This window comes from Gobius niger (assembly GCF_951799975.1).
Source record: "Gobius niger genome assembly, chromosome: 7".
NCBI classification, from domain to species: Eukaryota; Metazoa; Chordata; class Actinopteri; order Gobiiformes; family Gobiidae; genus Gobius; species Gobius niger.
The window spans coordinates 2376889-2448977 of NC_136858.1; the positions used below are offsets into that span (position 1 = coordinate 2376889).

The window sequence follows — 72089 nt, forward strand, 5'->3', positions numbered from 1 at the left end:
GTGGAATATGAACTCATTTATCACATACAAATAAAATCCAGTGTAAATCGGGCCTATATGGATGTTTTCTCACAGCAGATTGTTCAGTAGATGTGAAAAAACGGCAGTTGTAGCCATTGCTAGCTAACCGTTAGCATTAGCCCGATGCTAACATGTAGCATCATGTTAGCATTCTCAGTTTTTTTATGTAATTAAAAAACTGTTGAACTGTTGAACCACTTTGCTCCTCCCCATGTATTGTATCTTTATTTAGTAGACAACTATCTTCATACTTCCGTGTTTGTTAAAGTAGTTTTTGAATAATTAGAGAAAGTTTAGATTTTTTTCAAAATTGTTTTCCCCCTTAACTGTTTTCACACATGACCATATATGGGCAATTCCAGAGATGCCGTCTGTATCTATATACGACACTGATAGAATTACAAAAAGGTTAACAAGTTACTTAGTTCTTTAATCGTAGTTTTTTCCCCTCCGTTTTCCCTGGTGGTGATTTCAAGAGATGCCGTCAGTCCAAATTGCAATTTCGATTTTCAAACCACTGCTGAAATGCGATTAATCGACTTAATCGCTAAGAAGTTGATCACGACCAAAGCCATTCGTGCTGCTCATGAAATGGATTTTATTGACATTAAAGCAACAGGTGCACAGTAAATCCTGAATACGTTACATTATAGATCAGTCGACGGCGCGGCCTCTTTCAGCACGATTTCACGAGGCCTCGCGACTCCTTCCGTTTCAAATTGAACCTCCTCCTTTTCCCATAATGGCCCTTCGAAAATACACCTGAAAATTTGACACACAGCTCCCTAAAAATTCATTTTAATCATTTAGTTCTCCATAATCGCGGCAACAAGAAAACAACAAAAAAGAAAAAAAAGCCCATCTTACTAAGAGGTAGGAACACAGGCGTCTGAGAGAGTTCGCTAGCAAAAAAAACACACCGATGATTCTACACTTTCATACGATAATGTCGTAACGTTTCGACGGAGAAGCCGCGAACGCTAAAGGAGGGGAGGGTTTTTTGCAGAGCGCTCCGGAGTGTCGGTCGAGAAGAGCACTTTTAGTTCAAGATAAGAGACATTTAATTTGCAGACTGTTTTGAAACGGTGGACCAATGGGGTGCGAAGAAGCAGAGTCGCCATTTTGTTTTTCAAAGTAGAGGAGTAGTAGCTCTAGAACTTAGTATTTCCCGGTACAAGTTCCTAAAACACTATGGGGACATTGTTTAGAATCGTGGTGAAGATTTGGTAAAAGAAGCAACACAACCGTCATAGTCATAGTTTATAGTGTAGTTTTAGTCGGCAAAAATATGACTTTGACCAAGTTTAAAGTGACAGTCTGTAAGTTTGCAAAGTGAGGGGGGATATAGTGAAAGTAAACGATCAAATTCCTCCCCTCTTGGACCAGAAAGCAACTCCTAGTTTGCAAAATGAGGAGAGCGGGACAGAATGTTCAAAAGGAAACGATCAAGCTCCCGCCCCCTCTCTCTCCTGATTAGTCCTGACAGGGAAGACTCGTCTCATTGGTCAAAGTGGTATCCCGCGGTTTCTGATTAGGGTCTGAAATCAGCAAAGGGAAGTAATATAAGTAAAATCAAATAACTTTTCTTATGTTGCCTCAGATTTCAAACTCAGGCGCTCAATTACACACAATCTATTAAATTTGTAAGACATTTAAACATACAGACTATCACTTTAATCAAGCGCATTTTCTCTAGTTCGTTTAGGTTTGACGCTGTTGGCCCAGGGACAGCTTTAGAGGAAGTGACTTGTTTCAGCTCAAATAAATGCTTTTTTTTTTTCTTCAAATTTGTACCTTTTTTTTTTGCCCCATTTTTTTTGACAAATATTTTCTAATTTTTAACAATTTTTCCAAATTTTTCCCCCTCAAATCTTTCCCAATTTTCCCCAAATTATTGCCTATTTTCCACACATTTCTTGACATTGGAGATGAACCTCATATTGTACATTTGCACATCTTCCACACATCATTGCTGGTTCTAGATGACCAGCGCTTTAGTATCTGTATCGGTATCGAAAACCAAGTATCGTGTAAGTACTGGTATCGAAATATATGTAACAGTACCCCGCCCTAACCATGACCTAAGCAGAGTCGATCCCTCGAGTCCTTTAGCCTGGCGAGATTTGCATTATTTTACTTTACAGGCAAAACCTATTTTTAGATCGTCCTTGTGGATTTGAAATCGCTCGGCCTCGTTAATCAGATTTTCAACACCTCAAAATGTGCTTAAAAAGTCACCACAATCGCTCAAATTTGGCATATTCGATGTAGGATGTGTTGCTCAGATCGGTTACTGACTCAAATTGTGCACCGACACCCCTTCGGTCCACCGTCTCCACAGTCAGCCATCTTGACTCGGGGGATTTCATATTAACCGCAGTCACGTGCAGAGATAACATAGCGAGTAAATGTAGCTTCAGAGCCGTTAAAGAAAGAGGGGGGATATATAAATGAATACAAAAACACAATATAGTTGAAAAGAAACGCATGCTTGTACAAAAACAGAGAAATGATCACACACTTAATCCTAGCCACTTGTTTAAATTCATGAGATCTACCGTAGTCTATCGAGCACTATTGGTTTGTATGCAGCGCGTAGTGGTTAAGCACAAAGAAAGAGTTTAATACGGAAAAGGTCGGGCGATAAAAGGCGTCTTAGTAGTGAGAGTAGCGTAAATAGAAGGTGAAATCGCCGCCGGATCCGTGTCGAGATCCTCCATGATGTTTTTTTTTTTTCTTTTCTTCAGTCGCCGTCGTCTTCGGACTCCTCCTCCTCCGCCGTCTCCAGCCACGTCAGCCACTGGTTCACCTGAGAAACGAGAAGAAGCGCGGTGAACTTTTCTGAAATCTGCTCTCTCCTATAAGAAAATGACATCTTACAAGCGACAGAGAAGGTTAGCACTTCGACAGTACTGCGCGGAGGTCCAAGTGCTCCTAAGGTGTTATTACGCCACACAATACAGTACCCTTTTCATCTGCTTAGAAAATCGAGGCAGGGATATCACAGTTAATTAAATCACGAATATAACTAATATGCACGCTAGTTTAAGTGGCCTGCCAGAAGACATGATGTGTTAGCCTTAATGATTAAAATAAAGACTCAACACTGCTCTATTTCTGACGTATCTCTAAATGTTGTCCCGTCCACCCACTGGTTCTTAAACATTACGTTAAAATTGAGCAAATGCAAATAGTAAGCTCTGATTTACATTTACATTAGTGTGAGAGCCTTGGTATTGAGGAGCAGATGACGCTCTGAATAGGTCGTTCTCCTTTTACGCACACATTTCTTTTGCAAAAGTCGTGTTCCATGACTCTGTTCAGATCATGTTTAGTTTAGATCCATTTATCCTGCAGTTTCACATTTGTCCTAATATAAATAATGCAGCATATATGTGGGCTTTGTAAATGTCTTTAAAAAAATGCTTATAATGGGAGATGGACGATATCATTGTCCATCATGATGGTTCAGTGTCAACATCGTCAACGGCCAATTATGGGGACATCGCCCAACCCTAATGGAAAAACAATGGCCTGCTCCTTTAACTCTGGAATGACCTAGAATAATCCGACATAGACTGTACCTGGAACAGAGCCTTCCCTTTCCCGGGAAACTCTTGGGTGATGTCTTCTTTCCAGGCGAGGAAGGCTTCTTCTTCGATGATCTCCATGTCGTAGAAGTTCACAAAGTAACGCAGCAGCATACCTAAAGAAAAAGAAAGACTTTTCAGGCGAGCTTTAGAGGCAGCTCAGCAACACCTCCACAGTAAACGAGCCGTTTCGTATCTGTCCTAGTCATTCCGAGTCCTTTACTGACCTTTGGGGAAGCCGGCGGCGTTGCAGTGCACCTGCAGCGCGTACAGGGCGCTGACCTGCAGCTCCGTGTGGTCGTGGAGGAACTTCTGCATCACGGGTTTGAAGGACAACAGCAGCTGCTTCTCCTGCTCCAGCTGCTCTTTGGACGGAGGGCACAGCTCGTCCCCCTCGCACTCGCTCAGCTCCTGGGAGATGTACTGCAGGAAACTGGGCGCAGAGGAAACACACGGGGGTCAGCGAGGGGTCACGGACACGTCACTGTCGCAGTAATACAAAAACTATCCTGCATTGATCCTGTAGTGTTAGTAGAAGTATCGGTAATGTTCAAACCTGGTCATGAGTATGTTGACGAAGCCCTTGTCCGTGTGCAGCTTCGGGGAGATGTTGTCCTTGATCCACTTGTAGATGGACTGGGGCGAGGGGTCGGCTTTGATCTGTTGAAGCAGCTCCTTCTCCAGTTTCAGCAGCGGGAACAGGAAGCTCAGGCCTTTCCCCTCCAGGATCTCCAACATGCGGTCCTTGTTCTGGTCGATCTCTGCACAAAAGCACAAAGTTCGTCTATATTGATCTACGCCACCGATGGACTGAACAGAGAAGTCCAGTAATCTTTGTTTTTCAATTTCAAACTATTAAACTCCTTCGGACGTAACATCTCGTTTGCAAAGACCACTCAGCTTTTCACTCAATAATTTCATACATAAATAATCTACAAGCCACTTTAAATACTGACCGACACTGCTGTCTCATGAGTCGGTTAGTATCGGTAGATAATGAAAAGTATCGGGATCGGGAGTAAAAAAGCTGGACTGATGCATCTCCACATGAACTGTGAAAAACAATTTTACTTTCTAGTAGTAGATCTTCATTTGGCACCACAGACCTACATTACATTAGGAATGGGACGATAAACAAAAATGTTGCTAAAAAATGTGGCAATTGATCGATCACTGCATTATTCAATAATCAGGATCATCGTGTTAGAAGATAATCGCGGCGAACACCTCCGGTCCCTTCTGCTATAACCCCCCCCCAGCTTAACTTCTGTGAATTATGGTGTTACACCACAAGGGGGCTCCACTAACCACTGGAAGCTTTTGTCAGAATGAAGTTGCTGCTGTCAGGGCAAATGGACGGGTGAAAGAGGAGGACCTGAATAACTCACACTTTACCCCTGAAGTAAAAAAGTAAGTCTGAGGTGAGGGATTTTTTGTGAATCAATAGCAAAAGAACATTTTAGATCAGGGGTGCCCAAAGTGGGGGGGCGCATGTGGGCCAAGGAACCATTACGGTGGCCCGCCACAGGGTGACCTACTTTTGTGTTGTGTATGGTTAACACTGTCTCCCATTCATCCTCAATGGTAACTATGGATGCAGTACGCTTTTTGGCCACCAGCGTGAAATTGGGGGGCGCTGTTTCGCTCTTTTAGCAAAGTTAAGGAAACACTGTTGTCTTGGTGTTTATCAAACACAGCGTTGTAGTATCAACTTTACTATTTTTCCAACATTTAGTGTATAGGTCGTTGACATCAACAAAGGTACATGTTAAAAATTGACTTATAAATGAATTTATGACACGTCATGATCTAATATGGCATTTACCAAATGAATGAGGTAAAGTCCTGTAGGTACTGCAGATAAAGACTACTGCATGGCTTTACCATTTCTTCTGAAAAAATACGAACGTGCTGCCGACGCTACCGAAGCCTTGATGTTTTAATGTTATGTGGTTCTTCTGCGTTCATAAAGAGCGGTCTTACAAAACCAGCAACAATGAATTGCTCTCGATTGTGGAAAAGAACAGCTGTTTTTTGTTCTATATTAGTGAAAACAGAGCATGTGCGGTTGTCGTTTGTTTAAATATAGCGCCTGTTCCTCATTTGTCTCACCATGAACTCCGGCTGAGACGAGCTTCTAATGAACTCAAGTGAACTATCGGGATGTGGGGGATGTGAACCGCATGTGCGCTGGTTTACCTGGGAGCATCTTCTGCATGTTGACCTTGCTCTGCGTGAACAGGTCGGTGAGCCACTCCTTGTCCTTGAGCTTGGCCGTTTGCTGGAGGCAGAGCAGGAACAGGGGGAAGTGCGTGCCGTTCTCCAGGGGGTGCGCCAGCTCGGCCACGCTCACCAGCTCCGCGATGACGGCCCGCGCCGCGAACTGCGCCAGGTACGACTTCACCAGCGGCACGTCCTGCTCGATCTTCGGGCACTGGTCCAGCACGCTCAGGAAGGCCTGGAGACGGAGACAGGACAGAGCTTTACTGCACAGGAATGGACTAGAGAGACCATTTTATCCAGATCGGCATTACCCAAATCTACAAGCTTCTTCAGTGCGGAGCAATAGTGTAATGACTCATACAAAACTGATAACTTTTTTGTCCTGTCCTGTTTGACAGTTTTTTGTTGTATTATTGTTGCTTTTCTGGCACGTTTTTGTCGCTCTTTCATTGCTTGTTTTCATCCTCGTTTTCGTCTGTGTTTTGACGAGTTTATAGATTTCGATAAAGCCAACCTGGATATTTTTTCCAGTGTAGTTTGACCTCGTTTGTTTTGGCACTGATTTTGCATTTTTTCTTTTATCTCATCATGATTTACTTTAATTAAATAATTAGAGCTGGGCACCGTTAAAGGAACAGGCCACCGTTTTTACATACGGAGATATGCTTAGACGAGTTCATGCGTACCTGTCTGGTCTTCACGCGTGTCCTCAGTCACGTAAACACAGCACAGACGGCGTTAGCATTTAGCCTCTCCTTCTCTCCTCTATAGCACGAGGTGAAGCTACCAAGCTCTTCTACGTTTTCCCTATTTAAATATGGTTACGTGAAGTGTTGCATGATGAAGTATAATTACACAAAACTAAACAATGGGGATTTTCTAAGCGGATTAAAGGGAACTATATTGTAAGGCGTAATAATACCAGGAGTAGTTTGGTGTCCGCACAGTAAAGTAAAGATATTACTGCGCGGATGTTGAACTACTCCTGGTACAATATAGTTCCCCTTTTTATCCGCTTAGAAAATCCACATTGTTTAATTTTGTGTAACTATACTTGGATTGTGTAACCATATTTAAATAGGGAAAACGTGGAAGAGCTCGGTAGCTTCTATCTTCACCTGGTTAGGAGCTATAGTGGAGAGGCTGTTCACGTGACTGAAGACACGCGTGAAGACCAGACAGGTACACATGAACTTGTCTAAGCTCAGGTAAGAACATCTCAGTATGGAAAAACGGTGGCCTGTTCCATTAAACGATATCCGGGATGATATCGGAAATTGTTTTGAAGTACCATCAGTATCAAAAAATTTAAGCAGCTACCCCCCAAAAAATCTCCTGCATTAAAAGGAAGTGATTCAGCTCATATAAAAGTGTTTTTTTTCCCCTCAAAAATGTTCCCTTCATTTATGCAAATGTTTCTATTACTAATATTTTCCCCTAATTTTTCCAATTTTCTGCAATTTTTTCACAAATTTCCACAGATTAGTTTTCTGGCTCTAGACGAATATTTTAGTATATGTATCGGAAAAATTATTGTTTAGGTATCGGTAACCAAGTATCGTAAGGACTGGTTTAGAAAGAATGTAACAGTTCCCAGCCCTACAAATGAATTATGGACACAACAAAACTACAGAAGCTGAAGGTTTTTTCTTGTATTTCTGCTAAACTTCTGGTGAAAGACAAAGTCAGAGCTGAATCATACAGATGTTTTCTCCCTGCTCTGACGTGTGTTTCACTTTGCTTTGCTCTTTACCTGCATAAAGTTCTCTCCGCTGACCAGCCCCTCCGTGCGCAGGCTGTGGATGAGGGTGCTGGCGTGCTCCTTGTCGGCGTCGGGCCGGTCCAGGGAGCAGACCAGGATCTTACTCAGCAGCTCGGGCAGGAAGTGTCTGGGAGCCTTCATCTCTCTGAGCGCCCCCACGGCCTCAGACAGGTCCTTGCTGTTCAGGTACTCCGTCACGATCGCGTCCTGGACACAGAGAGGGGGATAAATGACGTGCTCTCCAAAGGTCTGGTGTCATATTTGTGCCACTCACGGTCATCTTGAGCAGCTCCTCTTTGGCTGGAGGAGGTTTCTTGTTGGTTTTCTGAGGCTTCTCCTGAATCGGTGGAGGGTTGGTCTTCAGTCCCAGCTGTGGAGGCTACGGAGGCACAGAAACAATGTTAATTTCATTTTTCCTGACAAACTACAGCGAGTCATAATGTCACAAGATAATATCGTTAAGTGTGAGTCAAGTCTTTCCTGGCAAAAACGTCATTCTCTCTGAACACTGACCTCTTGTGGACAAACTATTATTGCGACTTCTCATAAACACGACTGAAGCACCAACACAATCGCGTGACAGAGAAGTTTCAAACGGACGTGTGGTGGTTTTATTATTTACAGACTGATATTGAGGTTTGATCAAATCAGTCAGACCAATAAATAAGAGTAATTTTCTTCTTTTGCGCTCGTAACGTGACTGATAGAGGCTTTGACGCAGTGTTATCGAGGGTCTCCCAGGGTGGTCCGAGGTGACGGGTCAGACAAAGAGTGGTTCAAACCACCAGGTGGACCCACCACCTGCAGGAGGAGCCATAAGGGCAGGTGGAAAGTGAACAAGTGATAGAGGGATGGATGGAGTGAGTGAGTGAGGAAGGGAGGGGTGGAGGGAGTGAGGAAGGGAGGGGTGGAGGGAGTGAGGAAGGGAGGGGTGGAGGGAGTGAGGAAGGGGGGCAATGGAGGGAGTGAGGAAGGGAGGGGCGGAGTGAGTGAGTGAGTGAGTAAGGGAGGGAGTGAGTGAGGGATGGAGGGAGTGAGGAAGGGAGGGAGGGAGTGAGGAAGGGAGGGATGAGTGAGTGAGGAAGAGAGGGATGGAGTGAGTGAGGAAGGGAGGGATGGAGGAAGTGACTGAGGAAGGGAGGGATGGAGGAAGTGAGGAAGGGAGGGATGAGTGAGTGAGTGAGTGAGTGAGGAAGGGAGGGATGGAGGAAGTGAGGAAGTGACTGAGTGAGGAAGGGAGGGATGGAGGAAGTGAGGAAGGGAGGGATGAGTGAGTGAGTGAGGAAGGGAGGGATGGAGGAAGTGAGGAAGGGAGGGATGGAGGAAGTGAGGAAGGGAGGGATGGAGGGAGTGAGGAAGGGAGGGATGGAGGAAGGGAGGGATGGAGGAAGTGAGGAAGGGAGGGATGAGTGAGTGAGTGAGTGAGGAAGGGAGGGATGGAGGAAGTGAGGAAGGGAGGGATGGAGGGAGTGAGGAAGGGAGGGATGGAGGAAGTGAGGAAGGGAGGGATGAGTGAGTGAGTGAGTGAGGAGGGGAGGGATGGAGGAAGTGAGGAAGGGAGGGATGAGTGAGTGAGTGAGTGAGGAAGGGAGGGATGGAGGAAGTGAGGAAGGGAGGGATGAGTGAGTGAGTGAGTGAGGAAGGGAGGGATGGAGGAAGTGAGGAAGGGAGGGATGGAGGAAGTGAGGAAGGGAGGGATGAGTGAGTGAGTGAGTGAGGAGGGGAGGGATGGAGGAAGTGAGGAAGGGAGGGATGGAGTGAGTGAGGAAGGGAGGGATGGAGGGAGAGAGTGAGGAAGTGAGTGAGTGAGGAAGGGAGGGATGGAGGAAGTGAGGAAGGGATGGATGGAGTGAGTGAGGAAGGGAGGGATGGAGGAAGTGAGGAAGGGAGGGATGGAGTGAGTGAGGATGGGAGGGATGGAGGAAGTGAGGAGGGGGGATGGAGGGAGTGAGGAAGGGAGGGATGGAGGAAGTGAGTGAGTGAGGAAGGGAGGGATGGAGGAAGTGAGGAAGGGAGGGATGGAGGGAGTGAGGAAGGGAGGGATGGAGGAAGTGAGGAGGGGGGGATGGAGGGAGTGAGGAAGGGAGGGATGGAGGAAGTGAGTGAGTGAGGAAGGGAGGGATGGAGGAAGTGAGGAAGGGAGGGATGAGTGAGTGAGGAAGGGAGGGATGAGTGAGTGAGGAAGGGAGGGATGGAGTGAGTGAGGAAGGGAGGGATGGAAGAAGTGAGGAAGGGAGGGATGGAGGAAGTGAGGAAGGGATGGAGTGAGTGAGTGAGGAAGGGAGGGATGGAGGGAGTGAGGAAGGTAGGGATGGAGTGAGTGAGTGAGGAAGGGAGGGATGGAGGAAGGGAGAGAGTGAGGAAGTGAGTGAGTGAGAAAGGGAGGGATGGAGGAAGTGAGGAAGGGAGGGATGGAGGAAGTGAGTGAGGAAGGGAGGGATGGAGGGAGTGAGAAAGGGAGGGATGGAGGAAGTGAGGAAGGGAGTGAGTGAGGAAGGGAGGGATGGAGGGAGTGAGGAAGGGAGGGATGGAGGGAGTGAGGAAGCGAGGGATGGAGTGAGTGAGGAAGGGAGGGATGGAGTGAGTGAGGAAGTGAGTGAGTGAGGAAGGGAGGGATGGAGTGAGTGAGGAAGGGAGGGATGGAGGAAGTGAGGAAGGGAGGGAGGAAGGGAGGGAGTTTTTCAAGGAGAAAGCTGTTCACACTGACCACATGAAATATTGACTTTTCACTTGCTGCGTCTCGCCTTAATCGTAGTGAAAGTGCTTAATTTGTCATTGTACAAGCATATAATGAAATAGTGTTCAGGTGTTAGTCCTGAGCCACTGCGACTGAGCCGAGCTGCCATTGTGGGCTGACCTAATCGGAAGGTAGGGGGAACCGGAAACCTGGCTGCCCCCCTAGTCCTCAGGAAACACTGTTTGAAGAACCTGTCGTGTGCTGCAGAGCGTGTGACCCGTACCTGTCCCAGCGGCGGGGTCTGGGTGCGGGGCGGCTGGGAGCTCGGGGGCATCATGTTGGGGATCTGCGGCTGGAGCTTCGGCACCTGGTTCTTGTTGAGCAGGAACGACTGCGCGGGTCTCAGGCTGATCTGTGGGGGGAGTGTGACAAATCGGAGGAGGCGCTTTAGGAAACACGCAGGGTCCGAACACGCCGGGACGTGTCCCAGGAGCGATGCCCTCATATCTCATAATCGCAATCAGCGGACCGGCCGCCAGTTTGAGCCAGAACAGAGAGAGAGAGACGAGAGCGGAGGAACAGTCTGAGCTTTAGAACAGAGAGAGAGTTCAAGTGTAGAGACAGACTGACGGCAGGTGGAACCCTCAGAATAACGCGTCTTTTTATAATCACCGGGCATCGGAAACTGTGTGTTTGACGACAGGGATGTAACAATACGGCCAATAACTGAACACCGAGAGTCTTAGATTTCATTTCACAGGATCAAATGCTCCTTTATCTGAAATTCATTATTTGTAAGTCAGATCTAATGGTGTTTTAATGTCAAAACACCAATATTATATCTTTTAATGGCACAAATGCGCAAAAGGCTATATGTATTTTTCATTTAACATTTCCAAACATCCCTTCAAACAGAGAGATGAGGGTAAATTTTTAAAAATCATAAAGAAATTGGACACTTTGGGGCTACTTCTGAACAAAAAAACTTCAGCTAAATAAATGCAAAACCAAATAAAGTCATTACTGTTAATACAGGGTTTGTACAGGCATAAGTGAGTTACATTTAACCTCTTCTCCCCCACCTCAACCGAGCACAATTGCTCCAGTTCTACCCAAATCTAAAAGCTTCTCAACTGGAGCTTACAGCCCCATAGGCCAGAGTAATGCCTCATTTGAAAGCTAAGACCTACAAAATCATCCTCCTTCTTCCTGGTTTTTTGTTATCACATTAGTGTTTTTTTAAAATGCGTTTTTAATCACGTTTTCATTTCTTTTTGGCACATTTTTGTTGCTTTTTTGTAGCATTTCAGTGTAATGCCTAGCTACGCGCTCACCTTCTCAATCGTTTGCACTCTGTTTTATTTTGTTGCTCTTGTTTTTAATGTTTTTAATGTGTCCATTGTACAGTGTCCTTGGGTGTTCTGAAAGGCGCTTTTAAATAATAAAATGTATTATTAATGTAACTGATCAAGCCACAAAAACGTGATGGAAACACAACCAAAAACGACAATGATACAGGGAAGAAGCTTGGGAGTCTTAGCTTTCAAATGAAACTCCAGTCAGGAAGCTTTTAGATTTGGGTGAAGCCGAACGGGGGGAAATGCGCTCGGTTAAGGCGGGGGTTAAGAGGTTAATGCTTTATAATGCCATTTTAAACTCCAAATACTATAATCTAATGCCACAAACAGAACAAATCGGCCAATAGTTCATTTCGTTAACATTTTATGGAGACAAGTGAAAGAACTGGCCAAAATGGGAAACTTTTGAGCAAAAAAGAAAGAAAGAAAACTGTTTCTGATCATAATTTTGGCGTTTTCAACTTAAATGAGCGATGTCATAATAATTTTCCAAGACATTAAGATTCAATCCCAGTTTGAATTCAGTTTAATCTCCCAGTTCGGCAAAAAGCTTCTTGGAAATAAAGTGTTGACAAAGTGAGAAAAATGTGATGAAAACTCGACCAAAAATAGCCACAAAAGAGCAACTAAAAAGAGACAAAAAAAACGATGGAAAAATTGACAAAAATGTAGGAGGAAAAAAAACTCCAAAGTGACGACAACAAGGCAACAACGCAAGGAAAAAGCTTTCAAATGCAGCTGTGACCTCCAGTAGAGAAGCTTTTAGATTTGGGTAAAATGTGCTTGGTTAAGGCTGGAGGTAATAGTTTGCTTTATATTTTAACTGACAGTAACAAAGGCCTATCCTATGATCTATAAATGGAGGCCGTTCGATGTCAGAGCCGTTACATCCCTGCGTTTCTAAAGGAGTAGAGTTTGGTGGAACCTCGTCTGCGTTGAGCGAGCCCTTCTTGCTGAAGCGTGGGGGCATGTCCTTGGGCTGGGCCTGCTGCTGGGACACATGGTTCTGGTTCTGGTTGAGGAAATGCTGGTTCTGAACCTAAACACCGCCACGACAACAGCAGAGAGTGGATCAGAAAACGAACCCCCTTTGAAAGAGAAATTAAACCCTTTCCGCTCCACTACATTTCTATAAAAAAAAAAAAACTGTAAATTTGTTCGGACCCCCCATCTGATCTGAGCACATTCTCAGGCTTTACCCAAATCTAAAAGCTTCAAAATAGCGACAAAAACGAGAAGAAAAGGAGGATGAAAACACAACAAGAAAGCGTGATGAAGTGCGAAGTGATGAAAGAGTGACAAAAAAAGTAACGAAAAAGTCACAAAATAGCAACAAAAATGTGACAAAAAAGGGACAAAAATATGACAAAAAAGCAACAAAAATATGACAAAAAAGCAACAAAAATACAACAAAATGTGACAAGAATGTTACAAAAATCTGGGAAAAATCTGAAGAAAACATGGCAAAAACATGACAGAAATATGGCAAAAATGTGACAAAAATATGGCAAAAATGTGACAGAAATATGACAAAAAAGCAACAAAAATATGACAAAAAAGCAACAAAAATACGACAAAAATCTGAAGAAAACATGGCAAAAATATGACAAAAATATGGCAAAAATGTGACAGAAATATGACAAAAAAGCAACAAAAATATGACAAAAAAGCAACAAAAATACGACAAAAATCTGAAGAAAACATGGCAAAAACATGACAGAAATATGGCAAAAATGTGGCAAAAATGTGACAAAAATATGGCAAAAATGTGACAGAAATATGACAAAAAAGCAACAAAAATATGACAAAAAAGCAACAAAAATATGAGAAAAATATGACAAAAATATGACAAAAATACGACAAAAATCTGGGAAAAATCTGAAGAAAACATGGCGAAAATGTGGCAAAAATGTGACAAAAATATGACAAAAAAGCAACAAAAATACGACAAAAATCTGGAAAAATCTGAAGAAAACATTGCAAAACATGACAAAAATATGGCAAAAATGTGGGGAAAATGTGGCAAAAATATGGGAAAAATACGACAAAAATCGGAAGAAAATCTGACAAAAATATGGCATAAATATGACAAAAATCCTAAAAAGAAATTGGCAAAAATGCAACAAAAATGTGATGACATTTTTTAAAAATGCAATAAAAACGACTAAAATGTGTAAACGAAAAAAATGTTTAGATGACTTTCTTAGCTATGAGGCGTTACTCTGGCCTGTACCCTGGAAACTCCAGTCGAGAAGCTTTTAGATTTGGGTAAAGCTGGACAAAAAAAGCTAGTTAAGGGGTTTGAGTGCACAGTCTATGAACAAGAGGTGGAAATGTAGAAATGCCACCAAGGACGGATTTGGTGTAAGAAAATCACACTAAAACTGGATTAACCGCTTAAAGAAGCACATTTTTTCCACTTCAGCTTTACTCAAATCTAAAATCTTCTTGACTGGAGCTTACAACCTGTGTGACACCTCATTTGAAAGCCAAGACCTTCAAAACTCATTTAAGATTTTTTATCACGTTGTAGCAGAGTCGTTACTTTTTACGTGTATTTCTGGTGCTTTTTTTATAGCTTTTTCATCACTTTTGATGCTTTTTTTCAAGAAGCTTTTATATTTGGGTAAAGTCAAACTGGAGAAAATGTGCTTGGTTAAGACGAGTAGATAGTTTGTGATGACTAAAATTAAAAATATCTGAATTATTTGAAATGTCTGGACTCTCTGGATGGAGTGTGTGTTTGTTTGGGGGCCGGGTATATTAAGTCACTGTTCGCACCTGGTTGGACTTGACGTAGGACTTGGGCCCCATGTCGTACTGGCCCTGTGGGGGCGGGGCCATGCTGTGTCCGTTAAACAGAGGGTTGGTTCTGTGGCGTCCCATTGTGGGGGAGTACCGGTCCTGGATCACCCCTGGGCCGGTGCCGATCCCGCTGCCTGAAAACAGCCCAGAGTATATTTTTAAGACTGAGGAGGAGTGAATGAATCTTAGTGCTGTAACACATCTAGCTCGAGTCTCTAAATGAACACATTATCAACATCATCATCATCCTCCGTCTGTACCTGGCATCTGCCCAAACATGTCTGCCAGCCCGCCCAGAGTCTCGCGGTCCAGCTTCAGTCTGTTGGGCGTGAAGGGGCTCTCCAGGAAGAAGTCCATCCTCAGGCCCTGGGACATGGGCGCAGGGATGAACACGCCCAGGTCCTGGACAGCAAACATGGGGTGTTAGGAGAGAGTCTGCACAACAAAATAACTGCCCGGCAAGAGCAGAGGAGCTAAATCCTACGCACTTTCAGATCTGGAGTTTGAACAGCTCTAGAGGCGATTTATCCACTTGAAGGCCTTATATCTGATTTTGTTCATCGCTTTGTTTTCACTGTTTATACATTTTGAATTATTAGTTGTGTCCAAATTCATTCCTAACTTTCCTAAAACTTTCTGACGTCCTGATACTTCGAGTGTGTACAGCGATGTCGCCTCTGCCGCTCTCACAGATCTAGAGCTCTGAAGCCGAGCAGCGACCGGTGTTTAAAAATGTGCAAATGACTCAGCTGCTGATCCACTTTTCCACATGAGCAGACGCTTGGTAAATAAATGACCCCCTTTCAGTTCCTTGCATTTCAAAATGTCAATTCTGGCACATGGTCTGTGCGATAACTGTGTGATAAATAATCACATTTAATTATAAATGTATTCACTTTTTAGTCCTGCATTGTATATAGGGCTGGGGACTAAGTGCTTTAATGCGTATGTTTTTATGATACTGGACTCGTAACCAGTGTGGAGGGTCCGACCCCCCGATTAACCCATCAGACCCCAGGGGCCTGATCTTGAGGGTTGAGGGTGAAGGCAAATGTAGTAGCCTAGATCAAAGGTGCAGACACAAGCGCACTCTGCACTCTGGCCGGCGGTGTATGTGAGCTTTGCCAGCAGCACTTGAAAGGCCCATCTCGGGCAGGGATTGGGTGCAATGTGCACACTCAGTATGAAAATACTGTCAACATAGATGGCACGTAGGTCTGCTACACTACCACAATTAAGTAGTCATTTGTTGACGGCCCCTAAATCTGATAGTCTACGAGCGTTTGCCGCTTCCCTGTGTGTCTGTCGGCTTCACAGCCGCTGCAAGCCTGGTTTTACCAAACCCTGTACTCATTTAGGTTCGTACAAGGGTCTGGACCTTCGCAACTGAGCTCCGTTATAGGAGGGGTGAACTTCTTTGAAACGATTGGACCTGATTTTTGCTAGCGTTTTGGTCATTTCGCCCGAGTGAGTGAAGCAAGCTCTTCATAACTCTTGAGAGAATTCCTTGCACATTCCAAGGCTTCAATTGTAATTTCTTGGGAGCCGAGCCAGGATGGATTGAAGAGCTTCCATTACTTTCGTATCCGCCGCCATTGCCAAACTACAACCAGCAAATGCGGCACAAATGCTGGACGTCACCTACAACACCCGCCTCCCCCGCTCGCTGAATGGTAGGTTGAAATTGAACCGATGTAACGCGGCCACTGAGATCAGACCCAGACGTACATATAGGGAAATTATAATTGACCGGAGTTTACGGATGGCTAAGGCCAGGCTAAGCCCATAGACTGTATATATAAATGGACAGCTTCTGCTCACTCCTCCCCGTTTACCATAATGACCACGCTAGTGGGGGAATTCATGGAGGATTTACAGACTCCCCCTTCCCAGCTCTGACGAAGCATGTTCCTAAAAAGGGCATAAGGGCGGGATTTTCACTGTAGACTCGGCCCTTGCGTGACGTTTAGCTCGCGCTGCTCCAATGCTAACAGTCCGACTCTCAAAAATTCTTCTTAGGAAAACCAGTCTGGTCCCCTTAACTGTAACTAACCCAGCATTATCACAGGAGGAATATCTAACTCTAGATAGTTCCAAAAACTCCAATGCTTTTCAATGGGAGCCTAGCGGCGATAAGGAGGTACTACAGCAATGGCAGCCTCTAGTGTTGTGGGTATAAAGCAGAGCAGCCAGCGGCCATTGGCTAAGCCGCTGCAGCTCCCGCTCTGAATATCTGTCTAACTTCCCTGCTTATTACCGCAACTACAGCCTGTAAGCTGACGTGGTGTGTTCAGGTGAATTTATTTTGTTAGCGTTCTGTTTTTATCGTAGGCTGTGTGCAGGTCCACGGCACTAATGATCGTGTGTTCGTTCTTCTGCTGTTTGTTTTTGTGGTGTATTATTTGTTCTTGCGGATGGCTTGAAACACGTGAGCGGGACGGTGCGTTACTTTGACAGCGTCTTGGCGTATCTGCGTGATGGTCTTGGGCCCGTTGTCCAGGAAGGCTTTGCGCGGGACCCAGTTGTTCTCCCTCAGCTCCACCGTGTCCTGCAGCAGAAAACGGATACGCGCCGGCAGGTCCTTGTTGTTCATTAAGGATCGCATCCGGCCAAAGTACTGGTCCATAAGAGACTGCGGAGGAGAGGGAGGAAGAGGAGGGTAATTATGAGGAATGTGCTTATTATCAGATACAGAGGCCGAATGCTTCTGCACAGCCCTGAATGAGGATAAATATGACTTCGCAGAGGGAGGAAATGGACCGAGCAGTAGAGCGGAAATTGCATTTTATCTTTAGAGACAAGCAGCTAGAATTTAGACCAAGTTTAGACAAAAAAGGGTTGTAATGTGCACTGGAGGAATATATAAAATCTGCAAGAAAGAGGACACTTCACTGTTGCAACTTGTGTGCTTTGAAAAATCGTAAAATCGGTGCCCCCTACAGTTCTCTTTGCAAACGGCAGGTGGGTGCGGTACCTTTGCTTTCTCATGGTCGAGTCGGGGCCCCACGGTTCTCATTATCTGACAGAGGCACTCCAGGTCCTCGCCCATGTCTTTGAACTGCACTCTCTTCTTCTTTTCCAGAAGCTGAAAAAACAGGAAAGAGGCGGCATAAAAAACACGGAAGACGTCACTTAAAGGTTTTCTCTAATGATGAAGTGAAGTTTGTACAGGTGACAGGTCAAATTGACGGCTTTTTAACCTCTTAACCAAAGCGTTGACAACGTGACCAAAAAGCAACAAAAACGTGGCAAAAATGTGATGAAAAAGTGACAAAAATGTGATAGAAAAATGACAAAAATGTGACAAAAATGTGATGAAAAAGAGACAAAAATGTGATGGAAAAGTGACAAAAATGTGATGGAAAAGTGACAAAAATGTGATGGAAAAATGACAAAAATGTGATGGAAAAATGACAAAAATGTGACGGAAAAATGACAAAAATGTGACGGAAAAGTGACAAAAATGTGATGGAAAAATGACAAAAATGTGACGGAAAAATGACAAAAATGTGATGGAAAAGTGACAAAAATGTGATGGAAAAATGACAAAAAAGTGACGGAAAAAAGACAAAAAAGTGACAAAAATGTGACGAAAAAGTGACAAAAATGTGACGAAAAAGTGACAAAAATGTGACAGAAAAGTGACAAAAATGTGACGAAAAAGTGACAAAAATGTGATGGAAAAATGACAAAAATGTGATGGAAAAATGACAAAAAAGACAAAAAAGTGACAAAAATGTGATGGAAAAGTGACAAAAATGTGATGGAAAAGGGACAAAAATGGGACAGAAAAAGTGACAAAAATGTGATGGAAAAATGACAAATGTGATGGAAAAATGACAAAAATGATGAAAAAGTGACAAAAATGTGATGGAAAAATGCCAAAAATGATGAAAAAGTGACAAAAATGTGATGGAAAAATTACAAAAATGTGATGGAAAAGTGACAAAAACGGGACAGAGAAAGTGACATAAATGTGATGGAAATATGACAAAAATGTGATGGAAAAATGACAAAAATGTGATGGAATAATGACAAAAATGTGATGGAAAAGTGAAAAAAATGTGACGGAAAAATGACAAAAATGTGTTGGAAAAATGACAAAAATGTGATGGAAAAGTGACAAAAATGTGACAGAAAAATGACAAAAATGTGATGAAAAAATGACAAAAAGGTCAAAACAGCAACGACAACAATGCAAGAAAAAAAAACTGGAGAAAAGAACCCAGCCTGACCCCACAAACTTCAGAGACCTTGACTTTACGAGATGTATGTGCACGTACTGTTTTGATGCACTTATGAAGGATAGACTCGTGGATGAGGTCGAGTTTGCCAAGTTCCCCGATGAATTTAATGTTTCCGAGCATCTTGATCTTGGCGATGGCGCGCTGCTCCTCCTCCTCCGACGTGAGAGGGTTGTCATGTTTATCATAGACTGCACAGAAACACACGGCGGTCACAAAGTTACCCCAAAGACACGCCTGGATCAGAATATGGACGGTAATAGACGCGGGAGAGACCCACTTTCAACATTTCTGGCACGGTTTTCAAATTCATCTTGAAGCTTGGAAATCAGCAGTCTTCTGAAGGTCTGGAAATAAGCACAAACATATAATTAGAACAGAACATATCTCAGTATGGAAAAAAACGGTGGCCTGTTCCTTTAAGGGTGATTATTTTGAATTAAAACCTATGTGTGTTGAGTTGTGTGTTAAAAAAAAAAAGCACTGAAATTCAAGCATGAGCGTCATTTAAAAATCCTTTCCTTTCAAAAATAGGATTCAGGATTCAGTTTCACATTCCTTTTTAAATCCAAAAACATTTCAAGTATTTTAAGTCTTCCCGTAGCCCTGGTTGGGAAAAGCTGCTCTAGACCAGTGGCTCTAAAAGACTTCAAAACATGATCAAAACAACACCATAAGACTTCCTAAGCAGAGGTGGATTAAGTAGGTAAAATATGTACTTAAGTAAATATGATTTCAAAGTATCATTACTCTTCTTAAGTACAAGTTAAAAGTAATGACCCAAACAATTACACAAGTAAAAGTAAGAAAGTACTTGGAGAAAATGTTACTTGAGTGATGGGACTGTTCGAGCGAAAAGGTCAGATTTACTTTCAATGATGCCAAAAGATGGGTGAAAAATCATAAAATCATCAAGAAACTTCCAAGAAAATGGTATAAAAATACAGCACAACAGAATAATTCTGAAGAGCAAGGCGCATGAGACGAACTAAATGCATTTTATCAATCAAAATGAAGCATTTGCTGCATAAATATTTACTCACAGTGGAAAAAGTAACTATTCATTTAACCAGTATCGGGCCGATACCACATGCTTGTACTCATACTCATAAATGAGGTCCCGATACCAGAAGCCGATACCACTTGACGTGTGGCCTGCGCTCCTACAGGAGCAGCTCCACTGAGGTGAGAAAATAACAACAAACTGGAGAATAGTTTAGTGTAAATCCAATATTCCACATAGAGCTGACTTTATTACAGACGACACTCCCTAAATCAGAGTCTGTGCTGGATTTAACCAGAGCTAAATGTTGTTAGTGCTGCAGCGTCTGCCGTGTTTACAAGATACAGGCTAATGTTGCTAATGTTGCTAACTAGCCGCTAACTCGCGGCTAACAGTTCTGCCAATTCTTACGCCGTTTTATGCCCAGGGGTTTATTCATCTGAAAAACTAACCCAGTGACTAAAAAGTCCTCAGAAAATCCAAACTAAAGAGATACATCATATTGAGCGGAAAATGAGCTGCAGCAAAACAATGAAAATGCTGAAGCTACTGGATAAGTTACTATAAAACACACAAGAAAATCTACACGGAGCTGAGGTAAAGGCGAAAAGAGACCATTTATCTGCAGGAATAAGTAACATCTCAATACTATTGTTAAAGAAAAATACATAAATGAATTAAGCACAAGCATTGAGGAGCTTTTGGACACGAGCTGTTCTGTCTATGATGGACAGGGCAATAAAAAATCTAAACTATATTGAATGAAAATAAATAAAATGGCATCTGTTTAATTCTGATATAACTTATCTGAAAAGTGTCGCCTACTTTACTCAAGGAAATGTAAATGAGTATAAATTAACTAATTACTAAACAATCTGCTGTGAAAAAGTCAGTCTATAAACCGTATTCACTTCAAAAAGTATGTTGAAGAAAATGCAAGTACTTAAATCAAAGCACTGCATAAGTGTTTCTTTAGAAGGACTTGCATTAAAAGAATACAGAGCCTGAAGCCTGGGTTTTTATTCCAAGCATAACTCTAACAAAAGGGCACATTTCTGCAGATAAAAACAGCCACACGCTCGTCACATGACTCAAGTAAATCTTATTCAGGTCGAATCGTGAGGCTGAAGTTTGTTCCATTCCTCTTTCGACTTCAAACCCTGCCAAGAACCGTGACTCACTGTGCTCTGCTTTTGGGATGTTTGTATCTCGGGTGAAGGGCCGTCAAAGTTTGGAGCGTCCTCGGCCAAACGCAGACATAGCTGAGCATAGAGTGAGCTGTACTTGGGCTCTTCTAGGGCTTTGTCTACAATCTGCAACGGCACGAGGAGTCAGTCAGACACGGCCAAACACTTACAAGGAAACAACGTCAGAGACCCAACTCACCAGCAAGATGATTCCTTTAAGGACGAGTTTGGAGTCTACGCCCACGTTCAGCAGCTCAAGGCATAGCTTGTCAAACTTCTCCGGCGTGAGTTTGTTGAGTATGCTGCGGAAAGGAAAGCAGCAGGTCAGTAACGTGCCATCATAAACCTACCGTCCTAACTCAGGTTTACATAGTTTTCAGCAAGTCATATTTAATTCTGCCATTTCAAAGCCTAAACTAAACCTTTTCAGTACCACAAATGAAAAAAATCTGCGCATTTGTCATTTCTAAAGGTTTGTATCCGTTCCAGTAAACAGTGGGATGAAGGAAAAGCTGGATATTTATTTTAAACCTTCCGCTTTATCCGGGGCCGGGTCGTGGGGGCAGCAGTCTCAGCAGAGATGCCCAAACTTCCAAATCCACACACACCTGATCCAGCTGTTCTGGGGGGGACCCCGAGGCGACACCAGGCCAGCTCGGAGACATAGTCCCTCCAGCATGTCCTGGGTCTTCCACGAGGGCTTGTCCCACTAGGACATGCCTGGAACACCTCCCACGGAAGGCGACCAGGAGGCTCCGGAACAGATGCCCGAGCCACCTCAGCTGCTCCTTTCAACGTGAAGGAGCAGCGACTCTACTCCGAGCTCCTCCCGGGTAACTGAGCTCCTCACCCGATCTGGAAGGGTGCGCCCAGCCACCCTGCGAAGGAAACTCATTTCGGCCCCTTGTAACCGCGATCTTGTCATTTCGGACCCCGAGATGCTTGAACGACCTGTAGAGGGGAAACCACCTTCTTCCGGTGGAGCCCCCGCCTTAACCAAGTGCAAATCTAAAAGTTTATAGCCTATAGGTCAGAGTTACTCATTTGAAAGCTAAGGCCTACAAATGTGCCCAGTCACTAGAACCAGGGACACAAGTCGGCAGCCCAAGTTTCCCCCCCAAAAATGGGTGATTTCGCTTTTTTTGCAGAATCGTTCAGTTGAAGCCATGAAGAAGCCTCTCCATGTTTAAGCTGCAGTATTGGCATATTTAAAAGCGTAAACTTTTAGGTTCAAACCGGCTTGTTTAGGGAGATTTGGGAGCGTGCAGTAAAAAGGGGCGTGGCTTTGTCTGTGTGTATTTACATACTGGGTAAACACCGGGTCGTGTTGGATGGACAAAGATTGAATCGAGCTGAACCGTGGACGTTAGGAAGTGGATTTATTAATCACGGATTATGAGGCGCCGCTTCCTCATGAAGAGCCTCGAGAGCAAAGCAGCGACAGCGGGACAGAGACGCTGCTTTGCATCCCAGACAGGACGACTTTGGCCAAAAGCTTCAGCGTTAAAAAGAAGCTTCAGTAAGTTTTGCATATTTTTATTACGGTGGATTTTGCATTTGAGTTGATGTCTCGCTCCGTCAACAAAACAGCCTCCCGAGGACTGAAACCCCACACACGACAGGGGGAGCTTTACAGCGGGATGGCTTTATGTAAATGAGATGTAAATGAGCCCTATTGTCCCTCCCAGAGAGGAGAGAACAGCCCCAAAGTTTAGAGGCCGATTCCTCTCTTTGACATATTTCCAGTTCCTAAATTCTACTTTTCCCACATCTTCTCCAAATATGATCAGATTTCAGATTTGTCCCACCGTTCTCGTGATGGGTCACAAATATCATATAAACAAATCATTTTCCTTGTGCTGTTGCCGCGTTGTCGCTTTTCTTCATTTTTTTTTTTTTTGTGCTTCTTTTGTTACGTTTTGGTCACACATTTTTCTCACTTTTTCATCCATTTTATTCCCACGTTTTTGTTGCTCTATTGCTACATCTTCATCCCCATTTTTGTTGCTATTTTGACACTTTTTTCAAGAAGTCTTTAGATTTGGGTACAACCAACCTGGAGAAAATGTGCTTGGTTCAGGTGGGGGTTAAGAGGTTGAAAGCAATTGAGGCACAACTGGAAACCTTTGTGAAAAACAAATGTTCAGCAAAACCTGCAGCTGAATGGGTTTGCCACTATTCCCAAACACAGTCATATTTAATGCCTGTTGTAATCACATCAAATGCTTTTATTATGCCTTGAATTAAAATAAACCTACAGTGCGGTGATGTTTCCATGTCAACAAAGACCTTGTGTTTCCAACTCTCTTGTCTGTTGTCAAAGCGAACAATTTTCCTTCCACGGCTGAAAGCTTTTAATTCTATTTATTGGACGAAAAGTCGTGGGGGATGGCTTTAACCGGGTGTGAACCAGGTAAGCCCTATTTGTGTGGGATTAGAATGACCTCAGGGCATCAGCTAAAATTACCAACATCGCTAGAGTTTCTGCCTGTGCGAATCTGCCACGTCGGTCATTTGTAAGATAGAAATCCCCCTGACTTTCACCTGGAGGGTAATTCTGCAAACCACGAGGTCCTCATGTAATTCTAATTGTCCACTTGTTCTACTTTAAACCTCATCAAACATGCTGCGGATTCTTGCATCAGCTTCATATTTCGTTCTTCTCCAAGGACTACAAAGGTCACAGGCTTAAGTAGAAACTTTTTTCTTTTTCCTTTGGCGAGAACAATGTGATCTTTCTGTTCTTGTAAAGCAAACATCAGCTGACACACACAGAGGAACACGAGGGAGCTTCAAATTGACCACAAGCCAACACTTTATTTACTCTCAGAGGAAGTGCTCCACCTCGGGACAAACCGTCTAGTCAGAACATGAATCAGAATATAACAGATTTACCTTTAAGGGCATAAGGACTGCTCAACTTCACATCCTTTACAGTGATCATCTTGTGCAGGTTCAAAAGTAAAAACAGGTAGTATCTGTGCACGTCTTACCCCCTCACTTTCCTGAAGATTGCATCGTGTCTCTCTTTTTCGGTGCTGGAGTTGACATCTCGTCTAGTGCTTCGTGAAGGAACCCATCTCTGAACGCTTTGCCCTGGGGTTTTCCCCAGGAACTCGCTGCAAACACAGACAGCGAGTGGCACCGTGAGGAACTGGGATTGTAAATATATACATGTACACACAGAGGGAGGAAAAAGTATGTGAACCCTTTGGAATTTCTCCTGTGAATGTTTACATGCTATGACCAATAAAAATATGACATTTAATAGACACTGTTTAGTCATTCTTGTGATTATAATAAAGATCAGACCACATTTTAGGGCCAATTTATGCAGAAATGTATCGTAAGAAATTCCAAAGGGTTCATATACTTTTTCCTCCCACACTATATAGTATATTGTACTTTGTCCTTCTGCTCTTTAATGCTCTTGAGCTTAATGTAATCGTGCTTTGTCCTGATAAGTGAATGAAATGAAGGGTCTGGACTGAGACATGAAAGAGCATAGGGCCTTTGTAACAGGCTGGAATAGCTTTTATCTCAACCCATTTTCTTTTTCTCACATTTACACAGCCAAAAGAAAGTCACTACTCAGCTTCAATTACGGCACCATTCACTGTGGTGTTGTTCAATTAGCTTCTGCAAAGTCAAATGACCCAGTGTTGCTTTAATTTTTCACCAGGATCTTGTATTGACGATAGGAGAGTGCGACTGCTGCCCAAAACCTTCTCCAGCACATCCCAAAGCTTCTCAACGAGGTAAAGATCTGGACTGTGTGAAGGCCATCTCGTGCTCCCTGAACCACTCTTTCACAATGTGAGCCCAATGAATCCTGGAATAACCCGGTCCTTCAGGATGTTCAGCTGGTCTCATTCTTTGGGCTCATAGTGTTACTGAATCTAGACCTGAGCAACTGCAGCAAACCCAGATCAGAACAGTTTGTTACCAGTGTTTATACAGGCAGAAGCAAGTCAAATTTAATGCTCATTGATGCCCAAATTCTGTATTTTAATGGCACCAATGCAAAGAATTGGCGCATATTTCAATTCCTAAGATTTGCAAACATTTCATCAAACAGAGGAAAGAAAATTGGACTAAATTTCAGCCAATACAGCAACACGATGAACTTAAATAGTTAAAATTGTAAAGCAATGTCATAAATCTACAATAAATTCAGATTAAATGCCACTTTGAATCCAAATTAATACTTTTCAATGACATTTAAGGCATTGATGTGGGCACAAATCATTTAAAGACTTATAATGCTTTTTAATGCCTCCGGAAACCCTGGTTACATCCATGTGGCGACTTAGTTTTGGGTTCAAGCAGTGTCGAATCAGATTCAGCGTTTCCCAGAGACTATGGGTGCGCTGACAATGCTGATTTTAACACTTCACTTTGAGGAAATGTCACTGACTGCTGCTTTTAAAAGGTACACTGTGTAACATTTTGGACTATACTGTTGCCGGCAAAACAAAACATGCTCCTAATTACCAGCTCAACACAGAAAATGCAATTACTGCAGTGTGTAATAAAAGAATGGCTTTGGATGAGGACCCAACCTGTTTAAATCTCAAATTCTACTGCCTTTAATCACATCTCCATGGAGACGAGCTGGTGACGTACCCACTCCTGGTAAAGTTCACAGTCATATCTTAGGAGGGGTGAGCTTTATAAATGTTTGTTTGTATATTTATGAAGTATTTTTCGATGATGAAAATATCAGTAATATAAAATAAATGCTTGTATTTCAATTTTATGTATTGGGTAAAATTTTACAAGGTGTGGCTTTAAATCTTTACATTGTTATTTGTGATCAGCATGACAAACTTTTGTATGATTATAACCATTAAATAAACAAACGGTTGCTACTTCACTAATGTGTTCTGCTCTTTATGCGTTCTTGTAAGATGAAAGCACTGTTGCATGCATAATTCTAGACTACGGGGGAGAAAACTAGACCTTGGGGGACCACCAGCTTCTTTTACTTGTGGAGAAACTGGAATCTATTGCAGTAATCTGAATGAAACGGCTACAAAGTGAGGTTTCAGTTTTTCAATCAGATAATGGAGAACCAGGAGAGTGTTGTGCGCTCATGGAGAAACTGTGCTGCTTCCTCTGGACTCTGACAGTCGAACAAAACAAAATTTAAATGTGCTCTGTGCTTTGAGGAGGACAAACCTGTTGCCGACAGTCTTGGGATAGTGCTGAGGTGCACCCCTACCACCTCCTCCCCCCGAAGAAGCACTGGATGAGGGCAAAAACAAGAACATCAGCAGTGGTAGAAGCTTTATTACTCACTCTGTTGCACGGTGTAGAAAACACAGGCATCTCTTAACTAAATCTCATGTTGTTTACAAGTCTGATACTTTAGATTGTCGTCCACTGTTGCCCCTCCCTGTGTTTTCAATAACGGTTCCAGAAAAGGACAAGAAGAATGCGGCAAATTTCACCACATCCTGGAGCGCACGTCCCAAAGGATCCCAGAGGAAAAGGGAACAGCTAACGAGAGGCGAGGGGCAAAGACGTGGAGCCAGATCCTATCAGAGTCTGACCGGCAGCGGCTTAAAATTAAAACCACATGAGGCTAAAAGAGTTACACATTTCAATCAGACTCCTCTGCACCTCGAACAGGACACTAACTCGATAAAAGTAGAGCTCACCTGAAACGAGAAGCACCCCCTTCTGCAATCACACTCTCCACTTTGGCGGCTTGACAATGAAGAATCCCTAAAAGAATCAGAGTAATAGGGAGGGATGGGGAAAACGGTTCTGCAAAGAAACAAAGAGACACAAAAAATTACATCAGCGCAACATTTTATCAGACACTTTAGCCCTACTAAATCAAATTATGACTCGACATGACTCTCTAATGAAATGAAAAAGCTGTGATGTGACGCCTACAGTCAAAGAACGGCCTACTGTTTACCGTTTACTTTACTGCGCGATGTTATAATCAAGATGGAAATGTGAGGCTTGAAAGAAAAACACAAAAACTCCTGGATATTATGCAACATTGCGTCTGTGTAAACACTGTCTAACCTAATGACCTACATATGACTTCAGCTCTTACAACATCGCATTAGTGGATGAGATGGGATTTGCATATTCTTAAAATGGCATAAGTAATATTTATGCGTGGTTGCTTGCTCCATTAATGTGATTTTTTTTTTTTACATGTATGCCCAATAAATGTATCTTATTGGATGATTAATCATCTATTATAGAAAACGCTATCTCAATGGCCGCCGCCGCGGCGCCGCCATGTTTATTTCCCACACCGACTTTGAAGCTAAGCAGGGACGGGCCTGGTTAGGACTGGGATGGGAGATCGTTCCTCCGAAGCTAAGCAGGGAAGGGCCTGGTTAGGACTGGGATGGGAGACCGTTTGGGAACATCAGGAAGCCTGGCGACAGTAGTGAGTTTGTGCGTGGTGCCGGCCCCCACGTTGCGGTCCCGCCGCCCGAGGGCATTGACCACGGGTCCATATGGACCGCGGTGCTGCTGTCCGAGGACAACCCGCCGTCACAACAACGCGAATGCACGAGATCTGACTGCCGTGTGTGTGTGCGCGTGCGCGCGTTTGTGTGTGCGTCGGTGCGTGTATGTGTGCGCGCGTGCATCACAACAGGGCGGTGTGCGCGTGCGTGTGTGCGTGCGTGTGTGTGCGCGCGCACCCAGGGCGATGTGTGTCATTTGCTTTCACGTATTGTGAGCCCAGAGGTACATTTGATTCTAAAGCTGCTTTGAAAGCATTGCCAATTGTATTGTAAGGTCATAAATACTGTCTAACACCGATCATTTGGCTATTTCAGTTCAAAACCCACTTTTTTTTTTTTTTACATTGTACACTACCGTGATGGACCAAACCACGGGTCCTGCGCCGTGAACCAAACCGTTAGAGCTGAACCCCTAATATTGATCCATGCTTATTCCACTGTCTCTTGATTTCTATTCCCTTTTAGCGAACATATTGTGGTTGTAGTTTATAAGAAAGGAGTACGGGTGCATCAAACACTCAAATTGCAGTTTGTTTGAATTTATTTTTTGCATTAATTATTTTCAACATTTGTAGTGGCCATAGTTCTTGGAATGGGTTGGGAACCACTGGTCTACAGCTTAACTGTGTGACGGGTTGGACATTTCTTTGTAATAACTCATAATCTCAGAATATCAAATGTGGAAACTAGCGAGGCCCGGCCAAAGGCCGGGTCTCAGCTAGTAAAAAAAGATGTCATATTGTAAACTAATCTCTATTCAAAAGCCTACAGAGTTTAGGAATGTGGCGTCATACGGCTAAGCATGATGGGATTAGCCGCAATTGTAAACTAATGGAGATTTTAAAAGTTAAAATACTGGAATTATTGTTCACATTAAAACACTTGGACACCACCGAGTGTTAGATGTATTTAGCAGCAGTAACGGAGTTGTTCCACGGCTATTTTCTCCACTTTTGATACTGTTTTCAGCTAATGTTAGTCAATGGAAATGTATGCTAACAGCTGCAAAGATGGCGGATCTCCATGGTAACTGTGGAATTTCCCGAACTCTAAGCTTGACCGTTATGTAGCAATGACGACTGACGGGCCACTCGCTGAATAACATGTCCTCTTTGTTATAATCTTAATCAAACACTAAGCCCAATGTAAACACCGACAACACATTCTCTGCATATTTGCGTTTTATCCCGGATGTCAAAGGCGTTTAAACCGTAAATTTGTCCGTTATGTTCGTTATAAAACAAGGGCAAGGTGCGTAGCTTCAGTTCACAATGCCATCACCACTGCTCACGGATCCATTTTGTTTACAAGGCTTGATTTACAACTGTACTCATAATAGTTTAGTACGAAATCGGAATGCAGGGGCCTGGTCAGTATTTCTTGTGAGAAACGATGGGAGAAAAACAACACGACGATGCGGTGAAGGAGGGCTGTGGCGTGACGACCGGTCCGCGCGCCATTTTTGCTCATTTTCAGCTCGTTTACTTTTCCGATAAAACACACATTCTCGTCTAAATAATGAGTGCATCTGGCACCGTAACTAAGATTAATGGCCCTGTGACATATTAAAACGCCGATACTGTTTGTCCGGGCGCAGTTGCCGTACGAGAGGCGGCAGACCGGCTCACGCATGCGCAGAGCCCTTCTCTAGACGGATCTGGCAGAAACCTGTTCAACACAGCGACGCAGATCTGGCAGAGGCGTTCTCTCCATCACTGCCTCGCCTGCTTTTGCAACCGAGATATTAAAACGACACTAAGCCCAATTTCAAGTCTTTCTCACTGGGTGTTAATGTTACAAATTAAGAGTTTAGTTTTATAGGAAGTGGAATGAACAGTAGCAACAACGGTGCTATTTTTGGACGATTACAATGCATGCAGCTAGCTCAAGCCGGTGTCGTGATGACTCCTGTCCGCTTTGTGCGCCTGTACAGTGGCCTGAAGACTCTGGCTTTGTAAGATACGGTCCAAAAGGCTTTAGTTTTTCATTCGCTGAGTAACAGGAGGGATTTAATTTTCTGCATTTAATGTGTAAAACGCAAAGAAAGGCAATCTAGAAAATAATATTTAACCAACTGCTAATAATGTTTATAGCTTGTGTGACAACGAAAAGTGGCAAACATTTCTGTCAAAGCACATAAAATAATCTGTCTTCAATAAATATATATATATTAATTTGTCCCACAATGAAGGATTATTATATAAGCTCACAGCTGAGAAAATAAACAAAACTGCATGATTTTTATTATTTCCATATATGGATGAAATGTGCATCTCATTAAAAAAAAAAAAAGTTATTACAGCCATACACGAGAGGATGATGCATATGCAAATCTCCAAATTCAAAGAATATTAGTTATTTAATTTAAAGCTAAAGAGAATCAAGGTCATGTCAAGGAATGTGTTCATTAGGTTAAGTATTCAGTGCACTAATAAAGGGAAAACAAATGATGGTTGTTTTGTTTTATCTTCAACATAGCATCTGTGATCACATCATGCATTGGTAAATATTACATTAGCCTCATTCGTATTCGGACAGATAACATCTCCCAGTCAAATAGTAATGATTTTAAAAATCAAACTGAAAGTACACGCAGTAACCCTAACATAATAAAATATGAAAATATTCAAAAGATGCTCAAAGTGTAGTATGCGTTTTGGGTAGTTTTTTGACAGCGTTCTGATTGTTTTGAAGTGTAACTTCATTGTCTTGCACTTATTATCTCAGAGAAATAATAATTAGGTCAAATATTGAGCACTTATCCCAGTTATTTTATTCAAACACAGGTTTTACAAATCTAATCTAATTTTAATTCGTGTCCGTGGCGTTATCCGTGTTCATATAACAAAACCTATTTTCAAACAACATCTGTCAAAATTGCAGCTACAAAACAACTTTTCACATGAAATCCTCAATGCAGTATTTTTGCTAATAATTCAGCGACCCTTAAGCTATCCCTGAAAGCGCTGCATGCTAAGACAAAGCCAAGCCTCAAATATGAGCAGAAACCAGACAAAACTGGGCCATAAATGTTGCTCTTTTTTTCTTTTTTTTTTAAGCTAATATGCTAAAGTTAGCTTCGGCGTTAGCATCGAGGCTAAACGACAGCCATTTTGGATAAAACCGGTCACAAGGAAAGTCCGCTTACCTTCACCAAAGCTACTTCAGTTTTAGGTTGTTTTTGGACCACCACGGAAGAAATGAAAAAGTAGAAAAGCGGTTTATGGCTTGGGTTGAGGGTTTCGGGGGATCAATAGTCAGGAAATAAAGCGAGTTATTGTACAAATTCGGATGGGTTGTTTGCGTTAGCTGGCTGAAGCTGCTGCTGCTGCTGCTGCCTCAGAAGTGTCGCTGCTTTGTGTTACGCACAGTGTTGCTATGAGGATTTTAACCAATCATAAACAAGGCAAGGGGCTCTCTAAAATCCAGGCATTTCGTGAACATGTCTCCTAAATAAATCAAATTAATGCATCGGTCATTTATTTCATTCGGAGAGGATTTTTGTTGATGAAAAACCCATTTATAAACATCGCCGCTCTTCACGACTACGCAGGAGGAATTACGTCAACGGCTGGTCTCCATGGAGATGTAGTTGCTTTGACAACTTTTCCACAAGGCATTAAAACATAAAAATGAATTTGAATGTTTTATTATTATTATTATTTGTATTATTGTTGTTGTTAATAATAATAATAATAATAATAATAATAATAATAATAATAATAATAATAACAATAATAATAATAATAATAATATGATTATTATTATTTAAAAGGCTTTAGAGATCATTAACCTCTTAACCCCCACGTGAACCTAGCACATTTTCTCCAGTTTGGCATCACCCAAATCTAAATGCAAAAAAAATACTAAAAAAATGACAAAAACAAGATGACACAACAAAAAAAGCGATAAAAAAAGAGGAAAACAATATAAACAATTCCAAAATGTGATAAAAACATACTGGAAAAGCAACAATAACAAAGCGACAAAAATACGACTAAAGAGTGATGAAAAAGCAGCAAAAGAGCCACGAAAGAGTGACAAAAATGTGATGAAAAAGTGACAAACATGACAAAACAACCTACGAAAACACAACAAAAACTTCATCAGTTTTGTAAGTCTTCGACATGTTTTTGTCAAGTTTCTATTTTGTTATTGTTGCTTTTCCGCCATGTTTTTGTTGCTCTTTCATTGTCACGTTTTCATCCTTGTTTTCATCTCTAAATTAATACATTTTAATTTCAAAAACCTTTTAGATTTGGATAAAGCCAAACTAGAGAAAGTGTTCTCGGTTCAGGTGGGGATTAGGCCCTGTCCACACGTACTTAGACATTTTTATTAACAAAATTGGATATATGTCTCTACACATATTTTTGCTCAAAAGCTGTTTGTTGAATCCAATTTACTTTTGAATAGCTATTGCAAATCTTAATAAATGTTTGTTGCTTTAGTGGTATCAAAAATATCGTAATTTGGCATAAAATGGCCTTAAAGGAAAAGGCCACTGTTTTTGTTGTTACCTGAGCTTAGATGAGTTGATGCGTACCTGTCTGGTCTTTACTCGTGCGCTCAGTCACGCTAAAAGATCAAAGATGTTGTTTTGTGTAACTACACATGGATCGTGTAGCTCCTCACATATTTAAATGGGGGAAATGTGTAAGTTTGGCCCCATAGAGGAGAGGCTAAATGCTAACAACATCTTTGGTCTTTTTGCGTGACTGAGCGCACTCACAAAGACCAGACAGGTACGCATCAACTCGTCTAAGCTCAGGTAAGAACATATCTCAGTATGGAAAAACGGTGGCCTGTTCCTTTAAGATTTATATGGTTACTGGTACATTTTCTGATTGGAATGTATCGTAAAAAACAATTGATCCGGGGCGCTATGCTAACTACCCAAGCAGCCAATAGGTCACTGAAAGGTCAAATACACACTAATATCAACTTACATAAAAAGTCGCATAGGCTACAGACTGTGAAATAAAAATTGTATTGTGCAGCTAAATAATTTCATTTAAGCAGGTCTTATTCATTTACTTGACTTTTTAGCCCCATTTCGACAGCACTAGACCAGTTCGGTTCACTTGAGACCGGTTCATGTAAGGCCCACAAGTTTGTGTTTCAAGTGTCTTTAGGACAAAGTGGGCTGGGTCGTTATGGGAGTGACCGAGAACATTCATATTCATGTGACAGGCAACAACACAGCCTGATATCACTGAGCTTTAGTCCTGCATCAAAACACCTTTGTATAAGCAAAGTTTGACCATTAGGAGGGGCAGAGGCTCAAGTGTTTGAACAGTTTTCAAGCGCCAGAGGAACAGTAATGGGGAAAAAATAATAATCACAAAAATGCCCAAAACGAGTAAACCTATTCTTTTTAGTTCGACAGTGAATTTTAAAATAAAAGAGGGAGATATGAGGCCTCGCTCCTCTCATTTGGGCAATAAGAAACAATGTTTGGGAAAACTTGAAAAGTTGAGCAGTAGATTACTGTCATAAATATGATGGAAAATATATAATTTAATTGTATGATTTCACATCAAAATCAGGCATAGGCTGTGAATAGAGATGGAAAAAATGCCTATATTGTCATGATAGAACTTTGTGAATATATGCAAGCTGACTATTGGCCTGACCAATCAGAGTGGTGACACCCCCCTCCCCTTTCCCCCCAAACCGGTCTAGTTTGCAAAGCGCTCCAGACCCCATGGCTGAAGTGGTCTGGGGCTGGAGCGGTTTGGACCCCCCTTTTGGAGCGGAGCAGTTCAGAAACACCTTCAAACCACTCCGGTCCATCCGGTCTGGTCCTGTCGAAATGGGGCTTTTGAGTAACCTTTACTTTACTTTTTTGTTTTTAAACAAGGTTTAATGTGCTTCACGTTTGGTCATAATAAATGAAAAAGTCTGCCTTGATGTGTCTTTAGTTCCAAAGCCGACAACTGGACTGAGTAGTTTGAGTTGAGGATGTTTCACTTTCTCAGTGTGAAAGTGTTTTACTTTTTACACACTGCACTTCAGTCAGTCTCTTAATCACCATTTATTTTATTGGATGAAAAATAATATTATCTTTTGACAAATACACTTGAACCATGAACCACAACGACGACAAAGCTAATGTTCAAAGTCAAAATCAGAAAAACACGTGACACTAATGACTTGGATGAAACGCCTAGAATGTAGAGCGTTCCTTTATCAGCGAGACGACCGTCCAATCACACTGAGCGTTCACCAACGAGAGCCCGCCCCCCGCAGCTGATTGACAGATCATTTAACATCTGCAGTGCAGGAAGGAAAAAATCTCATCAGCTCAATCTAAAGCCAATAACACATTTGAATGAGCACAGAAAGGTTGTGTGGGACAGTCACGGGTTTGATTCTGGCCTCGGGTGTTACACTGATGTCGGAAACTGTGAAAATGTTTGAGTTTTTATTCAATAGCTCAATGTAGGTCAGGAAAGGCTGCAGAATGTAGGTTAAATCTGAAAAGCGGATCAATAATAACAAATGGACTGAGCAAGTCTTATTAAGGCGAGACACTGTGGGTGAATAGGAAAACTTTTTCAATTTAGAGATATCAATTGGAAACTTTTGCTGGCATAAATATGAGGAAAAAAATATTATTAGTACAAAATGTCCTATATTTTCAGCGACAAATCTGAATAAAGGATGGAGCCAGGTTTAAATGTATGGTTTTGTTTTATTGACAAATTAGTGACAAAGACTTTTTCAGAGAGGATCTTTGATGTCTTGTTTAGTTTTAAAATAACCTTTAAAACTCAATGAATAAGGCTAGGAATTAGATATATATAAAAAATCCCTGTTGTTACAAGGCTGGGAAATTGAAAGTCTATCGGAGCGACTTATGTGGAGATATTGTCGCCACAGTGTGAGGCCATTGAACTGACAATTACCCATGAAAATCTATGGAGAAAATGTATTAATTCTTTCCAGGTGAAAGCTTGTATGTTAAGAAGAAACCGTATTGGCCCAAAATCTGCAAAATGAGAAATAAAAATGCCTGTCGTGTCTCCCATTATAGTGCATACGAGTCGACGTGTTAATGCTTTTGAAATATGACCTATTTAGATGGATAAAATCTGTTGTAAGTCATTATTATCATTTTATTCCAGTGAAGCAGAATTTGAATGAAGAAATGTTGGGAACGTTATTTCATGTGAATTATTAAGCTACTGACATACAGTAGATAGAGTTAAAGGTCCAGAGCAGTATGTTCAAAGCAGCCAGACTTCCTTCAAACAAAAGTCTTCCTCCCATTTCCAAGAGGTCCTGCCTGCAGGCCTCCACCCCAGGCTCCGCTCTCAAGCCTCTTCCACTGACAGGACGGGAAATGCACTGGACTATCGACTCCCTGATTGGTCAGATTCGTACTAACGCCTTTTGTAAACTCCACTATCCTTAAGGTCAGGATAAGGGTCAGGTATACAGCTAGTTCGGATTCGTTTTTTTTTAACTCATATTTTTTTTTTTTTACAGAATTCATATAATATAATTGGATGCACAATATCCCTCTGTCCCTTCGCCTTTTCTGTCAGCGTAGTATTTACTCTCCAAGACAAGTAGTAAGTGCTACGACACCTGCAGTTGCGCTTATGGCCTCCAGGGGCAAGTTACTTAGCACTGCTTTAAAAATGTTACTAGCTGAGACCCGGCCTTCGGCCGGGCCTCGCTAGTCTCCACATTTGATATTCTGAGATTGTGAGTGAGTACAAAGAAATGTCCAACCCGTCACACAGTTCAGCTGTAGACCAGTGGTTCCCAACCCAGTCCAAAAACTATGGCCACTACAAATGTGTAAAATAATGAAGGCTAAAAATAATCTCAAACAAACAGCAATTGGAGTGTGTGATGCAGCCGTACTCCTTTCTTATAAACTACGACGACAATATGTTAGCTAAACTCAGGGAATAGAATTGAAGAGACAGTGGAATAATTATGGATAAATATTAGGGGTTCAGCTCTAACGGTTTGGGTCACGGTGCAGGACCCGTGGTTTGGTGCATGGTAGTGTGCAATCAAACAAATAATAAGTTGGTTTTGAAATGAAATAGCCTAATGATCGTTGTTAGACAGTATTGATAACCTTACAATAAAATTGGCAATGCGTTCAAAGCTGCTTTAGAATAAAATGTACCTCTGGGCTCACAATACGTGAAAGCAAAATAGAAAACAAATGGTCCAGCAGCAAAGTAAAAAAAAAGAAAAAAACTACGCAGTGCAGGCCATGCGCTCGTTAAGTGTTACACACACACACACACACACACACACACACGCACGCACGCACGCACGCACGCACGCAGGCACGCACGCGCACACAGCCCTGTTTGGATGCACGCGCGCACACATACACGCGCGGACGCACACACGCGTACACACACAAACGCGCGCGCACACACACAGCGCCCTGTTTGGATGCGCGCACACGCACGGCAGTGAGATCTCGTGCACTCGCGTTTTTGTGACGGCGGGTTGTCCTCGGACAGCAGCACCGCAGCACCACGGCTTCCTGGTGTTCCCAAACGGTCTCCCATCCCAGTCCTAACCAGGCCCGTCCCTGCTTAGCTTCAAAGTCGGTATGGGAAATAAACATGGCGGCGCCCAGGCGGCGGCCATTGAGATAGCGTTTTCTATAATAGATAACTAAAGAAAGCTGGGTACATTTTTTTGCAAACCCTTGAATATAATTGTGTTCACTATGCCATTCATCCATCCATCCATTTTCTTCCGCTTTATCCGGGGCCGGGTCGCGGGGGCAGCAGTCTCAGCAGAGATGTCCAGACTTCCCGATTCACACACACCTCCTCTAGATGTTCTGACCCCGAGGCGACACCAGGCCAGCTCGGAGACATAGTCCCACCAGCGTGTCCAGGGTCTCCCATGAGGCCTTGTCCCACTAGGACATGCCTGGAACACCTCCTGAGGGAGGCGACCAGGAGGCTCCGAAACAGATGCCCGAGCCACCTCAGCTGGCTCCTTTCGACGTGAAGGAGCAGCGGCTCTACTCCGAGCTCCTCCCGGGTAACTGAGCTCCTCACCCGATCTGGAAGGGTGCGCCCAGACACCCTGTGAAGGAAACTCATGTCCGTCGCTTGAGAAGAAGACCCCGAGATACTTGAACTCCGTCACTTGAGGTAAGGACTCCCCACCGACCTGTAGAGGGGATGCTATATTTAGTCTAATGTGTCATATGCACTTGAAGTAATATTTGATAGTATTATACAGTACTTTTGCTCAAGTAATGGAATGGGATATGTGCAAAAGCGTCTCAGAAGTCGTCCGTCTCTGAGTATCGCCGCCTGCAAGTGTTAACTCTCCCTCAGAGCATCGTAAAACTAATCGCCGATGTTATTAATATTACTTACACTCACTCCTGTTTATTTCCCCCTGGCCTTAAACATCCCCCTGCTGTAAATCAATGCAGTCTTGTCTCACGAGCCTGAGAGAGGGAGAGACCCACGGGCCGCGGATCGTAATGGGCCTGTCAGAATAATAATCGCTGACGGGGCAAACACGGCATTAGCGCTGCTGCTGCTGACAAAAGCACTTGTTTCTAATGCGTTTCTGCAGGTACAGTACCAGCCGTAAACAACAGTGTGGGGCTTTAACATGTGCCGACCGTCGGGCTGCATTTACAAGATGCTTTTAAGGCCATGTGCAGTAGCGTTTATACGCGCCGTACCGGACGCTTTTATCATCACCTGCTCCCGTGAATGTAAATATGCATCTGTTTCTGTTTAGATGCCACATTTTCTCATTATCTGCATTACTATGTGCATTCAGAGAGTGGCTGTGTTATTCAAATGTACACGTTTATGATTAGATGCTACAACAGGAAAATCATTCATCAGTTTCTTATGATTTAACCAGGCTGGGTTGAGGCAGGTGTCCAGACGTCCATATCGACAAACTTCCTCCAGCTCCTTCAGAAAGAAATGTGACCAAAACTAAATCAAAATGAGCTGATGGGTTAGAATGGGTTACTGTAAATCCACTGCTAAAGGAACAGGTCAGTCAGAATCAGAATAGATTTTTTGCAGTGAACATGTAGATGAATTTTCTTTGGAGCAACATGAAGCAAAAAACTTGGTAGAGATAAATAGTAAACTATTTACAGATACATTAAAGGGACTATACAGAGTTTATAAATGTTAAAATGATGTATTTTCCTCCCCTACATGTGCCAACAATGTCCTAATGTGCAGAATGAGTCCAGACCACCACAACTGCCTCTAGAATCCTGCACTCAAAAACGTGTTACTTCAGGTCCGAAGTGCCGTCATGCATGAGCTTAATATAGAAGCTGCAGTTACACGTATGACCTGAGGGGGCAGTAGTGAGTATAAAATGGCGAACTTGCATCTAGCCACTTTAAAGGCACTACAGTGGGAGGAAAGTATGTGAACGCTTTGGAACTTCTCACATTTCTGCCATTTCTGGTTTGAAATCTAGGAGTGATCATGGACTCAGACCTGAACTTAAACCGCCACATCAAAGCAAAAACATCAGCAGCTTTTTACCATCTGAAAAACATGGCTAAGATCAGAGGAATAGTGTCAAAACCAGAGAGACTTATCCATGTGTTTGTCTCCAGTAGGTTAGACGACTGTAACGGCTGCAGAACATTCAGAACCAGGAAACACGACCATATTAGTCCAGTGCTCCGGTCTCTGCACTTACTTCCTGTCACTCAGAGAATAGGATTTAAAACAGCTCTACTTGTTACGAGTCTTTTCATGGTTTAGCACCAAAGTCCATCTCTGACATGTTAGAGCCGTATGAACCATCTCAGGGAGGGGTCTCCTGGTGGTTCCCAGAGTCAGGACTAAACACGGCGAGGCTGCGTTTCAGTTTCATGCAGCAAAAATCTGGAACAGACTTCATGAGGATGTGAGACAGGCCTCAACTCTGACAATGTTCAAATCCAGGCTGAAAACAGTTCTTTTTTTCTTGCCTTTTACTGTAATTGATTAATTTTATGTTGATGTTTTTATTGATTTTATATGTTTTCTTGTAATTTTATTCAACTGTGAAGCACTTTGAATTGCCTTGTGTATGAATTGTGCTCTACAAATAAACTTGCCTTGAATATTTGTCCAGTAGAGCTGTGGAGCGTCCAAGAGCTTGAATAGTTTGGGAGGAACACACAACGTCATGCGTGGAGGACAAATGGAGCAGCACCAACATCTTTACACTAATATGCTCACTAGAAATGGAGAAATTTGACATATTGTGAACTCAAACATCTGTGGGAAAACACTGGGCATCTACTGTATGAACCTTCCGGCGAGTTTTCTGTGAAAGTGACCCTGAAAAGTGATCCTGCAAGTCCTGACTGTGCGATGACAGGTTGATGCCCGTTGGAGTAAGTGAAGCGAACAGCCGATCGTTGTGACAAAGGTGATGGTGTGAGTGCGTGTGAACACCGACTGAACTAACTTCGAAGCGAATACAGATGAAACTAGGTCAGTCTTGGGTCGTCCCACAAAGCACTGCAATGGCTTCCTCTTTTCATTGTTCGCCAAAAAAAATCAGGTATAGGGCCTTTAACTACCAGCAGCAGATGTGAGTGTGGACACATAATGTTCATGAGTCGGGTACAGAGTGATGGGCGCACATTTGTTCATGAGTCTGATGGCGGAGGGGGCGGGATCTATGGGTCTGGATGGACCGTAGCCTCCTGCCTGAGGGGAGAGGGCTGAATAGTCCGTGTCCAGGGTGAGAAGGGTCAGCTGTGATCCGACCAGGTCCTGGAGGTGAACAGGTCCTCCACCTTCTCAGCAACACTTGTCCCGGTCTGTGGCGCCGGGGAACCACACGGTGATGGAAGAAGTCAGGGATGGTCCTATAAAAAATAAATATCAAGCATGGGGGTTAGCTCACCTGAATTGGGAATATTAATCTTGTTTTGAGTGGTTTTGACGGGCGGGCAGGTTGTCTCGTGATCGGAAGGTTGCATTTGAAGCTCCTTAAAGGAATAGGCCACCGTTTTTACATACTAAGATATGTTCTTACCTCACTTTAGACGTGTTAATATATCCCCGTCTGGTCTTTGTCCGTGCGCTCTGTCACGCAAAGGGAGCACATACGCAGCCTCTCCCACATGTCACATAGCTCCGAAAAAGCTCACGATAGAAGCTACCAAGCTCTTCCACGTGTTCCCTATTTAAATAAAGTTACGTGAAGTGTTTTCATGCGAAGTATATTTACCCAGAAATGTAGCATGTAGATTTTATAAGCAAATAAAAAGGGGGACTATATTGTGAGGCGTAATGATACGAGGAGCACAGCGTCCGCGTAGTAACTCCTAAAGACTTCCCCCGCTCACTTCCGTCAATAACCTTTAGGAGTTACTGCGCGGACGTTTTACTCCTCGTATCATTACGCCTCACAATGTAGTCCCCCTTTTTATTTGCTTATAAAATCGACATGCTACATTTCTGGGTAAATATACTTCGCATGAAAACACTTCACGTAACTTTATTTAAATAGGGAACACGTGGAAGAGCTTGGTAGCTTCTATCGTGAGCTTTTTCGGAGCTATGTGACATGTGGGAGAGGCTGCGTATGTGCTCCGTTTGCGTGACAGAGCGCACGGACAAAGACCAGACGGGGATATATTAACACATCTAAAGTGAGGTAAGAACATATCTTAGTATGTAAAAACGGTGGCCTATTCCTTTAAGGGGAGACACTACAGGCAAAACTCCTTTTTTTCAGTTTTCAGGTTTTGGGCAAAATTGGTCTCTGAACATACAAGCTTTCACCTGGAAACAGAAAATATGCCTAATCTTCACAATAACATGTTTAAATATTGCGCTGACTCAATGTTCCCCCATAGACTTATATGGGAGAATGCAATTTCAAGGGCCTTTTTCTCAAAACACATTTTTCTGTCATTGTGGCGACACTATGTCCACGTCAGTCGGACCTAAAGACTTCACATTTTCCAGCCTTGGACTGAACAATATTTGGAAGATTTTTTCAGAGGGATTTTATATTATTTAATCCCAAGCCCCATTTATTGAGTTTTGAATGTCAAAAAATAAGGCGAAAATTAGATTTTTACAAAATTTTCCACTAAAAAACAGATTATTTTAAAACTAAACAAGAAATCCAAAATCCCCTCAGAGAAAGTCTTGGTAACTCATTTATCAATAAAATGAAACCATAAATTTGAATGTAGCTCTATCCATTATTCAGATTTCGTTGCTGAAAAGATGGGAAATTTGGGGCATTTTTAGGCATAAAACACCTTGTTCTTATATGAAAAGATAAAATGACAGAAAACTTGCAATGTATTTTTTTCTCACATTTATGCCAGTGATTGACAGCAAAAGTTTCAATTTGATATCTGTAAATATAAATTTTTTCCCTATTCGCCTGCAGTGTCTCGCCTTAAAATGCACTCTGTTGTTGTGTCCTTGGGCAAGACACTTCACCCTACTTGCCTCCAGTGTCTGCGAACATTGGTGTGTGGATAAGAGTGTGAATGGGTGACTGGTTCCTTACTGTAAAGCGCTTTGGGCCTGATAAAGGCAGAAAACAGCTACATTAGTTGTGTCCATTTACCATTTTGATGAATGTAGACTCTTCTCCTGATCGGACCAAGATCACTTTGCTAGTTTGATGACATTTGAGACTTGTTTGAAGGTAATCATGCTTCAAATAAGTGAGACAAGTTCCAGCTTTCTTACCCCATTGGCAAAATAAAGATAAAATGTATTGAAAAAAATCATTTCGGAACGAGTGAAATAATCGAGGCAAAATGCCCAACTAAATCTTAACAAGTCAAAACTACTTCAATTTAATATATTATTATTATTTTGGAGTGGGTAGACACTTGGGAAATGTGCCATCAGCGAAAAAACAAAGTGCAAATAAGTAATAATAACAGGTGAATGCTGGCGATTGTGTCCCTGAGCAAGACACATCACCCACAATTGTGTTTTTGTCAGTGTGGAAGAGGGAAGCAGTTTGCTGTAGTTGCCTGTAAGCTCCACCAGATGGCCCTCCAAGCCTTGTGTATAAAACAGCTCCTCAATAAAGCAATCTGTTTCAACACAAGACTTCGAGTAAACCAAATCAGGACAAAAGACAATTAAACTGAGCAAATGAACTTTTGAAACCATGTCATAATGCTGTCCCGGCCTCATTCCTGCGTATTTAGCGTCTAATTGTCTGCCGTTTTACTCCTTAATTAGAGTTTGTGCTGCTTAGGATTGATTTAGTCATAGGTTTAGTCTAGTTTTAGTCCAGTTTCAATGTTCTCTTGATTATGATCTTGTATATTATATATTTCCCACCCTCTTAGTCCTCACATTCATTCCACACACACAGCAACTCCATTCATTTCCTTCACAGTCCACAGAAAGACTCTCATGTCGCAGTTATCGTGTAATCTCTGCGATATTACTCTGAATGTGGACTTCATTTGGAGGTCCCCCCCCTCTCCTTCACGCTCCCCTTTTGTATCCGAGCATGTCCCGGTCGAGTGGCGTTATTAGATCTCTTCAGGAGAGCCGGGACGGGGGCATCGCTCTCCTCTCTGACTCCTCTGAATAAAGTGATGATTACCGATTTAATTAGGTGATCCGGGAGCCACAGGAGAGCGAGAGGAGCGAGAGGAGCGTGAGGAGCGAGAGGAGCGAGAGGAGCGTGAGGAGCGAGAGGAGCGAGAGGAGCGAGAGGAGCGTGAGGAGCGAGAGGAGCGAGAGGAGCGAGAGGAGCGAGAGGAGCGAGAGGAGCGAGAGGAGCATAAGGAGCGTGCATGTTTGGTGATAAAGAGAAAATAAATACTTTCAGGGATATCAGTGTTGCTGTGGATTACTGACAGAAGTATGGGGCAAAAAATGTGATGCAGGTTTTCTGTCATTTTTATGTTTTCATATAAACAAAATGTAAAATAATGGATGGAGTCAGGTTTAAATCTATGGTTTTGTTTTGTTGATGTTTAGTTACTGAGAAGTGACTTGTTTTTTGTCGCTCAGTAAATAAGGCAGGATTAGATTTGGTCCTGATCAAAAGTTTAAGACCAGTTGAAAAATGTGCAAAAATTCACATTATGCATGGTTATTATTATTGTTATTATTTGACATTTATGAATTTCCAGAGGAGATGAATCATCAAGGAGGTCCTATAATTCAAATTGACAATCGCTTGGTTGGATCTTAACAAGGTTCCAAGTGGAACTTCAATATGCAACAAGAAGACAAGCCAAAACATTAAAAGCATTGCCAAACGTTTAGGTACTGTATTGTATTCACCGTGTTCCGGAGGTTCCCGTGGGCGTCGCCATGAATTGTTCCCGCCCCTTTTCTCCTATCAGTTAACATGGGGCTGGAGAAGTCCACACAAAATCAGTTACTACACGAAAACAAAGCTTTTCGTTTTTCTGAGAGACGGTGCCGTGTTGACTTGTTGCAAATGAACATTGGACATTTTTTTATATTTTCCCTCGTTCTCCATTTAAATGAACGGGCTTCGCGCTCGACCGGAAGTGTCAGGACAACGGAAGTGCACCATGCCATAAGGAAAGGCAGGCAGATGTTGCACATGTTCACCCCCCACAACCGCTCTCCCGGCCGCCGAGTCGCTCTGGTTGGAGGAAAATGTGTGTTTCCACCCACTTAAAGTAAGTCTGGAGTGGCAAGATCACAAAATTTCTCGCCATCGTCTGCGTTTTGAGAGATCGGGCTGTTGCGGGTTCCGCCTCTAAACAAATGATATGGCTTAGTCAGATTCGGTGACTTTATTGTGCTGGTCCGTCCAAAGAGTGCAAAAAGAAAATAGATTTACCAGGTTTCAGATCCACGTGCAGTGCTATACAATATTTACAACACAGACTGTCAAGTCTACTTTTGCAGCTCCCCGACTTGAAAGGGAATGTCCTCTCTACAGGAAGGAAATAACTGGACTTCACTCCAATGAACAGACTTTTGGGTTTTTATTTCTCTGTCCGTGTGGTACAGGTGAAAAACCTCAAAACACAGAACAAAAGCAAATGTAAATAAACATGTAAATAAACAAATAATTTTTTAACCAATGTTTTTTAGCTTAAGTATTTAACATATATTTTAAACACATTTATGCATTCTGATACATGAAATTAGTTTTGATGCCCCACATTTGTCCCTTACCGGCAGTCCTTCACTCTTTGTAGAAAGGAGTTTCTTTTTCTTCTTTATTAGGGACCTCTTTGAGGTTTTGAAGAGAGACACTGCTTGTGTCTCCACTCTCTCTGGTCCTCTGCACACTGACTGGCATGGAAAACCTGTGTGTTTTTGGAGTTGGTCGGAGTGTGTTGATTGGGGCATTGGTTTCACCTGCTTGTAGTGCCTGCTGTGGCTGGGAGGCGGGGCGAGCAGGCAGCTGGACAGTACACAGACTCCAGACATTACTGAAGTTATGACTTAAAGGAATAGGCCACCGTTTTTACATACTGAGTAATAATACCAGGAGTAGTTCGAAATCCGCGCAGTAATCTTCACTTTACTGTGCGGATGCCAAACTACTCCTGGTATTATTACGCCTTACAATATAGTTCCCCCTTTTATCCGCTTAGAAAATCCACATTGTTTCATTTTGTGTAATTATATTTTGTAGTGGAACACTTCACGTAACCATATTTAAATCGGGAAAACGTGGAAGAGCTTGGTAGCTTCTATCTTGACCTGTTTTGGAGCTATAGAGGAGAGAGGCTAAATGCTAACGCCGTCTGCGCTGTGTTTACGTGACTGAAGCCACGGGTGAAGACCAGACAGGTCCTAAACAACTCGTCAAAGCTAAGGTAAGAACATATCTCAGTATGTAAAAACGGTGGCCTATTCCTTTAAGCCAGGACTCCTGCACTACGTTTGTACTGCGCTCATACACATGAGAGGAAAAGGCCGACATTGGCACGTATCGCATTGTTTTCCCTCCACAAACCCAGCGTAACTTTATCTAACTATAAAACCGGAAGCGGATATCTCTCAAATAAGAAGTGGCTGAAAGCGAGGGAGGCGCTGACTACATTCATGGATTAGTTTAAGTTTGTAGAGATCTTGATTTTGCGTAAACAGCAGGTTCGACGGGTTCTCCTTTCTCCCTGTCGATCTTATTCTCTTACTCATTTAGTCTTTGCCTGTCTCTGTTTTTCTCAGATGTAGAGAGCGCTGCATGTGGAGCTGGGGAGGGCCGGAGAATGAGACTCGCTCACGACTGACCCTTCACTGACCTGCACCACCGGCATGAGTGCAGAGTGCGCTGGTGTCTGCACCTTTGCTCAGGCCTACCACGGGCCCCGGGGGTTTCTGAGGGTTAATCAGGGGGGTCGGACCCCGCACACTGGCATTAAAACCTTTTGGCTCCGCAGATGTGACGTAGACGTTGCTCCATCGATGAGTTTCAAAGGATCACTATGACAACCTCCTGTGTAGAAAATGATGTCTAAAGGTCAGCACACACTACACGGCTTTTCCAGTGTTCAATGATTTTTATAAAGAATGGGGGGTTCACACTACACCACTGAGAATCGTAAGAATGGGAACTTTGAGTATTTTCCGTATTTGCTTCAGACTTTTTTATACATTTATCTGGGACACGTTTTTTTTCCAGCCCGACACCACTTTGTTTTGAGTCTGCGCATCAACACTCCGCTCACACTCCACCGTCTCCCGTCTGCCTTCAATGTGACTTTGACTCCGCGAGCAACGAGAAAGCAAACTCCTCCAAAGTATTGACGCGTGGCAGAGAACACGCGTGTAATCGTAAGAAGACAGACGTGCTCGTAGTTTTCACTCCAACCATCGCCTCAAAATATATAAGGGGAAAAAAGGGAAAGCAAAAAGTGATGTATCGTGATAAGTGCCTGGAATGAATAGTATTTTACATGAGTGATTCTGGCTTCTCACTTACTTTTTAGTACTTGTTTGCAATGATTAAAGCTTGGGTAAAACTGGGCTAAAAGAGAAAGCTAAAGACGTGCTATTGAGATCGATCAGCGCTGGAATTGAGCTTGACCCGTGTGGCACTTTGGATTTCAATACAGAAATACGAAGACAGAAACTATTGGGGCTGCCAGAAATAAACTGCCTTAACTTAACTTTACATCTGAACGAGAGCAAGAGTGAGAGCTTTCGGTTTGGACCTGGGAGCTCTGGCCCTTTTTTCTCAAACAGGGGTGAAGGCAAGCTTTTTGTTTGTTGGCTTTTCCTTTAAAGGTTGGTGGGGAGTCCTTGCATCAAGTGGAGGAGTTCAAGTATCTCGAGGTCTTGTTCACAGTGAGGGACGGATGGAGCGTGAGATCGACAGACGGATCGGTGCGGTGTCAGCAGTGATGCGGTCGATGTATCGGACTGTCGTGGTGAAGAGGGAGCTCACCTATGGTCATGAGATTTGGGTCATGACCGAAAGGACAAGATCGCGGATACAAGCGGCTGAAATGAGTTTCCTTCGCAGATCGGGTGAGGAGCTCAGTTACCCGGGAGGAGCTCGGAGTAGAGTTGCTGCTCCTTCACATTGAGAGGAGCAGCTGAGGTGCTCCTGGTCGGCTCGCTCGGGAGGTGTTCCAGGCATGTCCGATTGGGAGGTGGCCTTGCTGAAGACCCAGGACACGCCGGAGGAACTATGTCTCTGTGGAGGAGGTGTGTGTGGATCGGGAAGTCTGGGCATCTCTGCTGAGACTGCTGCCCCCGTGACCCGGCCCCGGATAAAGCGGAAGAAAATGGATGGATGGATTTGTCGTTAAATCTATTCCTGAACTTGGACCTTCCTAAACTGCTTGTTGTACATCAGCCCAGTAGAGCACTGCGGTCTGCAGAACAACACCAGCTGAAGGTCCTCAAGACCAAAAGTGGGTGATGGTTGGGTTTCAGTGGCTGGTCCTTATGTGGAACTCTCTGCCTGTTGAGCCATCACTGACCTGTCACTGTTTAAAGTTTACAATTTCATTCTATGGTCGTTGTACAATGACAAATAAAGCATTTACTTTTACTTAAAGGGACAGGCCACCGTTTTTCCATACTGAGATATGTTCTTACCTGACCTTAGACGAGTTGATGCGTACCTGACTGGTCGCATTTGGCCTCTCTCAGCATATTCCTATAGCTCCAAACGGGGTGAAGTTGGAAGCTACCGCGCTTTTCCACAGGAACAAAGACCAGACAGGTACGGATCAACTCGTCTAAACTCAGGTAAGAACATATGTCAGTATGGAAAAACGGTGGCCTGTTCCTGTAATTGATTGATTGGTCAAGGCCACATTATTACTAAAAATTGTTGAATTAAGTACCGTTACAAAGTAAAAATACTTATACTTTATGTACCATACGGGCCCCTCTGCCACACTTTCAGTCATGTGACCTTTTCCTTTTCAACTTTGCAGCTCGACGAACAGACAGAGCTGTGAAACGGAGGCCAGGCCTGTTTCTCTGCACCGTGTTTTTGTTTACTGAAAATGCTGGTTGTGAGTTTGAGGGCGGGCATGATTTGTCGACTCCTACACGTTTCACACGACATTTCTGTTTCGCTGCTGTTGTTCCAAAAATGTGTGAAGTGTCCACAATCCGCCTCTGAGCTCGCAGCCGTGAGAGCGAAACACCACGGCGTGATTCCACAGATGCATGCGCCACACGGGCATGGAAGTCACTGCAATTTGGATTTCTCTCTCAACAGGGGCCTGTATTATGTAAAGTTGACTGTTCAGCCTTCTCCAAACTTACTCTGATATTATCCATCGTCAGACTCTTTTTTTGTTCTCGCAGCGCTGCCCTGTTCACCAGAGCGCATACGCCAGAACGAAGAGCTGCTATTTTAAAACCTCCACAAACCTAAGTGGAAATTTCCAAGACAGTTACATCTTTGTAGGTTATTCAATAAAATGCCAAGAAAGAGCCTTATTCAAGAGTGATGTAAGAACGTTACATCAGTGCTTTACATGCAGTATTAATGTGATTACAAAAGAGCCGTCTAAGAACTGTCTGAGAGCAGGAGAATAACCACCTTCTCTTCAATACATGACTATAGCCTTGTTTAGCTTAGCATTACCTTGGAACCTCTGGTAAATGGTCTTACAGTTCAGTTCAGTTCAGTAAACTTTATTTATCTCACATGGGGCAGAAAACATAAAATATACAAACAGCCACACGAATCACATACAAGTGAGCAAGTGGAGCTCACACATCGATACAGTCTGTCTGAAACACAGGCAGGTGATAAACCTCAAATTAAATTACGGAGAGTTCAGGAGTCGTATGGCCTCCGGGACAAAAGATTTCATATAGCGGTTCCTCTTACCGCATGGCGAGGCATAACGACGCCCTGAAGGCAACAATGAGAAGTCACCATATAGAACATGCTCTGGTGAAGCAAGAATTGTCTTGGATTTCCTAGATCTGCTGGTCACAGAAAACACACAGATCCCTCAACTGAACTCCAGTGATTTTAGAGCAGGTTTTTACAACTCGATTCAGACTAGTTTTGTCTGCGAGTGAGAGGTTTTTAACCTCTGAACTCCCACCTGAACGGATCCCATTTTCTCCAGTTTGGCTTTACCCGAATCAAAAAGCTTCTTGGGGAAAAAGCACCAAAATAGCCACAAAAAATGAGAAGAAAACGCAACAAAAATGTGACAAAAATCTCAAACAAAGAGTGACAAAAATGTGACAAAAATGTGACAAAAATGTGACCAAAAATTCTACAAAAAATCAACAAAAATTCAACAAAAACTCAACCAAAGAGTGACAAAAATTCAATAAAAATGTGACAAAAATTCAACAAAACTGTGACAAAAATTAAACAAAACTGTGACAAAAATTAAACAAAAATGTGACAAAATTCAACAAAAATTCAACAAAAATTAAACAAAAACTCAACCAAAGATGTGACAAAACTCTCAACCAAAGAGTGACCAAAATTCAACAAAAATGTGACAAAAATGTGACAAAAATTCAACAAAAATTCAACAAAAATTCAACAAAAACTCAACCAAAGAGTGACAAAAATTCAATAAAAATGTCACAAAAATTCAACAAAAATGTGACAAAAATGAAAAAAAAAAAAAATAGAAAAAAAAACCATACATAAGGTGACACAACACAGCAACAATGCGAGGAAAAAGATCAGTTTTGTGGGTCTTAGCTTTCAAATGAGGTGTTACACAGGCCTATATAATAACCAAAGAGGACAGAATGCATTAAGTTTAGGCGGGTGGTAAGAGGTTAAACCAGTAGACAAAACAAAAACACAAAAGGCTCTCGATAAATGCTTCATAGAACCACACAAGAATTGTGGGACAGAGAAAGAACTCAGTTTGCGTAAAAGGTCAATTCTTTGTTGACCGCGTTTACAAGGGCAGCCGTGTTCACATCAAATTTTAACCTATCATCAAAAACCGTGCCAAGGTATTTTTGTCGCTGTTTTGACACTTTTTTTTCCAAGACACTTTTAGATTTGGGTAAAGCCAAACTAGAGAAAATGTGGTTCAGGGGGGAGTTAAGAGGTTAAAGGGATATTTCAGGATTTTTGACACAGGGCCTCATTTCCTAGTTATCCAGAGTGTTGCTGTTTTCTGGAGATATTTTTTTTGTAATTCATGCAGTCCTTATATTTGAAGAGTTTCGTGGCGCTAGGCTAGTGCAAGGCTAGTGCGTTTCTATGGTATCAGCTAGCCTGCAGTAAAAACAGTCTGACCCGCTCCACAGTGCACCTGAGGCAAATCACTTGAACGATCGCATTTTGAGGGACTATTTTCTAGCAGATCACTCCGCCGCTGCCTAGCTTATACAACCACGAAGCTGATGCTGCTCAAATATAAGTTATTTTAAATGCAAAATGGTTAAAAGTACTCTATCGACACAGACATCGACACAGTATAAAAGGTCTGACTATTTACCATCATCTTAAAGATCAAAAGAGCTTTCAATGGCAGGAGATCTGGAGCGTGTCTGGCAGACCTGATCATCGTTTCAGTTATTATTTGCCGGACTACTTTCCACTTTAAGTATTTCATAGTAACCCCAGTCTTGCGGGAGTATTGTTAAATATATATTGACATCTCTCCCACCTCTGCCCCTGTGGCCCCTGAGCGCTGATAAAAATGGACCCTCCTCTGCGGCGGATCGATACGGCTCCTGATACCCCCGGCTTTAATCTGCTCTCTCTATTACACCTGGGCAAACAGGCCAATCCCCGCGGCGCCGCACGAGGAGGGGGGGGGGGGAACGCCGGCGCTTCCACTCCCCCCGAAATGAGACTAAACGCCCGGGTCCCGCAGCTAACAGCCTCCGCGCGGAAATCGATACGCTTTTATGTCGGCTAACTCGCGGCTAAATTTTCAGCTTCATCAAAAGATATTGTTGAAAGCGATCCGCGGAGTTCGCCGTAAAAGAAAAAAAGGGCTGATTGATTTGTTGTCAGCGCGATTATTGCAGCCAAAGGAAGAGACAGAATGCAGCGGGGGAAGTCGATGGTTTGAAATTAGGAGGGAACGCGACCGGACTTCAGCAGGTTTTAATGCGAGACGCTGCAGGTGAGGAGGAGACTCATTTATCAACACTTTTGCTGCAGATTATTGAGATATGGCAACAGAATGTAGATCTGTGTTTCCCAACCAGGGGCATGGGGAAAAAAAACTTACAATTCACAGTAAAAGGTTTTGTATTTCAGAGTTGTTGCTTTAATTTGAGCACAATACACAACTAAATACCAAAAAAATCTGAATTCAGTGGATCATTTTCTAAATAATTGGCTGCACCTTAGAGTTAAGGCTAAACTAGGCTAAGAAAGTTTGGGAACCCCTGATCGAGGTGATGGAGAGCACCAGGTTTAAGTTTACCCTGTGGTATTATTTTGTCATTATTTACAAAAATTTGTTAACCTCTTAACTCCCACCTGAACGGATCCCATTTTCCCCAGTTTGGCTTTACCCTAATCAAAAAGCTTCTTGGGAAAGAACACCAAAATAGCCACAAAAATAAGAAGAAAGCAAGGATGTAAATGCAACAAAAATGTGACAAAAAATCAACAAAAATGTGACAAAAATTCTAAAAAAAAAGGACAAAAAATCAACAAAAATGTGACAAAAAATTCAACAAAAATTCAACAAAAATTCAACAAAAATGTGATAAAAATTCAACCAAAAAGTGACAAAAATCCTACAAAAATGTGACAAAAATTCATCAAAAATGTGACAAAAAAATCAACAAAAATGTGACAAAAATTCAACAAAAATGTGACAAAAAATCAACAAAAATGTGATAAAAATTCAACAAAAAAAGACAAAAATTCAACAACAAAAAAAGACAAAAATTCAACAAAAATGTGACAAATATTCAACAAAAATGTGACAAAAATTCAACAAAAATGTGACAAATATTCAACAAAAATGTGACAAAAAATCAACAAAAATGTGACAAAAATTCAACAAAAAAATGACAAAAATTCAACAAAAAAAGACAAAAATTCAACAAAAAATTGACAAAAATTCAACAAAAATGTGACAAAAAATCAACAAAAATGTGACAAAAATTCAACCAAAAAGTGACAAAAATTCAACAAAAATGTGACAAAAATTATTAAAAAAAAAGAAAAAAAAAACATACAAAAGGTGACACAACACAGCAACAACGCGAGGAAAAAGATCAGTTTTGTGGGTCTTAGCTTTCAAATGAGGTGTTACACAGCCAAAAGAGGACAGAATGCATTTGGTTTAGGCGGGTGGTAAGAGGTTAAGAGGGGATTTTGGATCATGTTTCGTTATTTAGTTAGTTTTTACTGAAATGCTTAGAAGGCGAGTGGGTTTAGGTTTCAAAGCTCAGTAAACAATAATAATGGCTTCCACTTGTATTGAGCTTTACAAATCTGTGTTTCCAAGTTTCTCAAAGCACTACTAAGCCATACTCGATGGTGGTAAGCTCCTGTTGTAGTCACAGCCACAGCTGCCCTGGGGTAGACTGGCGGAGAACATGCAAACTCCACACAGAAAGGCCCCGTCCAGGTGGAAATCGAACCTGGAAATGGAAATATCAAACAGGGGGATATTTGTGAATGGATATGCGCAGAAAAGACGCCAGAGCACCGCCACGTAACAGAACAAATCGACATGGATGAATGAGAGTGTGTTTGGGAGTGCTCATGGGGGACGACGGATGGAAATGAGCTAAAATCCGGAGACACATGGGAATATAGTCTGGAATTGTGGGATTTGAATCTCGCTGACTCCGGCAAAACCAAGACGAGCCAATCACAGCAAAGGAGGCGGGAATTAACAGGTTAACAGTGCGTCATCTTCCGCGCTAGTCTCAATTTGGAAATTATACAGGGGCGGACTGGCCATATGTCCATTCTGGGAGAGCACAGAAGGGCCACTGGCTCTAGGGCCACCGGTCCCGCCTTAACCGAGCTTTACCCAAATCTAAAAGCTAAAAAGAAAAGCATAAAATCAGCGACAAAAAGAGGATGAAAAGAAAACAAAAATGTGCCCGGAAAAGCGACACAAAAAGTGACGAAAAATGTGATGAAAAGTCAAACAAAAACACGACAACAAAGCAACGAAAAGGCCACAAAAACATAACAAAAAATGACAAACGTGACAAAAACACAACAAAAAGCCACAAAAAAAGTAATGAAAACCCCCCCAAAAAAGAGGTTAAAAATTGTGGCGACTTGACAAAAAGTTTCAATCACTCTTCTAGGTCTTAGCTTTCAAATGAGGCGTTACATTGTTGCTCTCCAGTCGAGAAGCTTTTAGGTTTGGGTAAAGCCAAACTGGAGAAAATGCGCTCCGTTAAGGCAGGTGGTAAGTGCGCATTTACGCTTATTTGGGCCAGGCTGGTCAGAGTCCAGGGCTGTTTTTCAGTCCCAGTCCGCCCCTGTCTTTATATGTATAAAAATGCATAAATAAAGTCAGTCTGGCTTTAAACCAGGGTAGGGTCTCCCAGGTCACACAGGTCCTCGGCAGAGGTGGGAGTAAGTCACTAAATGCAAGTCTCGAGTCAAGTCCAAGTCGTGAAGGTCCAAGTCTCAAGTAAGTCCAAGTCAATCGGTCATGGGGTCAAGTCAAGTCAAGTCATAGCTTTTGTCAAGTCAAGTCAAGTCAAGTCAAGTCTTGCTTTAGCCGGCGAGTCATCTCAAGTCACAAACGCCAGCGTGTCGACTTTTCATGTGTTTAATCTTGAAAATAATACGTGCTTTCTCAAGATACCGTAATTTTGAAAATTTAGGCTAAAATCAAACTTTTAAAAACTCATGGATTTGGATTTAAAGTCTAATTAATATTTAAACGCCACAACATTCAAAATATATGTATTATAAATAAACAGTCTATGTACAAAATTGCTGGGACAGCATTTTAAGGAAGGGGGCCCGGGGGGCGACTTAAAAAATATGAAATATAGTATTTTAAATATGAGCTGCTTTTCCCTGCAGTCTGAAAGATAAATATAAAATAATATTTTTATTTTTGTTAGTTTCTGGCAGTTTTTCTGTCAGTGGTTCCCCTGTAACGCCCCAGCCCCTGTATACTCGGATTCGCCCCTGCTCAAAATAGATTCCGCGTAGCCTTCAGTCCCGCTGTCACTGGGCTCTGTGCGGATGCGTAAAATAGCCACTAAATGCTGTAAACTTTGTGTGAACGCTTTAAAACATTGAAAAGCCCCAAGATTTCTGTTGATTAATCCAGCTCTTACGCATCGTCGTTTTGGAGGTCGCCCGTCTGCGCTGTAGCTACAATCCATTGTTTGAAACATTTTCCTGTCCGTAAATCTCCACCTCTTCACTCTGTTTAGAAAACTTTTAATGCACGTATTTCGACGTCGTATTTCCTCCTGCCTTTTCCCGCTGTATTGATTAGAAGCGCTCCGTCGGTAAACCGAACACGCATGTGGCTAATTACCACAATGTAAACATAGATGTGCCGCTTTTACGCAATGAATCCCGATCTTTCAACAGTTTCACTCAAATCAATAATAACTATAAAGTCACAGCAAGTCATTGAGAGTCATTGGCCTCAAGTCCAAGTTAAGTCTCGAGTCACAAACAGCAAGTCCCAAGTCAAGTCAAGTCTTTTTGCAGCTTTGGTCAAGTAAGTCTCAAGTCCTGAAAATTGCGACTCGAGTCTGACTCGAGTCAAGTCATGTGACTCGAGTCTCCCACCTCTGGTCCTCGGTGACGGGCAGACAAAGAGCGGTTCAGAAGCTCCTTGTGACAGACCAACAGGCCCGCTTAGACTCGTGGGCGTCCTTCTGTACACCCACCAGCAGGAGGAGCCATATAAGGATGTAATGTGATTTACCGGCAACGGACAAGTCGAAGAAAATGGATGGATGGAGGTCAAACTAAAAAGCCCACGTACAGCACTTAATGGCTGTGGCAAAATCTCCATCTCTGACATGTTAGAGCCACAGGAACCATCTCCGGCCCTGAGAACTTCAGGGAGGGGTCTCCTGGTGGTTTCAGGGTCAGGACTAAACACGCTGAGGCTAAAGCTAAAATCCTCGACAGAAAAGAACAGCCGTTTTCACAAAGATGGACCACAGTGACACATTATCCAAAATAATAATAATAATAATATGAACAGATCGGATAGTGTCTATATTTCTTTTAAATATGTGTTTTAATAATAAGAAAAGGACTCAATCTATTCTAAAACTAAGCCAATATCAAACCAATGCCAACGAAAGCTTGAAAACTTCTGAAATATATATACGCTCACTGACTTTGTTGTTTGCTCCAAGTTGAAATATTTCTTCATAAATTAAGAATAAAGAGGAAGAAAATATTCTGCAGGTGGTTTTCCCGGCGGACATCAGCTCCATCTGGTTTTCAAATCGCTCCCCGATACAAACAAACATCTTCTTCTCTCAAGTTTTTGGCCCAAATGATTTTGTTTGTGAAGAGCGGATCACGAGTAACACTGTTTTTCTCCAACTTTCCAGAGACTTGGAAACAACCGATGTGAAAATAATAACCAGGAAAGAGAGATTTCCAATGGGCCTGGAGCGCCCTCTGCAGGCAGTTGTGGGAAGTGACACATTGTAGGACAGTGAATACAAGCTTTCACTTTCACTAACGGCATGCTAGCCATTTGGAATCTAGAAATGAATAACATTTTAAAGCAAAAAAGTAACGAAAATAAAAAAACAGGCTCGTTTTTGCACAGGCTCGTTCAAAATGTTGCTTTTAGCGTCAAGACAAAAAACGCCACCGTTATGAACACGGTATAATATATAAAAGATGAGTGGGTCTCATTCAGCCTCGTTCATTGAAAAAGGTTCCCAAGTCCTGTGTGAACCTAATGGCCGCTCTGTCGCCTCCTACACAGCCTGTTCCTTAAAAGGGCAAAAAGGCGGGAGGCCCTGCACTCCCGGGGTGGGCGGAGCCTCCACAGAGCTCCAGAGCTTGATTGACAGGCTCTGGATCCAGTCAATGTACTGAAAATGCTTCAAAATTTCGGGCTGATAAACAAAAACTGGTGTGGTTAAAAATATTTCACCTCCCCCAGCGTGGTCACATGGATCAAAGCAATTTTTAGAAAAAGAAAAACTCTTTGGAGCCAGACTTTTAAGCCGTTCTTGGGAAATTTGAAGTCCCATTAGAATCAAATATACCCATGTGTCTCTTGGAGTCACCCCTGGCCACCAGGGGGTGGTATTACAGCAATGTCAGCTCCCGCCATAAGGACCATACAGAAGCACATTCCTTGCCCATTGATCATTTTATGCTCACTACTGCCACCTCAGGTCTTATGTGTAACTGCAGCTTCTATATTAAGCATGTGCATGACGGCACTTCAGACCCGAATTAACACCTTTCTGAGTGACAGGATTTTAGAGGCAGTTGTGGTGAACAGGTCTGAGCTCATTCTACACCTAAGGACATGGAGGAACATGTAGGGGGAGGAAAATACTTAGTTTTCACATTTTTAAACTCCGTATAGTCCCTTTAAGCCATCACGTCTCACGTAATGTTTTGAACCTGCTCCAGTCACATACAAACTTTTACTCGCTGTCCTTTACCAAATGTGCTTCCCCTTCATCTGTGTAGGACCTTGCTGTGAATGTAAAAGATATAGGGGAGAGGAAGGACAGTGCTGATCTCATTGTCCAGTCAGAAATCACATGGGGTCACTGTGCATACAACCCATACCTCATAGTCATATACTGCATATTTACAACAAGACAAACCGTTTGTGTAACTTTGTTTGAGACTAAAACTGCAGCTCAGGCTCCTGTTTCAGCCCTACAGGCCTGTAGCAACACTGTCAGAGTCGGTTATCAACAAAAACAACATTCCTGCCGGCCCAAAAGTTAAAAAAGCCCACAGTGAAAGGTCCCGACCCTGTGATCACAGTAAACAGAAGTAAAATATACTGCAGGTGTTATTGACGAGGAAAGGACTTTAAAAAATAAAATAAAAACGTTAATTTTGCTTTATCTCCCTGAAAAACTCAATTGCTTTACACTCACAGCTCTATTCTCTTCCAATAACAGTCAAACTTTATATTTCATTACTTGCTGAAGTCTCAATTTCAACACCTTTTCCATGGCGCGGCGCAATAACCCGGTGACTGACAGAGCTGTATTTTCTAATCTGTAAACTCTTCCTTCTGCGGAGGAGTGAGGCACATTTCTATTGTGTTTTGGACTTGACTTGTTTTTCTTTTTTGACGGACAGAAAGTAATGGCCACTCAAACTTTCCATCGCCCCACAGCACCGGGGCGTGTTCGTGTCACTCAGCCCACGGCCTCCCCACGGGCTTTATTACCCAGGAAAAATGAATCATGTTTGGACCACGAGAACACAACCAAATCAGCCATTCAGCAGAATCAAGTGTGTGGAGGAATATAATACAGTGGAAAAGAATCTGGACTGTTTGGTTCCTCAATGTTAATTTGATCAACTATCATTTTTCATTATAATTGGATATTTATGCTGGGGAAAGTTAGACTCACACTGGCTTGTAATGGTGTCCAGGACAAAGCAGCAGCCCCGTCCTCTCTCGAACCGCCTTTATATGAAAACAATGAGGTTTTGTGGTCAGCGCTTCCATTATGTTGCCTTCTTTAAGTCTGTGTCCGTTCTGTCTCTGTTGGAGGAGAAGGTTTCATTTTTCGTGCCATCAGCGAAAGGATTCTGAGGATGTATCGGAGGTCTTTATCATAAATGCTTTCGGGTGGAGGAAATACCGATCTTGTGTCTCTAAACCCAGACTATGATTGTGTTTACAAGGGCTCACACAGTGATGGAGCTGGTCAGGATGCTCTCTATAGTCCCTCTGTAGAAGAACCACTCAGTGATGGAGCTGGTCAGGATGCTCTCTATAGTCCCTCTGTAGAAGAACCACCCAGTGATGGAGCTGGTCAGGATGCCCTCTATAGTCCCTCTGTAGAAGAACCACACAGTGATGGAGCTGGTCAGGATGCTCTCTATAGTCCCTCTGTAGAAGAACCACCCAGTGATGGAGCTGGTCAGGATGCTCTCTATAGTCCCTCTGTAGAAGAACCACACAGTGATGGAGCTGGTCAGGATGCTCTCTATAGTCCCTCTGTAGAAGAACCTCACAGTGATGGAGCTGGTCAGGATGCTCTCTATAGTCCCTCTGTAGAAGAACCACACAGTGATGGAGCTGGTCAGGATGCTCTCTACAGTCCCTCTGTAGAAGAACCACACAGTGATGGAGCTGGTCAGGATGCTCTCTATAGTCCCTCTGTAGAAGAACCTCACAGTGATGGAGCTGGTCAGGATGCTCTCTATAGTCCCTCTGTAGAAGAACCACACAGTGATGGAGCTGGTCAGGATGCTCTCTAAAGTCCCTCTGTAGAAGAACCACACAGTGATGGTCAGGATGCTCTCTAAAGTCCCTCTGTAGAAGAACCACACAGTGATGGAGCTGGTCAGGATGCTCTCTATAGTCCCTCTGTAGAAGAACCACACAGTGATGGTCAGGATGCTCTCTATAGTCCCTCTGTAGAAGAACCACTCAGTGATGGAGCTGGTCAGGCTGCTCTCTATTGTCCCTCTGTAGAAGAACCTCACAGTGATGGAGCTGGTCAGGATGTTCTCTATAGTCCCTCTGTAGAAGAACCACACAGTGATGGAGCTGGTCAGGATGCTCTCTATAGTCCCTCTGTAGAAGAACCACACAGTGATGGAGCTGGTCAGGATGCTCTCTATAGTCCCTCTGTAGAAGAACCACACAGTGATGGTCAGGATGCTCTCTATAGTCCCTCTGTAGAAGAACCACACAGTGATGGAGCTGGTCAGGATGCTCTCTATAGTCCCTCTGTAGAAGAACCACACAGTGATGGTCAGGATGCTCTCTATTGTCCCTCAACCTCACAGTGATGGAGCTGGTCAGGATGCTCTCTATAGTCCCTCTGTAGAAGAACCACACAGTGATGGAGCTGGTCAGGATGCTCTCTATAGTCCCTCTGTAGAAGAACCACACAGTGATGGAGCTGGTCAGGATGCTCTCTATAGTCCCTCTGTAGAAGAACCACACAGTGATGGAGCTGGTCAGGATGCTCTCTATAGTCCCTTTGTAGAAGAACCACACAGTGATGGTCAGGATGCTCTCTATTGTCCCTCTGTAGAAGAACCTCACAGTGATGGAGCTGGTCAGGATGCTCTCTATAGTCCCTCTGTAGAAGAACCTCACAGTGATGGAGCTGGTCAGGATGCTCTCTATAGTCCCTCTGTAGAAGAACCACACAGTGATGGAGCTGGTCAGGATGCTCTCTATAGTCCCTCTGTGGAAGTTACACATAACAGAGGCTGGGACTCTGGCTCCTCTCAACTTGCGGAGAAAGTAGAGACGCTGATTACTTTTCTTAGGAAAAATAAACTGATCAAAATACAGAGTTCTCAAGGTTTCCCGGGGTAGCCCGCTTAATATATCGCCATCTGTCCTTGCTATGTTTAGTTGTATAAAGCTTATATGTAAATGCTACGAAGCCTCAAAGCTGCGTTATAGTCCACGGGGGACTGCCTTACTAACCCCTTATTGTGTTAGTGTTTATGTCACTGAGAAATGGGGAAACTCAAATCCCTTGTTTACATGGTCAAATAAGGAACCTGGCTTTTCATATTTAAGCTCTGTCCACACAGGCATTATATTCTCGAGCACAATAAGGTGAAAATATTAAAAGCATAAATATGTGGCTTATTGCGGGGCTTGTTCTTTTGAATCCCACTAAGGGCTAAATGTGCGACGGAAGATTGTGGATAAGTCCTTACCTTTACCCGTCCTGGGTCTGTCTTTATCACCAATGTGGACCGATAGTTACTGGAGAAAAACTTTATCCAGCTCTGTGCTGTGGTCGACTGCTCTCTGCGTCCGGAGGAAAAACGGCCGCCGACAGTTTCACATAAATCGACATCACAACACCTCTTTCCATCTTAAATATTCACTATTTTTTTAGCTTTTTTCAAGGTTAAACTAAAGAACTCAGTCTCCTCTTCACTCCAGAAACAGGAACTCTTCGGACAAGCCACCGCCATGTTTGTTTACGCAAGAAATGGGAAGTTCCTTCAAACTGGAAAATAGCGCATACATGCCGTTATATCCCGGTTACTGACGGAAAATCCCAGCCAGGCAATCCGTGTTTCTCAAAACCGGGAAACTGGTTTTTCGGGTTTTTATCTAAGGGATAATGTATAGAACGCTGGTCATTATCGGAACAATAAGTACTTATTTATGGACAGGGCGAAAACAAGACCGGTTCGCCCTGTCCATAATAATCAACCGGAAGACGAGTACTATGGACGACGACCTGTCTGACATGGACAACAAAAACACTGTGAAGTGCATCAGCTGGAACAAACTGTGCAACAAATGCCGCGCCAACGACAACTAAACAACAAAACCTTTTTTTGTCGTGTTTTCCGTTCAGCGTTTTGAGTCTCGTCCTCCTGAAAGTGGACATCCCTACAGGTCCTGACATTCTTCGACTCCAGGCTGTGTCAAATCCTGTTCTGGCCATGAACCTGTGTTTGCCATTTTGAGCAACATCGCAGTTGAGCTATTGTCAGAGCCGAACAGACGCTGCTTCCTGGATGAAGACCCAGAGTAAGTACTTAATCCGATGATAAGAATTAAATACTTTCTCCACTTTCTGAATGGTTTATATAGATTTGTGTGGAATAAAAAGTACGTACTGCTTGTCACAGGTCTTGAAGAGTAATCCTGTAGGGATCCGGTCCCCGAAATGCTAACCTGTCTGAATTGAACATTTGACAAGAGTGGGCAATTATATAGCCTAGCACATTCCCATACAATTATAAAGTAACACCTTATGTTGCGGCCCTCTGCTTGACCTTTTTGTCTGTATATTTAACTAATGAACCAAGACCAAGATAAACAATATGTTGTGTTATCATATAGTTATAATATTGTAGACTCTGCCTCAATTGGCTTGTTGCACAATGTGGCTACGCTAGTTCCTCTGAGCTGAAGTTGTGGGCGCTAGTACTTCCTGTTCGTATTCATTTCCATTAAGATTAGCTTCGACCCGCTCGAATCATCGTATTTCCTAAAGATTCTATGGTGGACAGGGAGTTCCTGGTAGATGATCACTTCCTGCAGGTTAACGAGTTGCTGTACAGTGTAAATATTTTATAGCACGTTAGCCTTTAGCTTCAAGACAAACTATCAATCTTTTATGAGCACAGGTGTCTCCTTTGAACTTGTTACATCCTACATCAAGATTTAAACACACAGTAAATGTTCATCTACCGGGAACTCACTGCCCACCACGCAATCTTTTTAGCTCAGTAGATAAAAGCTTTGGGCATTATTTTTAGTAGAACAAAATCAACAATTGTAGCAATATAGTGCAAAATGTAAAAGAAAAAAAAACACCTGTATCTACAGCACCAGCGATCTGGACCTGCTCATACGGTTGAGCTGTGCTCTGCTGCCGAGCTGCAGTGCTCGCTCTCGTCGCGCTGAGAATCATGAGCATGGGCAATAAACATCCAGGTTTCTTTGTGTTTTTTATTTGAAATGATAAAGGACCTCTAATATGGCCATAATAATTAATAATATAAATTATACGTCCTCGTCCCGGTTCATAGATGTTAATGCACGTTTCCTGATCTCGATGGCCTCTCTGATCCAGCAGTGGTACTTGTTACTTTCGGCACGGATGACCCTGGCATTGTCCCAATTCATGATGTGGTATGAATCGGGACGAGGGAGCGTAATAGACTTAACCTAAGAAGACAGTATGAACCTTCTACAAAGAAAAGAAAAAAGGCTTCCATATTGGAAGCCCGGGGCTTGAACTGCGGCCACTGCACCTCATTGTCCCTAAGGGAAAACTTGTGCTGCAGGGGGCCCCCGAAGGTATTTTTGAAAGAAATTATACCCCAAGTAATGTGCACAAAAGAAACATTAATTTAACACACCCTCAAACATCTTGACTACACTACACTTAAGTCTTAGCCCTGACTTATTTATCCATATTATGTTTGTCATAGGTAATGTGCAGATGTCGACAGTGTGTTAAAGGGATATTTCAGAATTTTTGACATATGGGCCTCATTTCCTAGTTATCCAGAGTGTATTTTTTTTGACCGAAAGACCGAAAGGACAAGATCGCGAATACAAGCGGCCGAAATGAGTTTCCTTCACAGGGTGGCTGGGCGCACCCTTCGAGATCGGGTGAGGAGCTCAGTTACCCGGGAGGAGCTCGGAGTAGAGTCGCTGCTCCTTCACGTCGAAAGGAGCAGCTGAGGTGGCTCGGGCATCTGTTCCGGATGCCTCCTGGTCGCCTCCCGCGGGAGGTGTTCCAGGCATGTCCTAGTGGGACAAGGCCTCGTGGAAGACCCAGGACACGGTGGTGGGACTATGTCTCCGAGCTGGCCTGGTGTCGCCTCGGGGTCAGAACAGCTGGAGGAAGTGTGTGTGGATCGGGAAGTTTGGGCATCTCTGCTGAGACTGCTGCCCCTGCGACCCGGCCCCGGATAAAGCGGAAGAAAATGGATGGATGGATGGGTATTATTTTTGTAACTCATGCAGTTCTTATATTTGAAGAGATTCGTGGCGCTAGGCTTGTGCTAGGCTAGTGCATTTCTATGGTATCAGCTAGCCTGCATTAAAAACAGTCTGACCCGCTCCACAGAGCACCTGAGGCAAATCACTTATAACACCAGACTAACCATATAAATGTCTGTGTCCATAAAATCAGCTTTGTGGTTGTATAAGCTATGCAGCGGCGGAGTGATCTGCTAGAAAATAGTCATCAATGTGATGCAGGTCAGTTATATTCCAAAAATTATTCTATGGACACAAACATTTCTATGGTTAGTCTGGTGTTATAAGGGATTTGCCTCAGGTGCTCTGTGGAGCGGGTCAGACTGTTTTTAATGCAGGCTAGCTGATACCATAGAAGGACTGCATGAATTTAAAAAAATCAGCAACACTCTGGCTAACTAGGAAATGAGGCCCTATGTCATAAATCCTGAAATATCCCTTTGAATGTTTTTTTTTTCCAGCATCCAACACGTCTTTTGTCAACTTTTTTATTTAGAACTGTTAGTTTGTTTGTAGTTATTGCCTGTGTTCACAGCAAATACAACAGGAGGATGCCAGAGTACTCCGGACAGAACTGGAAAATCTCTTTCCTCCCGGACCGCAGCGGGGATGCAAACCTGCAACGTCATCCACCCTTACATTGACAACAGCACCATTTGTTCTCCTCCCCCTGGACGACCTGTCTGACACTCACAACAAAACTGCATCGACTGGAACAAACTGAAACCCACATTCTCATCATGTTTTGGTCACGTCTTTATCACGTTTTCATTGCTTTGTTTGTCGTGTTTTCTGTTCAGTGTTTTGAGCCTCGTCCTCCTGAAAGTGGACAGGACCTGACATCCTTCGACCCCAGGCTGTTTCAAGTCCTGCCAACGTTTCTTGCCATGAACCTGTGTTTCCTTGTCTTAAACATGTCGGGAGAGCTGAACAGACGGTGCTTCCTGGATAAGGATGCAGAGTTAGCATAAAAATACCACACCTCATTACATTTAATTCAATAATTACAGTGAAATACTTTCTCTATGGCTGTTTATAATCAGTGAAAAGACTGTCCTTTGACTATAGTTTTCGCCTGTTACTATGGACAGAACGGGACAAAAGCTTTATCTGTTTCCCACCGGGACCAGCAGGAGGACCAGTCGGACACGGTAGGTGCATCAATTGGCATGAACTCAATGCTTTCTTAACAGCGTCAACTTCGACAACATCTGGGTGAAATTGGCCTCCGAGTTTTCCTCATGGATCTATGATGGTTTGACTCGGCTCCTCTTTGCTCCACTGCAGTCCACAAGCCACAGGTGACAAGTAGAAAAACACGAGTCAGTCTGTGTTTTTGGACTGACAGTGAAAGTCACTGACAGAAGAATAAACTCAGCTCCTCGTCTCTACTGTAGATCCTAAATCCTTCAATCAGTTTCATTTTCACTGTTTTCCATTAAAGTTTACTGCACATGTGCCTCTACATCTGGTTCTATTATCTGTGTTAGTGTCACAGCGCCTCACACAGGCCTGGAGGATGAACTGCGCCGTATTCACAGACCTGAGTCGACCCATGTGGACGCACACGTTTACTGAGCTGCTTCAGGCTCACAGAGAAAGTTTCTGAAAACATAAGCGTTTTGTCTTCGTGTGGATATAGCCTAAAAATATGTAATTTTTTTGTCCTTGTGGTTTGCTTTATCAATCGCCTGCCCCGCCCTGATGTGTCACACACCTGTGCCCCTTTTCCGCATGTATTATTTACACCCCTGTGTTTCCCATGTCCTTTATCGGTTCATTGTCTTTTGAGTTTTTGTTCCTTCAGTTCTTTGTCTCTGGATTTCGTTGTCATTTTGCACACTCAGTGTTTTGTTGCAGTCCAGCGTTTTGGGTTTTATTTTCCTCGCTCCACCTCAAACATGACATAATAAGAGAAACAGTATTTAAAAAAAACATTAAAAGAACCTTAAAGGAATAGGCCACGTTTTTTACATACTGAGATATGTTCTTACCTTAGCTTTGACGAGTTCTTTAGGACCTGTCTGATCTTCCCCCGTGCCTTCAGTCACGTAAACACAGCGCAGACGGCGTTAGCATTTAGCCTCTCCCTCTCTCCACTATAGCTCCAAAACAGGTCAAGATAGAAGCTACCAAGCTCTTCCACGTTTTCCCTATTTAAATATGGTTACGTGAAGTGTTCCACTACAAAGTATAATTACACAAAATTAAACAATGTGGATTTTCTAAGCGGATAAAAGGGGGAACTATATTGTAAGGCATAATAATACCAGGAGTAATTTGGCATCTGCACAGTAAAGTGAAGATTACTGCGCGAATTTTGAACTACTCCTGGTATTATTACGCCTTACAATATAGTCCCCCCTTTTATCCGCTTAGAAAATCCACATTGTTTAATTCTGTGTAATTATACTTTGTAGTGTAACACTTCACGTAACCATGTTTAAATAGAGAAAACGTGGAAGAGCTTGGTAGCTTCTATCTTGACCTGTTTTGGAGCTATAGAGGAGAGAGGAAGAAGCTAAATGCTAACGCCGTCTGCGCTGTGTTTACGTGATTGAAGATCAGACAGGTCCTAAAGAACTCGTCAAAGCTAAGGTAAGAACATATCTCAGTATGTAAAAAACGTGGCCTATTCCTTTAAACTCGATCCTGAAACACACGGGGAGCCGATGCAGTGATTCTAAACCCGGATATTATAGAGTAAATCCGCTGAGCTTCCAAACACTCTACGGGCCGTACGTGGTTTCCAAATGTAAACACTCCTCTCGTCGCTCGGTCCAAGTTTACAAAGCCTCGTGATCCCGGTTTGTTTAATTCACTCCCTCCTCGTCCCCTGTCACGGTTCAGTTCAACACAATCACTCCATGCAAATGAAGCGGAGACAAACAAACAGACGGCGCGGCTAACTTTCTGTTTGGAGAGAATATAACGACATCGTCTACGGGCTCGACACAATCACAGAAACAATCGTCTTTACTCAGAAATAATGTGAGAATCAGACCGAACATTACATTAAGAACATATAGATGGGATTGTTGAACTTTTGGGCAAAATTCGCAAATGTCGACCAATCAGGAGCTTTCTCCAACAGAGACGTAGGAGCGGTAGTTCAGGGCTCTCCGAACATCTGGGGAATTTCCAAGATTCCCAGATGTGAAGATGAGAATCTTCAGTACATTGGATAGCGATTTTGCCTGTGAATGATATTGTGTAGGATAAATTGAATAAAGTTCTCTGTAAATCATGCCTGAAAACTGTTGTGCGGTTGGATGGTCCATTTTGGCGGAACAACAGCTTCAATCTTGTAAACTAATGATTAAAATCGACTTCTGCAGATCTAAACTAATTGTTTGGATTATGTTTTAAAGTTTTGGTGTTATTATTGTGTCTGTAACTAACGCCATGGCTGAATAGAGTGCAGGAAACTCCACAGTTACCATGGAGCATGGCAGCTGTTAGCATACATTTCGACTGACTAACATTAGTTTAAAGCTAGCTTAGTATAAAAAGTGGAGAAAAAAAGCCGTGGAACAACTCTGTTAGCTGCTGAGTTACTGCTAGTAAATACATCTAACACACTGTTGTACCCAAGTGTTTTAATGTGAACAATAACTCGAGTATTTTAACTTTTAAAATCTCCATTAGTTTATAATTGCTGCTAATCCCATATTGTTTAGTGATATGACATCACATTCCCGAACTCTATATAAATTAAAACTATAGCGCAAAGCCTGCGCAAAAAAGAATCATCCTGTTAGTAGTTTAAATTATATTTAGTTTAGGTCAGCCCTATGTTCCCCCGTCAATAGAAATGGGGGAACATTGATGTATAAAGATCAGGCACCAGCCCCAGGGTTACCTAGCCTGGCTAACGCCAGACTAAAATCACAAGTGATATTTAGTCTGGGGACACCAATTCATTTTCTCGTAGGAGAGGTGTTTACGATCGTCCATAGCCGTTTATTGGGCGATACGAATGTGTATCATGCGTCTGCACGTGGCCACAGCCAATCGTATCATCGTATCCGATGACGTATGACGTACCCGCTGTAAACTTGAAATAAAGATGCCAATTAAACCTTTGTAATTTATATAGTAGTAGACACAGTTTTTTATGAAATGCAGGTACAATATTTTCTTTTTTTTTTGTTGAAAATGTCGGTTGGGTGCCGGTTGTTACACTGGCGAGCATCACTGCCTGACACGTTAAATCATGCTGTAGCTAAATTTAAGACCGAATAAACTTGAAAGAACTAGAACGGCAATTATTTCCCAAATCTTAACATAAATGTGTGAATTCACCACAAAGTTATTTGGATTAGTGAAGCGTACGAGGCTACTCTGGGCAGTTAAACATTCATCGAGACCAGTTCTGTTTAAAATCGCACTTTTGCCTCAATGTTCAGGTTTTCATGGAAATAAAATGACATTTCATCATTTCAATCAGACAATAATTCAGTTTAATAAATCCTCTCAAATCCATTGTTTTCAACAAAGCCGAGAGCGCTGTATTCACTTTTGCTAACCGCCATTTTGAATTGTGACATAACTCTGGAGAGCCCTGTTATTCACTTGTCAGTAAAACCGGCATCTACATAAAGCGGCCTTTAAGTCGATCACACACTGAGCCGGGTTGACACGTTTGTGGTTTATTGCAGACTTTTTAATCAACAATGAGCGATTACTGGAGGGACTAGTTTATCCCCCAAACAGCAGTTGTTTCTCAGGCACGAGCTCCTTCCTTCTCCGCTTCAGCTCACACTTTGAGCCGACGCGCCTCCAGAGCGTCTCATAAACACCAGCGTCCGACCAGGGGCTTTGGACGTGATTTTGACGTCCGAGAAGCGTGCGGTCTGAGCGGAGCATTACTGTAATGGTGCCGCTGTCCTGAACCGCGTGTTATCCCAGTATCAGCCGCCCCGGTCTGAAATCTGACAGTTTAAGTCGGGAGCTTCTCTCTCTGCCCATTAGCTCCGCTCCACACAGCCTTCATGTCGCCACGTCTCACATCCCCTCAGGCCGCCTCCAATCAACTCGCCTTCTCTGGAACACGCTCCAAAGTTAACGATCATTTCATGAAAGAGGAAAGTCGACGTTTTGAAGTTATTAACCTCTTAACCCCCGCCTGAACCAAGCGCTTTTTCTCCAGTTTGGCTTTACCCAAATCTAAAAGAGGCTCAGATTTCTCCTAGTTATGAATCTGTTTCCCCAACAATCATCTACTAGTTAGTATCACAGCCTTGACTGGAATAAAAGTAGGATTATATATTATATCTATGTAACCTGTGGGCTCTGACACAGCAGTAGCAGCTCTGACCAAAACCCGTGGACAATTTTCAATATTTATTATTATAAATGTATTAGGATGAAATAACAGCTCTCAAAGCCTTGAATTTGAGATTTTGTCATTCAAGATAGTGGTTTTGATCAAAAAGGAGACATAAATAACCCATTTACATTGTTAACAACAAGGCAAAAAAACATGCGCTTTTTTCACCCGCGGCAAGTACAGATGCACCAATACCAGTATCGGGTATCGGGCCGATACCACATACTTGTATTCATACTTGTACTCATTAATGTGATCCCGATACCAGAAACCAATACCACTTGACGTGTGGCCGGCGCTCCTACAGGAGCAGCTCCACTGAGGAGATAAAACTACAACAAACTGGAGAATAGTTTAGTGTAAACACAATATTCCACATAGAGCTGACTTTATTACAAATCAGAGTCTGAGCTGGATTTAACCAGAGCTAATGTTAGTGCTGCAGCATCTGCAGTGTTTACAACATACAGGCTAATGTTGCTAACTAGCCGCTAACTCGCCGCTAACAGCGATTCTTACGCCGTTTTATGCCCAGGGGCTTATTCATTCACTGTGTTCAAATTAACACAGCGACTAAAAAGTCCTCAGAAAATCCGTTAGATGAACAAAATAAATCGTAGAATTTGGAGCCTGATGTCCGGCACGGTTACATTAAACTTAAAAACATGATCCACATAATTTGTTTAGATCTGCAGACGTCGATTTTCATCATTCTACATCCAACCGCTCAGCAGCTTTTACGCAAGATTCAGTTTATCGTACACAATATGTCCTTCACAGGCAAACTCACTCTCCAACATAGTGATTATTTTCCTCGACACATCCTCGCCCTATAGTGGCCCCGGAGCAGTCCCGACCAGCTCAGTCTTTGCGATCTTCCTACAGAGCTTCATTGCTTTCGTTGGCCATCTTTTTGTCTCTGCCCTTTTGGTTTCCATTCTAAGAAAACCTCCTGAATCCTCTGATCCTCCATGTGACTTTTCCGTCTCCCACACTTTGCGATGACACTTGGGGGGGGACTTGCATCGCTGCCTCGGTTCCCAATATTAGAATTCTCCCACATCCTCCAAATGTCGAAGTGTTTCCGAGCAGTCACAGAATTGGGAGACAGGTTGCCGTTCCTTCCACTTTTTCCATTAACTTGTGAGAAAGCGGCGCCGGGCCGGGGGAGCGAGAGTAAAAGGTTGTATAATTTGTTGGGCCCTCTTTAGCGCTCGCTGCTCTGCCCTAAACCATTCATGAACTTCACTCGCTCGTGCTAAAAGCTCTCCTCTGCCGCCGAAATGCTCATTAGTTTTTAAATGGTACAAATGACTGGAGCGTAATGGAGGCTCGCGGAGTGAGAGGGAGGACCACGGGCCACTGCCATGCATTTCTGTCCAATTAACATTACACTGAGATGGAAAATGAGGAAGTAAGCGCTATAGCCGCCACGTTTCCCAGCAAACAGTCCTTAAAAGTCGATGTAATGTTTGTCAATTAATTCTGAATGAAAATTGATCTACAGGTAGTTTCCGGGCAGCTGTGGCACCAGTACATGTTTCTTTAGGTCATCGTTTGTCTGGAAACTCTTCCCACACTGGTCACATGTATAAGGGGCCCGCAAAAGAGGTCAAAACAATATAATGGAACAAAGAGAAACTGAAGGAACTCCCAACAAAACACAAGACAATTGACCTAACACAAGAGGACACCTGGGAACATTTAATATGAGCAGGGGGACGCACCATCACGTCCCTTTAAACATCCATGGGGCCACAGTAGACCACCTTGACTCAAGGGTCGCAGCAGGAAAGAGCGGACGCAGCAAAAAGGGTTAAGCTCTAACATAAAGTATTTATTAACAAACTGGAGCTGGTCAGGATGCTCTCTATAGTCCCTCTGTAGAAGAACCTCACAGTGATGGAGCTGGTCAGGATGCTCTCTATAGTCCCTCTGTAGGAGAACCACACAGTAATGGTCAGGATGCTCTCTATAGTCCCTCTGTAGGAGAACCACACAGTGATGGTCAGGATGCTCTCTATGGTCCCTCTGTAGGAGAACCACACAGTGATGGTCAGGATGCTCTCTATAGTTCCTCTGTAGAAGAACCACACAGTGATGGAGCTGGTCAGGATGCTCTCTATAGTTCCTCTGTAGAAGAACCTCACAGTGATGGAGCTGGTCAGGATGCTCTCTAGTCCCTCTGTAGAAGAACCTCACTGTGATGGTCAGGACGCTCTCTGTAGTCCCTCTGTAGAAGAACCACACAGTGATGGAGCTGGTCAGGATGCTCTCTATAGTCCCTCTGTAGAAGAACCACACAGTGATGGAGCTGGTCAGGATGCTCTCTATAGTCCCTCTGTAGAAGAACCACACAGTGATGGAGCTGGTCAGGATGCTCTCTATAGTTCCTCTGTAGAAGAACCACACAGTGATGGAGCTGGTCAGGATGCTCTCTATAGTTCCTCTGTAGAAGAACCTCACAGTGATGGAGCTGGTCAGGATGCTCTCTATAGTCCCTCTGTAGAAGAACCTCACTGTGATGGTCAGGATGCTCTCTAGTCCCTCTGTAGAAGAACCTCACTGTGATGGTCAGGACGCTCTCTGTAGTCCCTCTGTAGAAGAACCACACAGTGATGGAGCTGGTCAGGATGCTCTCTATAGTCCCTCTGTAGAAGAACCACACAGTGATGGAGCTGGTCAGGATGCTCTCTATAGTCCCTCTGTAGAAGAACCTCACAGTGATGGTCAGGATGCTCTCTATAGTCCCTCTGTAGAAGAACCACACAGTGATGGAGCTGGTCAGGATGCTCTCTATAGTCCCTCTGTAGAGGAACCACACAGTGATGGTCAGGATGCTCTCTATAGTCCCTCTGTAGAAGAACCACACAGTGATGGGGCTGGTCAGGATGCTCTCTATAGTCCCTCTGTAGAAGAACCACACAGTGATGGAGCTGGTCAGGATGCTCTCTATAGTCCCTCTGTAGAAGAACCACACAGTGATGGTCAGGATGCTCTCTATAGTCCCTCTGTAGAAGAACCACACAGTGATGGTCAGGATGCTCTCTATAGTCCCTCTGTAGAAGAACCACACAGTGCTGGAGCTGGTCAGGATGCTCTCTATAGTCCCTCTGTAGAAGAACCTCACAGTGATGGTCAGGATGCTCTCTATAGTCCCTCTGTAGAAGAACCACACAGTGATGGAGCTGGTCAGGATGCTCTCTATAGTCCCTCTGTAGAGGAACCACACAGTGATGGTCAGGATGCTCTCTATAGTCCCTCTGTAGAAGAACCACACAGTGATGGGGCTGGTCAGGATGCTCTCTATAGTCCCTCTGTAGAAGAACCACACAGTGATGGTCAGGATGCTCTCTATAGTCCCTCTGTAGAAGAACCACACAGTGATGGTCAGGATGCTCTCTATAGTCCCTCTGTAGAAGTTGCACATAACAGAGGCTGGGACTCCGGCTCTTCTCAACTTGTGGAGAAAGTAGAGACGCTGATTACTTTTCTTGACCAGTGATGTAGCGTGCATTATGGTGGATAATCAACACATAAAACTTATTCCATCTCATTTGGAAACTATAAAGAAATTAACAACAAATACTCACTATATAAAGTTAACGCACACCTGGGAAAGGAGAAAGATTCAGCACAGAGTCAGCAGTGAAGTGGTTACTATGTGGAGTAAGTGGTTGCTGTAACTGTAAAATGTAACTATACATTATAAACAACAGTCTTTCTGACATAAACTATCTATCTAGAAAACTATCTTAAGCTGGGTGATCAGACCAGCTGAAACAGAAAAGGGAGTGACAAGACAAAACATGGGACATTAAGGCAACATGTAAATAAACTAAATACGAAATTACAATCCAACATATTACAAATCATCAAAATAGCAAAAAGAATAATGAAAACAAAACCAAAGCGACCCTGCCTGCCATGATTCAGGCGAGGGCGGAAGAAACCCTCACCCTCATCCAGTCGGGATAAAGAGTCTTGGGGACAGAGTGACCTGCAGGAGGAGACACATCTTAAAACCTGCTAACCCTGTCGAACATGTCCTGAAAATCATGGCAACAAGACAATATAAATCAAATTCTAGTCATATTGCGCCAAAATACAAATATTTTTCGCCAAACCACTCCTCTTATCGGTCTGTCACGCTCTGAGTGAGTCACGCTCTGATTTGACCAGTCGCACTGACTTTGTGAACTCTCAGAATCAGAAGACGGCTCTTAAAGGCAATATAACAATAGCTGCACATGAATAGTAATAAAAAAAAAACTATTGTGATTCAAATTCACCTGTTTTTTCATATCGCCCATTCCTAAAGTGAATGCTCTTGGATGCATTGTGAACTGCAAACTAAATCGGATTTTAACATACACTGAAAATGTAGCTGTACTATAATTTTCCCATATATTAGCTTCTTATACAGCCAGTGCCTATAGCCACTTTTTTAATCACTTTTTAAATGTTTTTTTTTCCGGTTGATCTTTCATCCTCGTTCTAGTCTCGTTTAGTATGGCTCAAGTCAAACTGAGGAAAATGTGCTTGGTCCAGATGGGGGTTCACCTCTTATTGTTTTGTTCTTGTATTTAGGGCGGGTTTAGGGTTTAGGGTTAAGTCTTTGCCTGAGGGCGTGCACACACTTTAAACCCCAACAATTTTGCAGTACTTAAACTATGAGTTAATTTCCGTCATGGCCACGTAGAACGCAATGTCATAGTTTGTTTCATCATTGCCGAGGGACGCTCCCAGCAGCTCCCAGGTTAATAGAGTTTGGGAAATCCCACAGTTACCATGGAGATCCGCCATCTTTGCAGCTGTTAGCATACATTTCCATTGACTAACATTAGCTAAAAACAGTATAAAAAGTGGAGAAAAGTACTAAGTAACTCTTGCCACTAGAGGCCATAAGCGCAACTGCAGGTGTCGTAGCAAGTTACGATTTTTTTAGCTTATTAATTGTCTTGGAGAGTAAATACTACGCTGACAGAAAAGGCGAAGGGAGAGAGAGATATTGTACATCCAATTATACAATGGAAAACATTTTTGTCACTCAAACTTGGCTGTAAATACTGTTTAAAGTGACGTTAGCCCGCAGATAGCTTTGCCCGTTAGCATGTTAGCTTCTTCTTCGTCAAGTTGCAAACATGGTTTTCTGGCCAGAGACCAGGGGGAGATGAAAGACCCTCCAATCATCCTATAAACACTTGTATTACCCCCACAGGGACTACGGCAAGGATTTATTAAGGTAAACAAGTTACTTAGTACTGCTTTAATGCAGGCTATTAGTTACCATAAACATGCACTAGCCTAGCACCACTAAACTCTTCAAATATAAGAACTGCATGAATAAAAAAAAT

General features: G+C 42.9%; 1 protein-coding gene across 1 annotated transcript; it reads right to left on the reverse strand.

The window, feature by feature from the left end:
- Nucleotides 1–599: 599 nt before the first annotated feature.
- eif4g2b (eukaryotic translation initiation factor 4, gamma 2b) lies at nt 600–26733 on the reverse strand (the record flags this gene model as incomplete). Its single annotated transcript, XM_079559354.1, has 21 exons — nt 600–2830; nt 3606–3727; nt 3839–4044; nt 4168–4372; nt 5811–6069; nt 7588–7803; nt 7871–7975; nt 10557–10685; nt 12557–12670; nt 14413–14570; nt 14697–14838; nt 16886–17068; nt 17411–17521; nt 18720–18871; nt 18961–19027; nt 20865–20996; nt 21070–21172; nt 23864–23989; nt 26052–26117; nt 26534–26642; nt 26727–26733. 21 exons carry the CDS (start codon nt 26731–26733, stop codon nt 2765–2767), a joined length of 2778 nt encoding a protein of 925 aa, XP_079415480.1. The 3' UTR covers nt 600–2764.
- Nucleotides 26734–72089: the final 45356 nt, after the last annotated feature.